Source organism: Citrus clementina, unplaced genomic scaffold (assembly GCF_000493195.1).
Source record: "Citrus clementina cultivar Clemenules unplaced genomic scaffold, Citrus_clementina_v1.0 scaffold_3, whole genome shotgun sequence".
Lineage (NCBI taxonomy): Eukaryota > Viridiplantae > Streptophyta > Magnoliopsida > Sapindales > Rutaceae > Citrus > Citrus x clementina.
Window position 1 is genome coordinate 44134725 of NW_006262339.1, and position 61918 is coordinate 44196642.

At 34.4% G+C, this 61918-nt stretch overlaps 7 protein-coding genes across 13 annotated transcripts; 2 read left to right on the forward strand and 5 right to left on the reverse strand.

Moving 5' to 3' along the window:
- Window positions 1-4039: 4039 nt before the first annotated feature.
- On the reverse strand, window positions 4040-7166 carry LOC18047868 (heat stress transcription factor A-7a). The gene is made up of 4 exons (XM_024188433.1): window positions 6641-7166; window positions 4817-5961; window positions 4579-4682; window positions 4040-4472 (listed from the first exon to the last, which is right to left on the reverse strand). Exons 1-2 carry the CDS (start codon window positions 6956-6958, stop codon window positions 5176-5178), a joined length of 1104 nt encoding a protein of 367 aa, XP_024044201.1. The 5' UTR covers window positions 6959-7166; the 3' UTR covers window positions 4040-4472; window positions 4579-4682; window positions 4817-5175.
- Window positions 7167-12779: 5613 nt separating this feature from the next.
- Window positions 12780-26854, forward strand: LOC18047870. Of its 4 annotated transcripts, none has more exons than XM_024188388.1 (22): window positions 12780-13382; window positions 14147-14405; window positions 14574-14679; window positions 14767-14908; window positions 15041-15305; window positions 15479-15846; window positions 16590-16663; window positions 17439-17592; window positions 18034-18217; window positions 18759-19026; window positions 20308-20865; window positions 21397-21454; window positions 22225-22312; window positions 22984-23058; window positions 23146-23229; window positions 23404-23547; window positions 24318-24390; window positions 24786-24868; window positions 24982-25036; window positions 25819-25934; window positions 26032-26206; window positions 26281-26854. In XM_024188388.1, the coding sequence occupies exons 1-20, from the start codon at window positions 13088-13090 to the stop codon at window positions 25879-25881; spliced, it is 3396 nt and encodes a 1131-aa protein (XP_024044156.1). In that variant the 5' UTR covers window positions 12780-13087; the 3' UTR covers window positions 25882-25934; window positions 26032-26206; window positions 26281-26854. The 4 variants fall into 4 exon arrangements, with proteins under 4 accessions (XP_024044156.1, XP_024044159.1, XP_024044157.1 ...); XM_024188391.1 differs by having other exon boundaries at window positions 20308-20814; XM_024188389.1 differs by having other exon boundaries at window positions 15152-15305.
- A 1148-nt stretch (window positions 26855-28002) lies between these two features.
- LOC18047871 (probable protein phosphatase 2C 51) lies at window positions 28003-30468 on the forward strand. The gene is made up of 5 exons (XM_024188918.1): window positions 28003-28561; window positions 28954-29210; window positions 29308-29449; window positions 29585-29747; window positions 29951-30468. The coding sequence occupies exons 1-5, from the start codon at window positions 28240-28242 to the stop codon at window positions 30195-30197; spliced, it is 1131 nt and encodes a 376-aa protein (XP_024044686.1). The 5' UTR covers window positions 28003-28239; the 3' UTR covers window positions 30198-30468.
- A 1029-nt stretch (window positions 30469-31497) lies between these two features.
- On the reverse strand, window positions 31498-37184 carry LOC18047872 (ETO1-like protein 1). 2 transcript variants are annotated; one of them, XM_006443921.2, is made up of 5 exons: window positions 36069-37134; window positions 34240-35955; window positions 33621-33912; window positions 32127-32436; window positions 31498-31975 (listed from the first exon to the last, which is right to left on the reverse strand). In XM_006443921.2, the coding sequence occupies exons 1-5, from the start codon at window positions 36197-36199 to the stop codon at window positions 31755-31757; spliced, it is 2670 nt and encodes an 889-aa protein (XP_006443984.1). In that variant the 5' UTR covers window positions 36200-37134; the 3' UTR covers window positions 31498-31754. The 2 variants fall into 2 exon arrangements, with proteins under 2 accessions (XP_006443984.1, XP_024043851.1); XM_024188083.1 differs by lacking the exon at window positions 31498-31975 and having other exon boundaries at window positions 32312-32436; window positions 33626-33912; window positions 36069-37184.
- A 5741-nt stretch (window positions 37185-42925) lies between these two features.
- Window positions 42926-47781, reverse strand: LOC18047873 (protein TIFY 4B). The gene is made up of 9 exons (XM_006443929.2): window positions 47458-47781; window positions 47252-47370; window positions 46902-47038; window positions 45649-45739; window positions 45399-45558; window positions 45146-45211; window positions 44484-44541; window positions 44170-44384; window positions 42926-43638 (listed from the first exon to the last, which is right to left on the reverse strand). Exons 1-9 carry the CDS (start codon window positions 47573-47575, stop codon window positions 43622-43624), a joined length of 981 nt encoding a protein of 326 aa, XP_006443992.1. The 5' UTR covers window positions 47576-47781; the 3' UTR covers window positions 42926-43621.
- Window positions 47782-48406: 625 nt separating this feature from the next.
- LOC18047874 lies at window positions 48407-51883 on the reverse strand. Of its 3 annotated transcripts, none has more exons than XM_024186926.1 (8): window positions 51249-51883; window positions 51019-51168; window positions 50773-50913; window positions 50547-50639; window positions 50178-50297; window positions 49771-50085; window positions 49303-49652; window positions 48407-49142 (listed from the first exon to the last, which is right to left on the reverse strand). In XM_024186926.1, the coding sequence occupies exons 1-8, from the start codon at window positions 51754-51756 to the stop codon at window positions 48531-48533; spliced, it is 2289 nt and encodes a 762-aa protein (XP_024042694.1). In that variant the 5' UTR covers window positions 51757-51883; the 3' UTR covers window positions 48407-48530. The 3 variants fall into 3 exon arrangements, with proteins under 3 accessions (XP_024042694.1, XP_024042695.1, XP_024042693.1); XM_024186927.1 differs by having other exon boundaries at window positions 50571-50639; window positions 51019-51171; XM_024186925.1 differs by having other exon boundaries at window positions 51019-51171.
- A 4740-nt stretch (window positions 51884-56623) lies between these two features.
- Window positions 56624-57859, reverse strand: LOC18048266 (chlorophyllase-1, chloroplastic). Its single transcript, XM_006443932.2, has 2 exons — window positions 57472-57859; window positions 56624-57361 (listed from the first exon to the last, which is right to left on the reverse strand). The coding sequence occupies exons 1-2, from the start codon at window positions 57763-57765 to the stop codon at window positions 56666-56668; spliced, it is 990 nt and encodes a 329-aa protein (XP_006443995.1). The 5' UTR covers window positions 57766-57859; the 3' UTR covers window positions 56624-56665.
- Window positions 57860-61918: the final 4059 nt, after the last annotated feature.

Sequence of the window (61918 nt, forward strand, 5' to 3'; positions counted from 1 at the left end):
GTCAAGTTAAAGTTCAAGTTCTTAACCCATTTATTTAGTTAATGACATAATTATTTGTAAGGATGATCATTTATACAATGTTTCAATTTTTAAAATTGTAAATAGATATAAAACTTCAATGATATAAATTTGTAATATTTTGATAGGATTTATATTTAGAATATCAATATATAATATTATCTATATATATAGTAAAACCTCTATGAAATAATATTGCTGGGTTCAAGAACAAATATTATTTTGACGAAGTTATTTATTTATCAATAAATTGAATAATTTATTAATTTATTGATAAATGAATATTTATTAATTTAGAAAGATTTTTTTTAAATTTTTTTAAGAAAAATTTTATTGGCACATGTGTATACTTACTTATAAAAAAATACAAATCATGCTTTCTCAAGTCAACAATATCTCCTATAATGGTTACTATCTATCTTAGTTAGAAAACTTGTAATTGTATAGCATATTTCTTTCAGTTTGTGTTTACATGTATATATATACACAAAAGTATTCTCAAGATTCATTCAATTATTTTTTTGTAAGGGTTGAGGGGCTTGACCTGCTATAGATCTAGCAGAGTAGAAAATTAAAAGATAAATATTTTCTAGGTCTTTTTGGAGGCCCTTGCCTTACTATAGGGTGTAGATGAAGGCAACCACAACTCTATATCTATTTCATAGCCTCCCTATCAGCAGTCCAAATATTATTAGAATTTTCATATACCAAATGAAGTGCATCCTCTATCAAAGAGTCCTTTCAAATTATAACAATATTCAATAAATACTTTTTACAGCATGAGAGCGAAAAAAAAACACCGAATATATTGCATGCTCTACAAAAAATTATGAATGATGTTGAATTCAATTTATAAATAAAGAAGAAACACACAACTTCATATATATATTTTACAAAAAGTTGAATTCAAATAATTGAAGTTGTGAAGGAAAAAATCTTTATTTTTATGAATTTTATATTTTATTCATTGTTTATTCTATGCTTTAATTGGGCCCTAAAGGATTAAAAAAATTATATATATAGCAAAATTATTAATTTAATATAGTGACTTAAATTGGAATCGAAAGATACTATGTATCTAATCAAAATAATTAATTAATCGAATATTTATTTATCAAGATCTTTATTGTATAAATGAGTACAATTTTTTTATTAAAAGGTGCAAAATGTTAGATGGAAATCGTAGTTAATAGATTTAAATTGATTAATGTGCCATGTTATATTACCTTTTTTTTTTCGAGTTCAGATTTTAATATTTTAACACAATTATTAAATCAATCGTATTTAATTTAACTTAAATTTGACATGATATAAAACTAACACAATATGAACAAGGCTCAATGACCCATCTTGCCTTGTCAACTCCATGTGACAAGACCTAACCGTTAGACCAAATTATGAAAGGCCCAAAAACCATTAAAAATATAAGTCCAATAAAATTATTTTACATAAAATAACTCACGTCCATTCTCTATAAGAATTGCCAAGGTGCTTACAATTCTAACTACAATGTCTAAATGCAAGACACGATAAAAAACCAAAAGTGTGATTCATTAAAAAAAGACTTAGGTTTTAAAGAATGACCTAGGTTCATTCCTTACAAAGAATGACCTAGGTTAGGAACTTAGAAAATATTTATAAGTAAAACGTTTAAAGGGCGAGTCTTCGAAAAAATGCCAAAGGCATGATTCAACAAAGCACGACCTAGATCCATTATTTACAAATAACGACCTAAGTCTATTCTTTTGCAAAGAACGACCTAGACACTTAGAAAATATTTCTTAATAATACGCCTATAGGGCAAGTTTTTGACAAAGTACCAAAGGCATGATTTAACAAAGAACGACATATGTCCATTCTTTACAAAGAACGGCCTAAGTCCATTCGTCACAAAGAACGGCCTAAGTCCATTCGTCACAAAGAACGGCCTAAGTCCATTCGTCACAAAGAACAACCTAGGTCTATTTCTCACAAAGAACAACCTAGGTCTATTTCTCACAAAAAACAACATAGGTCCATTCATAAAAAAGAATGACCTAGACATTTCGAAAATATTTCTAAGTAAGAGCACACGAGCTACTCGGAATGTGCCTACAGAATAATATACATTCTACTGAATGAACCTACGCCCAAACACACATTCTACGGAATACGCCTTCGGAAAAATACACATTCTACAGAATATGCCTACGGGCAAATACGCATTCTACATAATGTGCCTATAAACAAATATATATTCTACGAAATGCGCCTACGGGAAAATATATGCATTTTATGGAATGCACCAACGGGCCAATAAACATTACATGGAATGAGCCTACTGGCTAACAAACATTCTACGGAATGCGCTTACAAGCAAAATACTGTAAAATCAATCCTATTTGTAAGGAACTAATAATTGCCGAATTTAAGCTAAAGTCCATTAAAGGTTAACGGCCCAAAAACATGACAATATCCAAATATTACTTGTCATAAGTAAGTATTGACACATATGAATATGTGTCTCCATGCATGGACTTTAGCTGACACTTGTCACAAGAAAAGTGCCACATAACCTCTCCAATTGACTTTAAGTTATCTATATAAAGGTCAAGACCCCGTTTGAAGGTAAGAGAAACAAGAGTATAAAATGAGTAAAATAACCTCTTCCCATCTCGCTCTAGATTTTCTCTCTCTAAAAATTGAATAAAAAGAACTGACTTGAGTGTCAGAAGGTTATCGCCGGCATGCCGGCACCCTTTGATAATTGTTTCTTTTTACAGAACAATTAACCACAAGGATATGTGATTTGAGACACTAGCCTCAAGAAAAAAAAAAGTCACAGAACTTGATTTAGAAGAATGTCTGAAACACAAATCAATCACTGTACATTGAGCAAAATTTTGCATCAACACTAACTAATTTACTTACAGCATTTTTATAAATGGTGGCAATATCTTCACTCACGTCTTCATTAAGATTTGTTGAAAAAATAGCATACTAATATGCTATTTTGAGGACACATTTTGAGTGGGACCCACCTAACCAAAGTGGAAAATCTCGAGATGTTCATATTCTATTCCGAGAATACTATGAAATAGTATATTTATTCACTCAAAATGATGCTTAGGTGAATGAGAAATTGACTCTCAAAGTGCACCCTTGAAGTTAGAAATTTAAAAGGAATGTGACTTATCCCACAAGAAAAATAAGTTAAGGGATTTGTATTTATATATAGATACTTATCCATGCATGAACAAGAATTTTAAGGATAGAGACTCTCTTCACAAGCGCGTAAGTAGGGGGGTGCAAATTTAAGACCGATTTGGTTGAATTCGTGTGCGCCCGCGCATCATGCGTACACGAACGTCGGCCCAAAATCACACAGGCCCGCATGACAACATTTTACTATTATCAAAGGGTGTTAAAAATAATTATCGAGAATTTACATTGTTGTTGTTCGCCGGAATTATTTGTTCGTGCTTGACAAATAATTCGTTCCTGTTGCATCCTGGGAAACAGATACCAACAAACCTAAAAATACTACAGTGGGTAGTAAATATGTTTTAAAGAAACTGTTTTCACATTCTCAGGTTTTCCTATTTCATTTTTTTCTAGTTTAATTATTGTCGTTTCTACAATTTCCAGTAGCTCCTTTATTAACTTCTGCTGTTGTTTCAATTCTGCACATATTGAATTCATGTTTATTTGTTGTTGTTTTAATTGTTCACTCACTGCAATTTTTTCCAATAAGATTTGCAGCAGCCATCGATCTTGTAGCGGGTATTGCATCTCTTATCACTAATATCTTATTATATTTTCATGTTTAACCGTGTCTCTGTGGAACAACACATAAATTGCTAATTCTTTTTACTTTAGATTGATATTATGTATATAGGATCCCTCTTAAGTTACATTTCATGTTACCAACAACCACTCACATAAATAATGTGTGGTGTGAGATTCACATACTGTTAATGTAAATAGTGTAAATTACATAAAATATAACTTAGGGTTTGCCATGTATATAATGAGAGGCAAATTAACATGAAAAGAACCTACATATCATTTAAGATGCAGCAACAGAATTTTTTTGGTCCACTTGTTTTATTGTTTCTCAGAACAAGAAAAATAAAAAATAGAATCAATACAGAACCCACATAGTTAACTAGCAATTGAACATTTTGTCCAGTACACCATCTATTCGTGACTCCAGAACTTGGGAGCTACAGCTGCACTTGTCCATTTCCTCAACGTGGACGCATCTATTGTATTTAAAGAGGCGTCTATTGCCGCATTTTTCATCTTGCATTGCTCCAAAAGATTGATAGTAACATACCTGTGTATATATATACCAGTAGACAAACTAATTCGTTTCGTTATGGTGAAGATTGAAAGAGTTAAAAGGGTTACCATATGGAAGCCGATGAAGATTAAAAGGACCAGTGAGAACGAAATTGCCCAGATGAAAAAATCTACATTGTAGTAGTATCATGATATTTGTCACCAACAACATGTTCTATCAATTCTCAGAAAAAAAGATCATAAAGACAAATGCAAAAATAAATGTATTGGACCGACCCCAACTGTCTACGAATGATTCTTGGTTCCAGTAGCAACATGTACATTGTGGTTCCAGGAAAAGGCAGCTACATCTTTGTCCATTTCAACAGCTTCAGAACAATCTACACTCATTTGAGGCCAAAAGAAAATTTCAAGAGCCAGCACAAAGTTATCGATGTATTAAATACAAAACGCACAGAACAGTTGACTTCATGTTGTGAAACCCAAAAAAAGAACCCAAAAAAAAAAAAAAAACCTTGAGATACATCATGATAGAGACTACCACAAATTCTTCCGGGCACTGCTTCGACCTAATTAACCAAGATAGAGAACAAATTAACGGAAAAAGGCCGTACGAAATTGAAACAGGGACTAGTAAATAGAATAATACAGGGTTAGAAAAACCAGTAACAAAACACTTTCCAGTGATACAGTGCTCTTCTGTCCTGTCAGTATCAAGAAATCAAGGTGAAAATTATGGCCTAATGGCATTTCAAGAGATGCAAATAGTAGAAGAGGAGATACAAACAGCCGGTACGCAAGAGCCTGCTACCAGAAGGAGATAATCATCCATGCAATGAACTGATGCCGAATGCTGATGGTAAAACTGCTCTGCTATTGCTTTGGACTTGAACCCAGATAACCAAAACGATCAATCAATACAGTGACATCTTCATCATCACCCACTTCGCTACCAGGCATATCTAATTCTCCTTCGAACCTCTCATTCAGTAACTCTTCCCAAAATCCTTCATCAAGTTCTCTAGCGCCACTTTCTGGAGGCTCTAGCTCTTGTGGTCCTTCTTGTTCACTTCTTGTCCTACCATATCCTTGCATTTCCAATGCAAGCGCTTCCAGCTCTGACATTTCAAATCCGTAATCACCGTATTCCAAAGGTTCAGCTTTAACGGAGCTCATTCCCTCACCAAAATCACTTGATCCGGCAACACCAGCTCCAATAGGTCCTTGATCAATCGGCCTTCTTCTTTTCTTAGTCATGGCTTCCTCTAGCTCCTTTCTTTTCTCCTTTTGTTGTACTAGCTGCTGCAGAAAGGCAGGATTTTGCATTGCTCTAGCCAAGAAAGACATCATTTGTTGCTGCTTCTTTTCCGTGCCTTCTAGTCTAAGTTCCATGGCTTGAAGATAGGCTCTAGTATTTTGCTGCTGCTGTCTAAGCTTCACTAATTCCATCATCAGAAATTGTTTGTCGCGAATCAGACGCTCAAATTCCCCGTCTAGTCCAAATCGGCCCAGTTCAACACAAGGCCCAAGAGCTTGTGGCGGAGGCAGAGGCTGCGATGGCGCCTTTCTCCTCTTGATGTTCTTCAAAAGATGCCTCTCTCCCCTCAGAAACCCTTCATTGGAAAATTCCCATCTGTCTGGATCGATCTTTCTAAAGCCCTGCAACAAAAGCAAAATTTTAACTAAGCATCCACTGCCAGAACAGAGAAACTTTATGAACGTGTAAATCTTCCGTATCCATTCATTTCATAAAGAGTTATTCTTTGATTAAACATCGTCTCGCAGAGTAATTCTTAATTAAACATTCATGCACTAGATGACGGCAGAAAATTAGGGGGAAAAAAATTCCGTGCCCAGCAAACGAAATGAAGCAAGGCCCCACAGTCAGAAAAAAGGGACAATAATTGTAAAAATTCCGAGCACTGATTCTCCAGTAAATTTAGTTAACAAAAGTGAGAAAAAAAAATAATAAAATGGAAAGGCGTTAGCGAACTTTCTACTGATTGGAAATAAAAAGATTTCATGTGAGTTTCCAGAAGCTCTAAGAACCATCAGTCTATATAATTTATTAAATAAAAATGAATCCACTTGGATGGCTTCTAGACAGTCCAACACGCTTGCACATGCTTGCGCATTTCAAAAGATTACAAACCCAACAAGAATGATTGGAAGATGATTTAGGAATAAATAAATAAATAAATAAAAATAAAACAAAACAAAGTCCATTCTTTTGGTTTCATTCAGAAATTCTGATTGAGAGTAAAGCCGAAGAAGCCATTTCCAGGGTCATTTGATAATAATTAATAGACTAAAAGGGATTGAGGATAGCATTACTTACGTAAGTGTTAAGCTGCCTGACAAAGCTAGAGAAATTACTGTGCTTGAAGTGTCTAGGAAGAAGAGAAGTGGAGAAAGCATGAGGGTCCCAAACAACAAAGCTAACACCTCCCCTGCTCCAAGAAACTACTTCATTTGTATTTGGGTCATCCACCATTTCATATGTCTTCGTCAGAAACGGCGGCGGCCCTGTGTCATGCAGACCTTCCATCGGCTGCGGCGCCGCCATCATCATCGTCATTACTGCTGCCTCATCGGCTCCGGATTCCGATGGAATCCCACCCGGCTGCTCTTCTTTTATCATGTAATACGGATTCATTTAGCCTAATGAAAGATTCTGATCGTTTATAAACGAAGAAGCGAAAAAAGAAAAACGGAGCAGTCGGAGAAGACTTATGTGTGTGTGTGTGTGTGTGTGTATAAGAAGAGAACAATTGAATCAACAGGTGAATTGTATGATTAACTTATGGAAACTCAAATTGATGCCCATGGTTAAGGAAAAACAAAAAAGGTCAAAAAGAAAGTTGATAAAAAGACAAAGTGGCACTTGATATTTTTACTTTTCTTCTTGCTCTGCTTTAAATTTTTGTTTGTGAAGGTCGTTTAAGCCGTTAAAGAAAGAACGCGGATGCAAGACATGAGGTCATGCTCGTGTAAAAAATTGAAGCAGCGGAAGAGTTAAAACTTGCTTAAATAGCAATAATGGGTTTATTAAAATAATGGTTTCGAAAGTTCTAGATATTCAACCCCCCATTGGTTTTATTTTTTTAATAATTTTCTATTTGTAGCAATGGTTGCTTTATTGGGTAAGTGTGAGTGAGGTGAGGTCCTTCAGAATGTTCTGGAACTTATATTGGGGAAGGGGGCGCGTACGATAGCATGCGTGGTGGAGGCATGGAGTGGCAGCTTTGGGACATATTAAATTAGCGCCACAAATTGTTTTATGAAATTTCATTGGTGGAGAAAATACCCTACCCTATAATTGGGTGACATCATTGAAAACAACTCCTTGATTAGCTTAAAATCAGAAAAAATATTTTCATCCACGATTGAAGCTAGCAAAGTAGTGCTTTTTGCGTGGTTGGTAGGGTGTGAGTGATTAATGTGAATATATGTAGAAAAGTTGAAAAAAAAAAAGAAGGGCAAAGAAAAGAGCAATGAGCTTTACTCATTATGCTGTGATTATTATCTTGTTTTCATTATCTATAATCAACTTTTTAAATAGTTGATTGGCTTATTCAGTTGTGTCGCAATTTGAAGAAGACAAGTGGATGAGTAAAAATCAGGTGGTCTCCTCAATCAAAATAGAAGGCAGGAAACGAATTAATAAGGTTAATGAAGAATGAAGGATTAATCAGGTGAGAGAGGTGAAACGTGGCAAGCGTACAGGATGCCACGTGTGAAGCAAGTGGGCGAGTTTGGGATAAACAAATGGGGAATTGATATTGGCCAAGTGGGGTACGGTGGCCAACAAGTTGCGATTATTTAAATCCAAAAAATGAATATGCAATTATTTTAAAAATGAACCCCCCATAAAAATAAAAAATAAATAAATAATTAGCCAAAAGCCAGTCTGCCATAGGGCAGAGACAGTCCCCATGCTGTCGTCAAAGTGACAGCCACATTCGTTATAAAAAATTTGAGAATCTAGATATGTATTATCCAAACCGAATTACCTTCTACAAGCTTCGAGAAAGTTGGGAGATTTTACTTAATAAATAAATTGCTGAGCCTGAGCTTATTCGTTTTGGTTACCGTAATAAATTTGATCACCGAATCTACAAATTAGATCCCCAAGATCATATTCTCGATTTAATTTGTCTTCCGTTTTTGTTTCGCTTTGACTGCTGCTTTGAAGAGATTTTTCAGCGTCGGATGATTTGGAGCCAGCTAAGCTAATACAATATTCTTTGTAAGAACAGTTGACTGGTTAGGTCTACGGCTCGTCCTAGGTTACGCGTGGTCTCCGGTCGGGGAGCAATGGCCCGTAGGCCATCCCACGGCCAAAGCCAGGCTCCTTTTCTTTCTCCGCACAACTGCGTGGTGTATTTTGATTGGTTGATTAGGTCGGCATGCGCGTAAGTCGCAAACGTGTCACGTTGCCAAAATTCAAAGTTGAAGAGTTCACAGGCACTCATATTTTAATGTCGGTATTTTCGAGCTCGTTTAACCTACACTGCGCTCCTCGCAATCAATTATGAAGCCCGAATCCGCTGAGTAAACTATGCGAAAGTACAAATGGGCAACTGACGCATGCCACGGAAAAGTACAGAAAAAGAAAAAGATCAAAAAGAGAGAGAGGGAGAGTGGGAAAGGGGCAAAATAGAAAATACATGTATCTTTTAGGTTATTAGGTACAATCAAGTGTGCGACCTTGAAGTTGGTCCACCATATATAATATTAAAAAAATGGTGAGAATTTATGTGACCTTTGAAGTTACGATAAACGTAACTTAGGGGGATCCTTAACACAAATACTAATGGGGTACATGTAGAAGAAGTGAAGAACTACTGAAGACCCACCTGACCTGACCCCAATGAATTTTTTTTTTTCTTTTTTATAAGACCCCAATGAATTATTGGGTACATAAAGAATTCATTGAACGAAGCTTCTCTTAGGCTCAGTTATTTGACAAAGAAAGTTCTAAAATCTTCTAATACATATAAAATTTCCAGTTCTTGTACGATGTAGGTTGGCAACTGGATAAGATTCAATACAAGGATTTGGAATAAAAGAACAAATCTGCTGGAAATCAGTTCCATATTAATCTTGGAATATGCATGGCCTTGGCCAAAGCGTTAGGTAGCGCAAGATTTGTCTACGATGGGTAGGACTTTATTTTTTATTTTTTTTGGCCTCGATTCTTAATCTCAATCATATCTTCCTATATATTGAGAGATTTAAAAGTGATTTTAAAAATTTAAAATTAATTTTGATATTTAGTACATTTTTTTATAAATTATTTTTGACAAAATCATTTCATTCTACAACATATTTTGAAAATTAAGTAATGAGTAATTTTTTAAAAATTGAATTGAGAATCAGTTTTATATTTAATACAATTCCATACATACATGGGCGGAGACAGTATAGTGATTCACTGGGGGCTTTAGAAAAAATTATAGGCTTGATTATAAATTAGTGAGGGCTTTAGAAAAAATTATTGAGAATTTTAAGAAAACTAAATTAATTATTAAAAAAAAATTCCAGTGGGGGCTTAAGTCCCCACTGGTCCTAAGGTGAATCTGCCCCTGCATACATATCTTCATATATATTATAAAAATTCAAAATTATCCTTATAAATTAGGAAATAAAGTAACTAACTTTTAAAAAAATATTATTACCAATTATATTGAGATAACAAAACAAAAATATAAAATTAATAATATAAAATATTTATTTTGGTTATCAATTATTATATGTACATAATAAAAAAAATATTCTATATACATTTTGATAAACATTTAAATAAACTTTATTTAATATTATGTCTAATTCAGTCATTTACATTCTTACAACAATTCTATTGAAAAAATAGTATATTAGTATGCTATTTTGAGGGCACATTTTGAGTGAGACCCACTTAGCGAAAGTGCAAAATCTTGAGATGTTTTGATTCTACTCCGTGAATACTTCGAAATAGCATATTTATATACTCAAAATGATGCCTGTGTGAATGAGAAATTGACTCTTAAAGTTAAAAATTTGAAAAGAAATGAAACTTATCCTACAAGAAAAAAATAAACTAAGGAATTTGTGTTTATATATAGATACTCATCCATACATGAACAAGAATTTTAAGGATAGAGGCTCTCTCCATGTGCGCGTGCGCGGGAGAGTGTAAATCCAAGCTCAATTTGGTTGAAGTAGTGTGTGCCCACGCGTCCTGCGTACACGAATATCGGCCCAAAATTACTCAGGCCTGCATGGGTTGTTACAAAATTGAATATTTTGAATTCAATGGGCCTTACGTTGTGAATAAAATTTTGAGCCATTACATAATTGAATATTTTGAATTCGATAGGTTGTTGCAGAAGCAAATTAAATCAAATATTCAAATTTATTATTCAACGGTTACATGCCCTCATGTATATAAAAGGCAATCTCCCTTTTATGTTTTATATACAACAATCACATAAAGCACTTAAAAAAAAAAATTCCTCCTCTGACGTTCTGTTTTGACCAAGATTCTACATTGTTTCTGTTCGCCAAAATTATTTGTATGTGCTTAACGAATAATTTGTTCCCGTTGTATCCTAGGAAATAGATTCCAACGAACCTAAAAGCACCGTAGTAGGTGGTAAATCTGTTTTAAGGAAATTGTTGTTTAACAGACCTCGAGTTTTTTTTTCTATACTTTATATTTTTCATTTTTTTTCCTATTGTTTATATTGTTACTGCTCAAACGATTTACTGCATGCCTGTTTACTAACTTTTACTTGTTGTTTACTTATATGAATTCACGTTATGTTACAATTTGATGAATATACTTTTAATTGTTGACTCACTACCATTTTCCAATAAATTAAACAGTAAGATTTAATATTTAATAATACATGAGATTTCTTTTAAAATTCGTAGCATTAAAAAAAAAAATCAAACAGTTGACTGATTTTTTTCACAATTGATTATTTATACATTATAACCAACAACAATTATTTTAAAACCATATCATACCAATCTGGCCTTCAATAGAAAATTCACCTATTGTTTAGGTTAAATAGCATAAAATGTGATTCTTAAATTGACTCTTTTTATATATAAATTCATTACTGTAAAGTAAACTAAGTTAGAAATAGACTTTCTTTCACAGTACCATTTGCATTAAATATTTTTATCAGCCACTACTAGTCAATATGGTTCATATCCTACTTTATCCGAGAGGGACAAGGCTATAATATACATCACATTTACAAAAGTTACACCCAACAATTCAAAATAATTTCATAACCAAATAATACTAAAACTTATTGGATATAACACTTGTGTTATAATGTAACATAGAGTGTATTTGGGATTAAAGTTAGGGAGCTGTACCTTTTAAGCTATATCATTAGATGTTTGGTAAACACTAATTACTGTAGCTTAGCAGTTATGTTAATATGATTTTTTATTTCGATAATAAAATATTTATTGTATCTTTAATAATTTTATTAAAATTATTATTTACTATTATTATTATTAATTTTTATAATTATTTTTTTTATAACAGCTGCAGTTTAAAAATTATAACTCTTTAATTCCAAATAGGATGTACAAATGTAGACTATGTTATTAACTACTGTGATCAAACTAGGAAACGGGTAGTGATGTGATGTCAGACGTGTCATTCTCTTACTCTTTTTTTTTTTTTTTTTCTTTTCTTCCTCTGTGAAATGTAGTAGTGTCATTCATTCTTAATACCAGTTTTCATGCCTTATATAATTATTAGTGTTGACAAGCACAGGCAAAACTCTTATTATGGACTTCCTGTTCAAAATGCAACCCAACGGCTAGGCATCGACTTCTCCATCAACTAAAATTGCATCAACCTAAACCAGTTTTTAATTAAATAAGAATTTGAGTTATTTCTCCGAGTCTAAATCCACAATATTAATTTTTTTTAAAGAGAAACTCACGTATTAATTTGAAATAAAAAAGAAAATACATATATATTTATTTAATAACTCTTGTATGAATAGTCAACTCACCCAAAGCTGAAACGCTTGATATTAATAACTCTGGTAAGAATTTGAGTTATATTGATATAATTTTTTACTTGTATGATAAAAAAATTATTATATCTTTAATAATTTTATCAAAATTATTATTTAAAATTTATATTTACTACATATTATTAATTTTTATTATAATTACATATTTTTTTCACAATAACTATAGTTACAGCACCTCAATCCCAAACATGACTTAAAACTATGCTAACATATATAATTAATGAGATTACATATTTACTTTTGTATAATTATGTTAAAAAAAGACTGATTTTAAAATTGATCGACTTGCAATACAATATACAAAAGTAATTAAGTAAATATATAATGTCATTAACTATGTTCTAATTTTCCAATGTTATTCATTATTTTTAACCGTGTTATTATTAATATAATATGCTGAAGCCCTAACAGGATCCAATATTTTTTAAAACTCCCGCATTTCGGGTGTTTTTTTTTCTTCCTTTTTAAAAGAAACTCGTTACTCCTGTGGGATTTTAGGAAAGCAAACAATGGCCGTCTAGGGTACATACTTAAACTGATTGATGAGATCTATGCTATGCCGTGGAAAATTCAAAATGCCACCGTTGTGGTCCCGCAGTGTTAAAAATAAACCATTGGAGAGCGAAATCAAGAAACAGAGCGCGCGCGTATCCCCGTTCAATTTGATTACCAGCTACGCTCTCATTTCAATTTCTATCGTAGAAAATGAGAAGTGAGAAGACTCGTAAAGAAAAATGAGGATTTATGAGCTCGAGTCGCATCTGTCCGTTTTAGGGTTTATTATCGTTGCTATTGTTACACATGCGGCGACGCGTTCAAGCGGAGAATCGTCGACGTGTTTGACAGTGTACAAAGAAGGCGGTGCACCGGCGGTGTTTCAATCCCCAAAATGCCCTCGCTGGAAGCTCTCAGATTACAATTCGCCACCACGCACCACGAGCCGTTGCCAGTCGGCTATGCGCCAAGGCCGAAGAAAATCTCAAGAGGATCGCACTCTCTGCGCTCTCGACCTTCACATTCCCTTTCCTGGTTACACTATCTCTCTGTAGATTTATATTTACTTACTTATTGAGACATATATTTATGTCTGTGTTATGAAATGAAATTAGGGGTTGAGATTAGGGTTTAATTGTAAAGCAAAATATGTATGTACACACACACACACACACAGAGTTTGATTAAAATGATAAATTCTGTATATGTTTAATGCTTAATGGTGAAATTTTTAGTAAATTAACATTAATTTGGACAAAACTGAAGAATATTTGTCAGTGACTTAATATTTACTGTCAAAGGATGTGGAATTGCTCCGAGTAAAAATAAGAAAGTTATCTTGTTGAGACTAGCGTCTTCTTTGCTTTGAATGTTAAAAAGTAGCTCTATGTTGAGGTAGTGATCTTATTGAGGTGATTTTGAGAAAAGAATCCTTGTTGTCTTGAGGATAATAAGTTCTTTGACGGGTATTTTATTTTTTCCTTCGACCTGAAGTTATGGTTTGTTTGGTCAAAGTAAATTATATAAGTTTACATGTGGTAGCAAGCCATTTGGCCATTTGGCCTTTAATATTTGAACTTGAGGTGTTTTTTTTTTTCACAATAAAAGAAAATCTAATTGCACTTATTTTCAATTCCAAATTAAAAATGCTGCACTTTCAATTGCACAAGGTAATGGGTAGAAACACATTTGAGAATTTGAGCAGTTGTAATGATGGTTTTGTTGAATATAGAAGTCTCAATTATTGTTGATCTTGTAGTAGTGGTTGCTAAAAAGTATACCATTTAGTATTGGTGCAGGTAGGAGAGGGCGTCAGGAGGTTACAGTAGGAATTGTGGCAGTTTTTGATGGCCATAATGGTGCCGAAGCTAGTGAATTGGCTTCAAAGCTCTTACTGGAGTATTTTGCTCTGCATACATATTTTCTCTTGGATGCAACATATTCTGCTGTATTAAAGAAATCCGCAAGAAGATTGCCAAACAAGGGAGAACGTGATATTGTTTTCCAAGTGCTTAATTGGGATGAAAAACTCGGTCGGCATGAGTTGAAATTTGAAAGGTTTTTTTCTTTTTGCATTATGTTATTATTATTCTTATGACTTGTTTTATAAATATGGATTCAACTGCTTAGTTTCACTCAATATCCCTGGGCTATTTCATCTTTTATTTATTTATTTTTTTTCCAATTATTGGTGATATGTTTACACAGTTATGAATAATTTTACAGGTTTAAGTTCTCGTTGCCTGATATTTTTGATGATTCTTTCCACTTGGAAATTTTAAGGGAAGCATTGTTAAGGGCAATTCACGACATTGACACAGCATTCTCTAAGGCAAGTTTGATTTAATGTTTTCTATAATTTTGGTGTACTTCATCGCCTTTTCTCTTATGTTGACATTCATTCTGCTGGGCCATGAAGGAAGCATCTAGAAAGAAGCTTGATTCAGGTTCTACAGCCACAGTTGTACTGATAGCAGAGGGCCAAATTTTAGTTGCCAACATTGGAGATTCAAAAGCTCTTCTGTGCTCTGAAAAATTTCAGTCTCCTGCTGAGGCCAAAGGTTGGTTTTGTTTATGTTATGATGCTTAATCATGTCTGCTTAAGGAGTATATTGGCAGCACCATAATTATATTTGTGATATTGGTAAAGACATTGTTAAGGTAATTCATTTCATGGTTCTTGGATATTACAGCTACTTTATTAAGGTTATACAGGAAGCGAAGGGATAATAATGCTATTTCAACTTCACAAGGTTATAATTACTTAAAATCCACAGTATCCAATGGACTTGCACATTTTACAGTCAAGGAACTGACAAGAGATCATCATCCGGATAGGGAAGATGAAAGGTATCGAGTGGAGGCTGCCGGTGGTTATGTTCTTCAGTGGGGTGGTGTTTCACGAGTAAATGGCCAGCTAGCTGTTTCCCGAGCTATTGGAGATTTATCTTATAAAAGGTGAGGTTCCTGACCATAATGAAGTAAGTATATTTGGTATTCCCTTCTCCTTCAATGGAACATTTCTACTAAACATTTAGACATGTTGATTATCTTACAGTATCCTTAAGCTGGATTCAAAAGCATTTTTATAATTTAACATTCTTATGAGTTTTTACTTTAATAATTATCAGTTATGGTGTTATATCTGTGCCGGAGGTGACAGATTGGCAATCTCTGACTGCCAATGATAGTTATCTGGTAGCTGCATCTGATGGTGTGTTTGAAAAGCTGAGTTTGCAAGACGTTTGTGATGTATTTTGGGAAGTACACACTCATGGTACTGCTGGACCAGGATTCCCTTCTTCATGCTCATACTCACTAGCTGATTGCTTAGTGGACACTGCTTTTGAGAAAGGCAGCATGGACAATATGGCTGCTGTTGTGGTTCCTCTTGGATCTATTTATGTTTCTGAAAACCTGCATAGAGAAAGACGCATGGAGGAGGGAGACATAGATTGCCCTAGCAAAGGACTGCAAAAGCTTGTCTATAAACAATCGGGTAAATTGCCTGTTCATGGACTTTCTGACAGCTTATGTGATGCACGGTTCATGGGCATTGGAAATTAGTTTGTAGTATTTGCATTGCATTTATGATTTATGACTCTATAATCTATTGCCTGCTATTATTCTGTTCATCTTAATTATGAAAATGCTTTAAAAGTGCACAAAGGGACTTGTATCATATTGGACATGACGACTTCACACTTTCTTTAAGAGAGAACAACACAAAAGTTAGAAGAGTATTATTGGCTGGTTGCCTGGTAAAATATGAATCTTCTTATCGGCCGTGTTTGTGACATGCAATTTTAGATCCATAGCCAGTCACACCTGACTTTTTGGTTTCTCAAGGCAGCCAAATAAATAATGGAAAAACTTCCCCTGAATCTTTTGTTGTAACTTTATGTTCTCAGTTTTGTTGATATCTTCTGCATGCTTATCTATGTTTAGATATTATATGGTTTTACTCTGAATGTGTATGACATGTGAATACCACACTGTATTTCACCTTTCACTTAAATACATATACTCTTTAGAATTTAATTTTACCATGATGGTTGTAACTAGTGCCGATGTTCAATTCTTGATGTCATGTTATGAATTTAAGATAACAAAGTGGTTTTTGTGTTTTTTCATGTTGAATGATTTATTGGCTGTGACATGTTTTCATCTTCTTTCTGTCTGATCACTTTGATAGCTTCTTTCTGCTAATGAACTAATTGTATCTTTGTCATCATGAATCAGGTAGCGGCATGAATATGAACCTATTACAACTGAAACATGCTCATCCACTTACAACAAAATTTGACAGGCTATTGGTAAGGATGGAAAGTTTTTAATTTTCTTTTCTTGATGTATTGCCTGAAATTAACTCTTTGTTTAATTATATTTTTCCTTGATATTGTTGAATTTTTATGAGGAAATATATCATAACTTTTCCTTGAGAAACTTTTGGGGCGCTGAGATATTTAGGTTGATTTGTTCATTTTGTTTTAGAACATCACATTTTTTATGCTCCCGTACTCAACTTATCCTCATGCTCTTAATAATGTATGCTCAAAGAAAAGAAATTAGCAAATTCAGACAATATCTGTTAAGTTATTTTCAACCAACTTTTGTGCATATGGTTCGTTTTCCTTTCTATTGTGAAGGGTCTCTTTTTTCTTTTGTTGTCAGATATAACAACTTAGTTTCTATGATTTTTCTGTTAACTCACTGAATTGAGATTCCTTTTAGTTTTCCATTCTAATTACTGACTGACTGGTTTCATGTTCTTTAAACTTGTGCATTTATTTGATTTGTTATGCATGAAATTTCTTGTAGAGAAGATAATTGAATTGATTGTTGTGACAATGGCAATTTGATTGGATTATGTTGCCTGAGTTCCTTTAGTAGATTTTACATACATTTTACTTATGACCATCTAAAAACTCTGTTTAACTAACTGCTAGATCATTAAATTTGATTATTGGCTGTTCAACGAATTTTGGCAATTGAACTGAAGAGAAAGTTATAGGAATATAACATGGAGGCTTGTATCATCAATGCAAGATTAGTTTGAATAAATGATGTTGGCTGCTTTTCTCCCTCTAGGTTGAAGGAAACCATGGCAGTTTTGGCTGTTTTTATTTGTCTGAAAACCTAAATGACAATGTGGATAGCACATTTGGGGCTCAAAAGGATGACCCAGAAGATTATGTGTATGACTTATCGCAGACTTTACCTGACACCCTTAATCATCAGTATGGTAAGTAAGTTTCTATACTGTAATTAATGTTGCCTTTTTCTCCCTTCTTTTGGTGGAGGAGTAGATTGGTAGTTCTTCAACTGATGGTGTTTACTAAATGGTGGTTTTAAATGACCCCTTAACTGACACTATTTTGTCCTTGTTTCCTTTTGTGTTGGATTCAAGGCCAATCAATCTCTTCTTCTTACCTTTTTGTCAATGGATTTTAATTTTAGTTTGAATCTCTCATCTTCTTGGCAGTGTTATTCTAGCAAATGTGCACCTGGACAAAGCCATTTTAATTCCTTTGATAACTTGTTTAATCAATGTCTGGGTCCTTTTATTAATAGTTTTTTGAATTGTTAATCCTTTTAGGAATGTTAGTGAACTGGTCATCTTACAGCCAGACTGCATGCGCATTTATTAATAGAAAGCCATTTCTTTTCATTTTCCTTTCTGTAGGTGAACTTCTAAATTTGTATAATGACCAAAATATGTGCTTGCACTTTGGGACGACAATGGATGGAATTAAAGATCAATGCTTTAAGCCCGGAGGCTTTGCTAGTTTCGTTGGTTTGCTTGAATCTATACCCTTCCTTGATGTTGGTTCAGAATATGGATCAAATGAGTATGTGATGCCTGAGAGGTACATATGTTCTTTAGTTAGTTTTCTATCCTCAATGACTTTTAACTAAGCTATTGATAGTTCAAGTTTGCTTTACTATGCAAAGAAATGAACTTGAAGTTGTTAAGTCTGATTACATGCATTCAATAACTAATTTCGCACAAATGCATACCTAACCTTACACAGATACCATAATTATAGTATACCTTATGAAATGATCAAAGTAGCACTAAAAAGTTGTATCTAAGATGTCACTGTCTGATGAGTATGGTGTTTATTTGCTGGGATGTCATCATATTGTGACAATTTGATATTAGTGGTTGGATAATGTGTATATGCTTGTAAAAACTAAAGCGCGTACAACCATAACCTAATAGGTAGAAGAATGAGACTAGTGGAAGGTGATATGAACGAATTATTATTTTAATGGTATCAACATAGAGTTTTTGTAGTGATCTTTGCATGGGATATGAAGTTGATTTGCATGGGATCTTGGCTAAGTGGATAGAGTTGATTTTTTATTGTTTCATCTTATTTTTTTATTTTTTTCTGTCCAAACAAGCATCTTAGATACTAGGTGCTTCTTGATTGCCAGGTATGTACTAAAGAAAAGGTTTGGTCGTGGATCATATGGTGAAGTATGGCTGGCCTTTCATTGGAATTGTCATGAAGGCGATAATTCTTCACGCTGGAGTGAATTAACTAAAAATGTTTCAGGGGAAAGCATTTGTGAAGATATGTCTATCAGAAATCCGTGTAACAGTTCATCTACTGATGATTTCCATGGTGGTTATTTTCATGACAGTCTGTTCATTTTAAAACGTATAATGGTAAGCATTTTGATTGTAAGTTTTTCTTTATTTTTATTTTTCCCCTTCCAAGCCTTTAATCCTATAAGCTCAAACGAGTGTATATTGAGGACTATATCATTATTTCTAAATTCTAGCCTTTTTTTTTATCTGTGCTGGATATTATCGGAATATGATTAAAAATTGTGTGAAATATAACCTTTTTTGTGCGCAAGTTTACCAAAATGAAGATGGAAAAAGGGAAAAAAAACTCTGAAAATGGGTATTTATAGCTTTACAAAAAAAAGAAAAAGGGGAAAAAAAAACACTCAAAATCTTATATACAAAGAATCAACATCCCCTGAAACAACCCCCACGAAAGCTCTAATATAACTCAATCAATTGAACCTTTAGTCACTTGTTGAAACCTTGGTGATTACAAACGTACTTGTAGTAACACATGGGCTGTTGTGTTTCAATTGTCATTAATGTTTCTGTGACATCTACTAATTCATAGATTCTTTCCTAGTGTATCTCTTCGTACTTGCCCCTTGATTTTTCTGTTTCAAGGCAATATTCTCTATCACACATCTTTTTCTTAGGGATATTTATTTATTTAGTTTAGTTATTCTTTTATTATTAGTAATTTTTTCTTATCCACACACACTATCCCAACATTTAGAGGTAGCTGCATACCATCTTGGACTGGGACTTTGCAGTCTTTAGATGTGGGGTTAAACATCCAGGTCGCTGGGCATATTCCGAGTGGTAATATTTTGCAAAGTCTGGTACTATTTCCTCACATTATTGTATTTCTGGTGACTTTATGAGGCAAACTTTTCATAAGCAAAAATGCAGAGTTGTAAAATCATACATCTTTGTCTAGAATTTGTGTTCTGCTGAACATTGAATATTTTCATGTTGTGTTTTGCATTTTTTGGCTCTGACTATTAGCAGGATAATTATACTTGATAAGAATTCAATTCTCTGTTGAAACTACAAATTGATAAATGAAAAAACAACTGCCCTTATAAGGTGTGTTTAGCAATATAGAAAGTATTTTATGTAAGGTTAACTGTTTAAAGCCGTGAAATGCGATCAATCATTGTGCTTCTATAGCTGGTGTCTTAAGTGATACAACTAATCTCCTACCATTTACGTGTTCATCTTTTCAGTAATTTCATTTCTTTCTTCATTCATCTGTCTGTTTATCTGGATACATCCTTTTGTTTGAAACTTGCTACTTTGCTGTTTTTGATGAAATTCATATTTCAGTTTGGTTTTCGAAGGTACTTTTATTTTAGTTGATTGATTGCTAAACAGGTAGAGAGAGGAGTTACTGTTTACTTAAGTGGTCTGCGCGAGAAGTATTTTGGTGAAGTCTTCTTAAATGCCTCTACATCTCTTGGAGATTTTCATTTTTCTGCAACATCAAACACATTCTTGGAAGAATCAAGATCAAATTTTCTTGACCTATTGGAAACTAATGAATCAGTTGTCCGTGACCTGGGGAACAGCTGGAGTTTTGAAACCAAATTTTCGAACAAATCTAGATATGAGAGAGCTTCGTTTGAGGCAGGCTTGAACCATATTGCCAGATATGTAGAGTCTTTTGAATCCCAGTCTAACGAAGTATGGCTTGTATTCCGCCATGAAGGCATCTCCTTGTCAAAACTTATGTATACCGTGGAAGAAGTGGAAATTAGTCCCGAGGAAGAAAAGACTGAAAAAGTAAAGGAGGCTCAGGTATTGCGTCCATCTAAATGGTGGCATTGGTTGAAGACAACAGAAGCAGGACAAGATGAAATGCGCAATCTTATATGGCAGTTGGTGTGTCTGCGTGCCAATTTCAGCTTATGTCAAACAGTCTCAGAAACTTTAGTAATAAATTTTCAAATTTTTTATTTCATATTGGTTTCTTGCGTGAATCGTTACCTGGCTTGGATTAACAGGATGGCTTTTATACCTATATTTTTTGGCTTTGCAATTTCATTGACTATGCATCCTTTTAGCATCTGGATTTTGGGCAAGGAAGTTGAGATATTTGTCTCATTCTATCATTGAAATTTAGGATGAGTTCATGTTCAACAAACGAAACTTCCCCTAAAGGAAAGGATTATTTGTCTCAAAATCCTTGAAGGTCACATGTGTATAATATCATGCTAGGGTAATTTAGCACTTTGGCCATATTTTCATTTCTCAATCTCAGCTTTTACTGAATGAACAGTGCTTCAAATTGGAGATCAAATTAACTCATATGAAGTCTTTATGACTCTATCTAGAATAATTGCATTGTTTTCATTGAATATGACTTTTAGTTGTGTATACCAAATTAGTCATCTCTTACCTCTTGTTATATTTACTTCTGCACCTAGCTACATACATGATGTGCTTGTTTCTTCCTTTTCACAGTTGATGGCCCTCAAGTCTTGTCATGACCGCAATATAACTCATAGGGACATCAAACCTGGTAAGGACACCAACGCAGAGTAGCATGCAATAAATAAATAATAATTTACTAAAACAATGATGCTATTTTTGGGTCTTGGTCAAAGTTCATCCACCCCCACTCCCACCCCCAAACACCGCGGTGGCAAGTCAAAAATCATTGCTATATATGTACTTCGATCTGCCTGTTTAGCTTTCACGATCTTCCCTCACACTTCATGGCGACAACTGATGCAGAAGCTGATTGTCATTTAATGATGCTGATGAGAATCACTTGCTGTGACTCCAACAATTTACAGTGGTTTTTGTTGTGACAAACAGTTCTGCTGTCAAGTGTGTGTCTGTGGCAGAGACTACTGAGAGCTGTGTAGGAAAATAATATTAGTTTTCAATATTTTTACAATCTCACGCCAACCATTTGTGATATTAAGTACAAATTAGGGAGTAAATTTTGAGATGTCGTGGCCGATTATGTCAATTTATCTGCATTTGGAGTCATGTTCTTTTTGATGTGGCATACACAGAATTTTAGTAATTTAACCATATATATTTGTTTAATGACTACTTCCTGTCCCAGTTTGTCTTTCATGTACTTTTCAGAAATCTTTTTATGAATCAGAGATTAGTTTTTGCTTTACATTTAATCACCAATATATCTATAGTGATCTCTCTCTATCTCTTTTTCTTTTTGAACTTTTCTTTTCTCTGATCATTTTTCACGTTACTTATTTGCAAGAATAGTTGTGTATGGATTATGCTAACGCAGAATGTTTTTGTATCTCTTATTGGAAGAGAATATGGTGATATGCTTTGAAGATCAGGACACTGGGAGATGTTTGAAAGGACCTCCAAGTGAAGAGAAGAATGTTACCACCAGAATGTAAGTTGGAATGACATGCAATTTGCTTCTTAGTTGAAGTTTGTTCCATGTTATATGCTGAAGTGTGATACGATGTGATGGGTTATGGCATAATGAGCAGACCTCAAGGTACTACATTCCTTCACAAACCCACCTCGCTCTCTTTTCTCCTTGCCAAACCGACCAAGCTAACATAAACAGTAGAGGATTCCCTTTTTAATTGGCCCTTCCTCTCTTCATACATGACTGCTTCTCTATATTTAGTTTTACTCCCATCATTTACCAATGTAATTTCCAAGTGACCTTTTGAGTAATAACTTCATTAATAAAGTTTTAGTAATAGCACTCTGGCTATTGCTTGTCATTTCATTATTTAACAAGTCAGGGGGACTATTGTTGACAATCTGGTTTTCCCCCTCTTTTGTGCTTTTCTTTATTATTTTTAACGAAGTCTGGGTGGTGAATGAAAAAGAGAAAAAGCAGCATCTTTTTTTTCCTGATACTATCTTCATACTTTTGTTTACTCTTTCTTACTGTTCAGAATTCCATTCTTTCCCTTGTATTTTGCATCAAACTTTAGGGCACCTTTCGCCACCACTTGCAAGAATTTGAATGTTTCTGTTCTCTATCTACTTCTGTGTTTATTTATGATAAAAAATTTTTTATTGATATATTCTTCATTAATTTTTTAGGCGCATTATTGACTTTGGCAGCGCAATAGATGACTTCACAGTGAAGCATTTATATGGATCAACTGGACCTTCTAAGTAAATTATTTCTTTTTGAGAGTTATGTTCTTTATTTATCCACGTTTCTGAATCATATTAATTGATATTTATCTTTTGTTTTGCTAGAGCTGAACAAACTTCTGAATATACCCCTCCTGAAGCTTTTCTTAATGCTACTTGGTATCAAGGGCCAATAGGCACAACTTTGAAGTATGTCATGTTCCTACTCAATCAACATAGTTAACTTTCTTTGTCTACGTTCAAGAATATATGCTTTAGTTTTTTCTAGTCACACTAGATATCTGTCCTTGTTGGGTTATCATATGCTTCCATCTATATTTTTTTTTCGCAATTATTAATTGCCATTACTTATTTGTTTGACAGGTATGATATGTGGAGTGTTGGTGTTGTGATCTTAGAGATGATTTTAGGATCACCGAATGTTTTTCAGATAAGTGATTTAACGCGTGCTCTTTTAGATCACCATCTTGAGGGTTGGAATGATAGCTTAAAAGAGCTTGCTTTTAGGTAAGTGTGTGTTGTTCTTGGAGGCCTTCAGCTTAAAAATTGCTAAATACCTTTTCTTTCTTTTAGTTTTGAAAATTTGAGCACCTCTACTTCACCAGGGATATTTGATAATTATTCCATCATAATCAACAAGTTTATGAAACACTGACTTGTGCTTCTAATCTTGTTAGTTTTGGGCCGCCAATTTTTGCTTACAGATATTCCTAGTGAACTCCTACATGTTGAAACATAAGTGCTTTGTATAAGACCAACGTGCTACACATCCCTTTCTTCCTCTCCCACTTTTGAGACTTTATCTTATAAGCCCAACTTCTGCCTTCATGGTCAAATATGCCATATTTATTTATGATATTCCTCTGCATTCAGTACCTGTGCCATATCATGGGGTCGGCAGATCTAACGGTCAGTTCTATTTTATTTTTCTCATTGTAAGTAAGAAATGAAACCTGAATTATATTAAAACCAGTATGGGGATTACATAAAGTGAACAAGCTGTCCGCAAAAAGAGTATGGGAATTATAGAAAGCTATTGGTAAACCTTGGTCACTAGTATCTACCCACAACTAGTTGAAGCTTTGTTTAAATTTTTGTTGAAATATCAAGTAGAATTCTGAAATATTCTGAAATTAGGGCCCTCTAAATTGTGATTTTATTTTTTATTCTTTTATGATTGAGAAATTAATATGTTGTTCAATAGGGGAATTAATTTTTTGCATGCTTATAGGAAGAATTTTAAAATTTTTGGTTTTGTCTTTGTTTTGTGGTGCCAGACTTAGGTCTTACATGGAATTATGTATCTTAATTCCTGGGGGTTCCTCAAAGCTTAAGCATACTTCAAACCAAGTAAGTTTACCTTTGTTTGTTTCCAGATGTTCCCCTGTACTTTTGTTCCCGTCTTTGTGTTTGTGGGGTACCATATTGGCTATATGTTTTATGAGTTTGTTTTTGCACATTCTTTCTTTTCTCGATTTATTTACTTAGTTTGTTAGATAGTAACTATCGTTTTATCATATATCACTGTATAGGTACCCGACCGGCATGATTGCTAATGTGGATTTTATTCTGTCTCTCTTATTTTAAAATTTAAAATTTCAGCATCACCCTCCTTCTTAAGTCAGCTTTTAGTCAAAGTTTAGAGGATTATAGTATGTTATTGTCAATGGTGCTCTGAAAACTCTTTGCCTATTATTATCCTTCAGATAATGATGTACTAATAAAATTTGATTTCTGGTATTCAGGGTGGACTCTCCCCTGCTTCATGGAAATGCTCTGAAGAGTTTTTTTCACTAAAAATAAAGGGTAGAGATCCACTTAAACAAGGGTAAATTATGATATCTTGCATTATGTGTTTTAAGAAAATGTTGTTCTGAATGTTGCGTTTCTCCTCAGCACTGTTCTTTAGTCATCATATTCTTGTTTTTACCATCTTTTTAGGTTTCCAAATGTTTGGGCATTGCGGTTAGTGCGCCAATTATTGCTTTGGGATGCAGTAAGTTTTCAGATTCATAGTTCTATAATGTTGTTGCGTAGCATTTAAGGCTTGAATTTGTAGTTACTAATGTGAATTGTTTTAATACAGCCAACACTACATTGTTGGACAATCTACAAAATGTTTAAAATAATATTAAGTTGTCTTTTGGCTTAGCTTCTGTAGCATTCATATGTTTTTTATAAGTTCTTTCAGTTTTTGGGAAGTAATTAATGTGTAAAAATATTGGTTTATTAGAATGGGTGTGTGGGGCCATGGTTTCAAGTTGGGAAATATTGATTTTGGAATTAACGACAATAGAAAGGCCCATTATTGCTCTTTGTAATGTCTGATCTCTTGCACTAAGAATTGTATTCTGAATTACTCGGTTTTATCATTCTAAATGAAGGCAGTAATGTAAGGGACATATTTTTTCTTGTGCGAAGGTGTGTGCATTTAAGTTCACTTACCTTTTTTTTTCTTTGTTTTTTTTGGTTGGTTTTTTTTTTGGGGGGGGGGGGGGGGGAATAGTTGAAACAGCATTTAAGTTCATCTATTTTGTCAGCTGAGCTAATGACGGCCTTTAAACTTCTTTGTTATTTTCTCCAGTCAAAAAGTGGGAGCTACATGCATGGTTTGGGGTTTAGAAGATAAGTGAGCTGGTTATTATAGCTTAGGATTATCGGGCATTAGAATTAATATGGCTAAATTTTTTCAATCACCTTCAGTATTTTAGATTTTAGTTCTGTAGTGTGCAGTTGATTTATTATTGCAAGCCAATCTGAAGTACATTTAACTTGTAGGAGGATCGATTGAGTGTTGACGTTGCTCTGCGGCATCCTTATTTCCAACCTTCCAAAAGATGAGTTGGTGAGAGGTATACGAGTTTCTTTCACTTTTTTCCCCCGTCCCACTAAAGGTACAGTACTCTTCATTTTCTTGTAGTAATTACCAGACGTAATACATATCGTTGTTATACTCTAGATTTTATTTATGTAGATGCAAATCTTTTTCAGGTATGATGGCGGGCAAAATAGAGAGTAAAATCCACAAGTCAAGTATAGGCATGCCACTAAGTCAAGCTAAAGAAAGCATCCCCTTGGACTAGAGATTCACTTCTTTCTTAACGTGAGACATTTGGCTTTTCAAAATTAGGATGACCTGTCACTGGCTTCAAGCGGTACCTATAAGGTGAACTTCACTGAATTTTTGTTCTAATTCATACTTGGTGTTGATATACCATTCAGACTTTCTGAAAACTGCAGATGTCCGAATCAGTGCCTTGCTACTCAATAGGTACTCGACGGGAGTTCAGGTGGAGGATGGGTTCAAGTTCCGTGATAAGATTGCAACAACCTAAGATCAGCACCTTCTATTGAATTGATGCATTGCCAGGAGTAGTTGCTGGTGACTATGATTATATTCAGCATCGCTGTCCTCTTTCAGTTCAAGAATACTGCCATAGGACTGTCACAGGGGGATAATGACAGTTTCTCAGTTCTCTTTTGCTATGGGTAGTATGGGGACTTCTCGGTAGCAGAAAGTGGGGAACAACCATATTCGTCCCTTCAACAGGATTCTGAAATGGTCTTGACCCTAGTTTGCAATTTTGCCACGAGTTAAAAAGGCATGGGACCACCATATTTGGGCCCTTGAATTGGACACTGAAATGTTATTCACCTCCGATTTCCCTAGTGTTGCACTGAAGTTGTCCGCAAAACGGCTTTTATGTTTTTAAAACTAATGTTATAATTATTTACTTTAATTGACAATATTGATTTTATATTTTTGAAAAATGTGGATTAAAAGCAACACTTCAATTCAAAATGGGTTCTTAAATCGTGGTTACTGAATGATGTTAATTAGTGCAGCAAAATGTAAAGCACATTCTTGTAAAACCTTGCGAAGCCACAGCCATTTTGATTAGGTACAGGTAATGGCTTTTCAGATGTGCACGAAAACTGCACATCTGAAAGACGAAAGAATGAATTGAAATAGGTATTTTTCTTTTAATTTTTTTAGTTGTATCCACATGAAATCTACATTTTACGATCCGTACCTGAGAAGCATACATAACCTAACAAGAGTATATAAATATTCAAAACTGTGGTTATTTTTATTTCTATTTTTTCATATACAATCAAAGAGTAGAAAATATTCTTTCATTAAAGTGAGGGATTCCCCTAAAAACAATAAAAACACACAGTCATACACTAAAAGATAAAATGTACTATTCTAAAATGTGTGTTTTTCTAGTCTTCTAATTTATTTATTACTTAATAAAGTTAAGGATTTTTATTATATAATACTCAAAAAGCTAGTTCAATCACTCTCAAGAAGTATTATAACCTGAACCAATATCTCAAATAGGGGGATATTAGCTTTTTGTGTGATATCGATCTTCTATAGAATCTTATTTAATGAGGACATCATCAATTTAATAAAGGGAGAATTTCATTAAAATATAAAAGGATTTATATTTTAATTATAATTCAACAGAATAGGGTTTTTATTTTATAAAGACATTGTCACTTCAATAAAATGAGGATATTAAAATGAAGATGCCACTAAAATATAAAAGAATACATATTTTAATATATTAGAGACTGTATTTTTTTATTTGATAATAATATTTTCATTTTATTAAAATAAAGATGTCCTTATTAAATAATATTAATAATTAATTTTTTTCTCATACAGATGCTCTCATTTATTACATATTATTAAGTCAAATGATAGAATAGTATATCTTGACAATAAATAAATAAATAAAATAAGAGCTCATGTATAATAATATTCATAGACACTTGTCACCTTATATAATAATGTAAGATACACAATTATCCTGCAACTGTTCAATAAAAATTAAACAACTAAAAAAATATGAAGTAACAAAATCTTATTTTTTCACTACAGTTGAATTTTCATAAAATGGTGGAGGACAGTTGTTTACCTTAACAAGCTCCGTATTCAGATTATTATACAATACCATTGATGTGAATGTGCAATCCTATAACATTTTTGGGCTCTCAAATAGTCAAATGTATACTACGAAGCTGTTAACTTATTCGGGGATCAAAGGATGAAGAAGACTGGTGTTATTATGTGTATCTGCATTAAAGAGCGCAGAATGAGTAATTTGCTCTTCTAGTTTGCATTTTATTTCAGACAGAACTGAACTCGAGTCGAAAGATATTACTGAACTGCTCCGTCACGCAGCCAGAATGGATGGATTTGAAATTGATACAGTATTATTATTGTTCTCGTTTGGACTTGTACTTAATTCTTCTTATACGGCGTCGTGTTCATTTGGGAATGGGAACAGGATATCTGTATCATCATGTACGATGATCCATGACGACGAAGGCAGTGTTCCTAGTGTTATTGCGTCTGATGAGTGTCTGAGTCTCCTCCAATGGCCAATCTCTACAACTGCATCTCTTCGTAATCGTACGATCGAGTGTCAGTTTGCGCAGCTTAAGGGACGCCGAAAATACCAAGAAGATCGTATAACATGTGATCTTGACATGAACATGCCGTCTCTTGGTTATTTCTCTCTCACTTTTTTATTTGATTATGTTTAATTTGTGGTATTAAATTTTGACATTGAAGGACATCTATCTAAACTTGACAAGTTGGTTGGGTAATTTTCACAAACACATTTTGCTGTAAAAGAGACTAATGATATTTGACCAACTTCAAGGCAAGTTAGTGTTGTAGTCATTTGGGAACCTGCTCTACTTCAACACCTCCCAACGCAAATATAGGTAAACCTAGAATTATTATTTTGGAAATTACAGGATGCATGCGCCTAATTTGAAGAAATACAAGCGCAGCATAAAAGGGATTTCTTGAGAGGGGTGGTGCAAGGTGTTTGACAATGTATAGCTTTACTGCTAAAACAATGTATAGCTTTACTACTGAATCTGTGGGTGCAGGCAAAAATGATCTGAAGGAAGTTAGGCTTGGTATTGCAGCAGTTTTTGATGGTCACGGCGGTTCAGAAGCTAGTGAAATGGCATCCCATCTTCTCTTGAATTATTTTCACCTGCACTATGTATCCAAAATGTACAAGCTAATGGTGCAGCAATACAAGGGAGAGCTGACTATGGCTGAGAGTAAGTCTTTGCTGTTGCAAGTTTTAAAAGAATTACTGTTGAGTACAATCCATGATATTGATGTCAAATTTACTCAGGTCAGTATTATGCCTCATTCTCTTGATTTTGATTCTCGCAATTATTCCAGTATTTTGCTCCTCGTAACTTTGCATGTGGCTCATTCATTATCCTCAGGTGGCTCTTGAGAATAATCATATTTGTGGGTCCACAGCCACCATCATTCTAATGTTTGATAGGCAAATTTTAGTTGCAAATGTTGGTGATTCAAAAGCATTCCTCTTTTCTGATAAGATTCAGTCTGGTCAGGGTGCTGAAGGTCTCAATTTCCTTGTTCTGCTCTGTGTTTAACCATGTAAAGTATTGCACCTACACAAATAGTACACACACTTGACAACTGAATTTTATTACATGGAACAGCTTATGAGTGGGATGTTAAATGGTAATTTGGCAGCAATGCTTTCTGCTATAGAATTAGCAAAAGATCATCATCCAGATAGAGATGATGAAAGAGCTCGAATTGAAGCAGCTGGTGGCTCTGTTATTGTTTGGGGAGTGCCTCGAGTTAATGGCGTCCTTGCAATGTCGCGATCCATTGGTGACATTTATTTGAAAAGGTAAGCCTCTAAATTCATTTAATTTTGGATTCATTGTCAAAGCTGGTAGAAAGCTAGAAATTAACTAGTTTCCTCGCTGTCTTTAATGGCGATTCTGGCCGCTGGGTCTCATTTTCCGTGCCAATAGATTAACAATTATCAGAGTTTGTTAAAGACGTGGGGGCTGCGCTTCTAATTCAAAAGTATTCTAACATTGATTACAGGTATGGTGTTATAGCAGTACCCGAGTTAACAGGTTGGCAACCCCTGACTACTGCTGATAGGTATTTGATGGTTGCAACTGACGGCATTTTTGAGAGCCTGACAGCAAATGATGTCCGTGATCTAATATTAGAATGGAATTCGCACGATATCCAAGGATCATCATCTTCGTTGGCTGAATATATTGTAAACACGGCTTATGATAAAGGCGGTACAGATAACCTTTCTGTCATCTTGATTCCCTTATGAGTTGGGCTTTTCAGAAACTCGTACAAGGAATTAGCATCAACTGTTTTGCCTCGCTAATGTTTTCCGTACCGTAATGCTGCATCCATATGATCTGGCATCCATATTCACAAATTATTCTGATTTCTGATACTAACATCTGCTTGCCAGTCTCAGAGCTTTGCTGGCGTTGAATCGATTACTGCGGATTTATTTTTTGAGCAGTTCGTACGCCGTCCGCTCAAACAGTTTTCCTTCGTTGATTAAATTATGGGCTCAGCTGTGTTACCATTAACTGCGGCAACATATTCCCATTCTTTTGTCTTTCTTGGGTTAATTACAAAACAATCAGATAGTTTAAAATTTTGACTCATAGTCCTACTTATTTTAATTTTTTAAACTTAATTTAAAGGGGGGGTATTTTTTTAACTATTAATTCACACACTCATCGTCTGAGTTTCAAAAAGAAAATCTACTCTGTGCACCTACCCAAATGTCAAATGTATCCTTGATAAAACTAATTTTTTATTTGGGCTAAAAAAATGATTAAAATAATATATAAAAAATTGATTAAATTATTTACATGCGCACTAGCGTCAGTTTCATATCTCCAGTAATTAACATTTAACAATTAAATTCTATCACTGACTCGAAAGTTATTGAATATGAGATGTGAAAAAAATCTCTTAAATAAGTGTCGAGCATAAAATGACTTTGCCTCCAAATCCTTGTTAAAATACTTTCAAACTTGTTCATTAAGTTCTTAGATGTAAGAAAAAAAAATGAAGAGCAATTTTTTCTTTTTTTCCCCCACTTTTTGAGACCTTATTGAACAATAAAAAAAAAAAAATTAGTAAACTAATAAATATGTTTTTATTACATAATGAAATTATTGACTATATATTGAACAAGTATAATGAAAAAAATATTAACTACAAATTAAGAACAAGGATTAAATTCATATTCATATTTATCATAAAATATGGTTTATAATTAATACATAATTTTACTATATATTGAATTAATTAATTAATTAATAAGTGTATTAATTTGAATATATTAATTCAAATATAAGAATAAGTTATTTTGTCTGTGAAATTAACTGGATCAAATACACCTAAGTGTAAAAAATTTCAATACTATGGACTCGTGTGAAAATTTTGAATTTTTTTCACTTTTTTAATTTTGTAGCAACACTGGGGACTGCAATGTTAATAATCCAACAAGAACATCTTATTTGGGGTTAGATCTTAAGGTGGATTAGAAAAAGACAAAAAATGGAGTCTGTTACCACAGCGGTAACCCAAGTAACCGTTATCAAAGTCAGACGCATAAACTGACTTACAAGAAATTAAACAGCATTTTCCAGCCATGATAAACAAAAGATCAAGGAATATTTTGCCAATATCAATAATTTGATTATCAAAATCCACAATGACAGATTACCGAAAATAAAAAATGGAGGAGAAAAGAGGGACAAAAATGACATGGATTTTACTTACACACTCGTATCTATGTATACACGGTGATTATACAATTCTCTTTTCTCACATTTTCGTCTTTAACAGTCTTGTTCAACATTTATGGTTCATGGCTGTATACACGGCTATGAAGCTCCAGCATTTCTTGATCATTTGGATCAACAGAGAGAGCTGCTCGACAATCTCGCAAAGCCCCCAATACATCGCCAGTGTGCTCATGAAATGCAGCTCGCAGGTGTAGAAGGTGAAGGTCTGCTTTGAATGCGATTGCCCTTGATAGCTCTGCAATTGCTTCATTCTCTTTGTGGCTGTCCATTAAAACTGTTTCAAACCAAAACCACAACCAGCTCCAACAAATAAATGCCTCGAAATATAATAGAAATATATGATAACTAAATCTTTCTCACGTCTCATATACAAGACAAATTGCTAATGCAAACTGTTATGTGCAAATTAAGGAAAACAATCAGACCTGCAGCTCGATATCTATAAGGGTAAACCCGGAGGGGATCTAATTGAGTGACCATCTCTAGATCTGCCCTTGTGAGTTCACGATCACAGTATTCAGATCTCTTTTCATAGGCAGATGCATTGTTCCGAGCCTTCTTAATCAGTTTCGTCATTTCCTCGTATGCCGTTGTTTTATTATTTTTCAGAAAATGAACCCGAGCAAGACCCTGGTGAGCGCGGGTATGCCGGATCTTTAGTGCATTGCTGTAGCAATCAGCAGCCAAGTCCAACTGCCCACAGTCAACATAAACACTTCCTAGATTGTTCAGTGCCTGGAAATTGGAAATTCAAAAATTTTAATAAACAACTAGAAAATTGTATCATCCCAACATTTTTACTCCACTTAAGTGTACCATTGGAAATAACGTAACGACATAAATTATCTTACAAAAGGATAAATAAGCTGATAATAGCAAAAAGCCGTAACAACTGGGAAAAGTTGCAGCTTGTAAAATCCCAAATTATATGCTCCACTAATGACCAACTTTCTATGAAAAAGAAACAAAACTAAGTCAGCCTTTGCATCAAAACACCCCATCTCATTACCAAGGCCAATAGAAATACAAATCCTCAATAGTAAACCATTACTCTCAAATATTTGGGAAGCCTGCATGCAAATATCCAATGAGCTACTACATTGTTACGTTCTCCAGAGGTATACAGTATTACAGGGCAGCTGGTTCCACCCCCATCTTCTAAGAGAATCTTCTAGACCTTCAAGGTAAACAAAGGCCCCAAGCACATCTTTTCTAATAACCAGAATGAAATAAACATCCCCACAATAATGTATCAAGCACAACAGAAATAAGCAGGAATCTCATTTATGTACTGCACTGAAACTGGACAGGAAACCAGGAATTGCAGTCATCATCAAATTTTGCCATCCAGACTTTCAAATTTGTAGAATAGACACTTTGGCAAAATAAAGATTCCCCATTCCTTAGCACAACATTGAAACCAATGTTTACAAGTAGAGACAATATGGTTGAATCTCTTCTAATTAATATCTTCAATCAGCAGATGCTTATTATCTTAATCAATTGAAAAGCGGAATTCAATTGATAGTAGGAACCATAGCTTTTATCTGGTGCACTTTGTCATCTACCACAGGTGCCAATATGTTCTTGAACCCACAAATTAAGTGAGAACTTTAAGACACTGAAATAGAATCATAACATCAATTTTGGTTTAATGCAGAATTGTGCTATAACATATACAAGGAAAAACTTGAATTCCTTCAAGAACATACATTTAAAATTCCTCATCCCCTCTTCTAAATTTTTTCTCTTTTAAAAAACAAATTAAAAAAGGGAAGAAGAAGAAGAAGAAATAGCAGTTCGTGGAGGACCAATATCCAACAGTTATAAGAGCAACAATAAAGAAAACATTTTTGGCAGACCGATTATCACAATTAACAGGGTGGAAACCTTTAACAAAATCGTAGGTCAATTCATACCTGACCTTTGCGCAGCCTGTCTGAGGGGCACTTCAAGGCATCTTCAAGCAGTGAAACAACAGTTGAAGAACAAGATGAATCCTGGCTAGAGTCGGCCAATGCATAGGCCTTAAGGAAGAAGGCTTCAAACGATCTCTTCATTTGGATAGACTCTTCTGCTTTTCTAAGCCCTTCCTCACAATGACTCGTATCATATAAAATCCATCCCTCATACACCAGGCGTTCGTGATCACTGGCTGCATGTTGGCGAGCTAACTGTAAACTTCGCATGGCTGCCTCAGGACAATTTAACCTGATCAAGATAGAAGTGAGTTTTGCTCACCCTTGCACTATAATCATAACAACATTTAAATTCTGAAGGTACAGAAGACAAACACGGAGCTGAAGATCAGGCCCAATAATCGAAATTACTCACAATAGGAACTTGAATTTTCAGGAAATTTTTATTTTTGTTCCTTCCATTGTCAGTTAAAGTTGCATATTTTGCAGCTAGGTTAATCATATGTTATGGATGATTATAAAAAAGTAAACTAGAAAGAAATAACATGCATAATATAAGCTCCATTTTCTTCACAAAGGAAAAAAAAAGAACAAAAAAAGATTTAGATCCTGTACCCACCTAAGGAGAAGTAAAGACTGCCTGAAGTATAATACTCCTTTTGGAGCATCAGATTCAAGCATCTGGTAGATTACAGAGAGCGATCCGATATCATCAACAGAAGACCACCGATCATACAATTGCAACCAGCAATCTGCTATAGTCCAATTGTCAATATGCTCACGTACAAGCATATGGAGTTGGGATGCTGCTACCCGTCCCTCAAACATCCTATAGTCTGGTGAGAGCGTGAGAATTGCCTGAACATCACAAAGGGCTGCTTGGTAATCCTCAAGAGCCAAAAAGAAACAAAACCTGAGCTCCAAGCATTCTAGAGCTAGTTTAAACCCAAGAATCCGATTAATTTCTGCAAGTGCAGCTTCAACATTCTGTTTTGTCATTAAGGAAGAAGCGCGATACATGTAGGGATAAGAAAGAGTTGGATCCAAAGCAGTTGCTTTCTCAAGATCTTCCCACCTCTTATCACCTTCACAGTATAATGATCTCTCCTGATACATCCATCCTAGTGGGGTAACTGAGGATATCACAGAGTTGAGCTTCTCATAAGCCCAAAGTTTATGACCCTTAATATAACCCAATCTAGCCAAGCCTGCAATGGAATAGATGTGGCCCGCATTTACAGCAGCCTCAAATAGATGTTCAGCTTCATCATACTCTTTCCTTAACAGCCTCACACATCCCAACTGATGAAACGCCAAGAGTCTCTGTCGATCAGTTTCAGCAGACTCTAGCAATCTTTCCAGGAAACAAACTGTTTTATCCGATCGAGGATCAAGGTTCATAGCAACTTCACTTAATAAACAGTACAGTGAAAATGAGGCCAACCCAACCATGATTGATCTATGTTGTCTATTAGCATGGCTAAATATTTCCACCACCCGTTCATCATTCAAACAGTCAGGCAGTTCCCGTAAAAAAACTTGCAAACATGACACAGCGAGAACAGGAGAGTTTTCTTCAATAGCATATCCCATGAGTTCCACAGCATCTTCTCTAGAAGCAACCAAAGATGCAAGTTTCCTATCACATGCATCTTTGAGCCTTTCACAGCAAAACTTGTTTGCAAATATCAATATTTCCAACAAAAGATTTGGAGTGACTCCATTCAAACTGCCAGTCACACTGAAGTCACTTATTATCCTCAAACCTGAAGGAGAGATGTTGTTTTCAGACAAATCTATGTCTTCACAAAGTGATTCCATAAAAGACCCATTAAGCATAGCACTAAATGGAGCTGAAAGGGCTGCAAATTTCTGCCTATCACACTCTATTTTCTCCTCGTGAATCCTAAAAACAACATTTCTCAGAACTTGGTCCCCACTCATTGAAACAGTCTCATGGGAGCCGGCCACATTTATATCTGTCTGAAGATGAGAGGCAATATCTATCGGTCCAAATTCTTGCAAACATTTGTCACAATTGATAAGCAGGTCAGCAATAAGCTCTTCCCCTTGCTTCTCATACTTTAACCATGCCCCAAACACAAGCTTTTCATGAACGGTGCTAGCCTTCTGCCAAGCTTTGCGGAGACTTCGCCGCATAAGTTTGGCTTCCCCAAGGCCCTTAAAGACCTGAAATTGCAATAAATAGAGACTCGACCTCTCTTGAAGAGGACATAATTCGAGTTCCTCATGAATTTGAGCTAAAACTTCTACGTAATCAACTGGTTTGTAATTAGGTAGTATTCGCGGCTCAGGTACCTTGATAAAGGATTCTCTGCAATATTTTAAGTCCACCAAAAAATTATAAAAGAAAGTCTCAATCTACTGAACATGGAAATCAAAACAGCATAGATTTTAGAAGGAAGAAAATTGAGCAAGGATACTTACATTGATGAAGAAGAAGAGTTGTGTGACGATAGTTTCGAGAGCTTTCCTCTTTCAACTTGGAGCCAAGACTGAGGATTGAAGCCATTAAGCTGTGATTCTTTACAAGAATCAGAGGGGAAAAAAGTCCTCATGGGACATAAGAGATGAAACAAGTCCCAGATCTCCACAACAGCCAGATGTGTTTCTCTCTCTCTTCAAAACTCACACACAACTAGAAAATAATGTAATAACAACAGGAAATACACAACAACAAGAACAGTTCCCACTTAATCACAAAACGCAAACCTAGCTAAGAAATCTTCCAGCCTCACTAAGCCACAAAATGATTAATTGAAGCTTAATATCAACAAACATCTATATGGGTATACTCATCATAATTAACTTAACTCCAAAAAGTTTAACAAAAAAGAAGGTTCCTTTCCCTAATAAAAACCGAAACTTTCTTTGAAATTGCAGTCAAACAAACCCGTATTGGTCCTATTTTTCAGAAATGATTAAGCAAAATTAAACTAAGCTCTAATGGAGAGCAAAGCAAAGCAAAGCAAAGAGCATATAAAGACCAAACACCCACCAACAGTCATACAAGATCTCTACCAGAAAGGAAACCAAGCCAAACCCACATTATATTCCACGCAAGCCTCTTACTAACAAAGAAAAATGACATAACAGACAATAAAGAGAGAGAAGAGCCAGCTCTGTTTTTGGTTTTGTTTGAATTTACTGAAGCAAATCTGACAGAGCTGCAGAGGCTTGATGAAGGAGAGATCAAAGTGAATAATGTAATCCAAACGGAAAATTTCTGAATTTCCACTTTGTTTGTTTGGCTTTTGCTTGATAAAAGGGGAAATCTTTTTTTTTTTCTTTTCCCCTTTTTCTTTTCCTTCGGTTGGAGACCAGAAAAATTGCAGCCACTGTTTGTTGGAAATACAAAACTAAAGTCATAAATCAAAATCTTAATAATAATGTCGTTTCATTTTATGTGGACCGGAGGAAAAACGACGCGTCGTCTCGATAGAAAATGAATAATGCTCCAGAGTTGTGCTGTTAGTAGTATTAATAATTACTTTCCCACGACGTGGTCCTTTGAATTGAAGTTACTGCTTGCTAGTAGAATGAATTATGGCAAGCAAGAATTAATTAAGAATGAAAAGGAGACTGTCTGTCTTCGATAGACTGCTAAGCTAAGAGATCTGTACAGCCCTCTAATTTTAGTGAAAGATGATAAGATTAATAAATGAATGATGATCATAATGGCGACTGGTGAGGGGTCCATCCAGGAACTGGCCCCACGTTTGGAAAATAATTCATGCCGAAAGATATCTATCGAGTAAATCAAATGAATTTGGAGGCAGTGTGATTTTATGTATCTTTGAAAATAAGCACTTTTTAACCAAATGTTGTGAACGAGTGGGGGATTTGCTGGTCAAAAAGATTCTGACATTCTTCTGTATTTTGTACATCACATAGATTTTGGGATTGCGTTGGTTGGAGGTAGTTACCACTAAAAATGTAACGTTATGTCATCATCCCATTACTCTTTTTACAATGTATATTGGCACGGCCAGTGAGTGCTATGCTGCCTGCTGTTGGAATAAATTAATAGTATATTTACTTCTTAAATTGGATAATTGAAATCTAGAGTCAAAATTTAAATTTAAAATTAAAATTATCGAGAGTATTCACTTCATAAAATAGAAAGTGGGAGTTTGAATCAAAATCGTAAAGTTACTTAATTTGAGAATAGGGAATTCTCTATCGAAAATGGCGATTCTACTCTCATTAATATTTTAAAATTCTGAAAATATTTTCTCATAAATAAACAAATAATAAAAAAAAACCGCAACTTGCAGCAGCTAGACGTGATTTCGCTTACAAAATCGAGTAGCAGCAATAACTGCGATTGAGTAGCCAAACCATTGTCGTCAGCTGCGGAGCAGTAGCTAGTCACTGATGTCGTATTCTTTTGGACTCTTTTTTAGTAGTAGCAACAGTCGCGATTCAACAGCGGCAACTAGCTTGATTCCATTTTGTTGTTATTGCTGTTGCTGCTACTATTGTTGTTGTTGTTATTAATAATGATAAAAGTATTTATAATTAATCAATATATTAATGTTAATAATAATAATCACAATAATTAAAATATAAAATAATAATTATGACAAATAATTAATTAAGGACTTTGTAATAATTTATAACAATTTAATTCATTCTGATTTCGATTCCTACGACTAAGATGAACAATTTATTCTAATTTTTATTTCTTATTATGATTCCAGTTCATTATGATTTCCGCTCATTTTAATTTCCTTTTAGTAAATGTACCATAAATCATGTTGAGATTTCATGAATAAATAAATAAGTAAATACTCTTGTCAAAAAATAAACAAAAAGTAAATACAGAACGGAGGATTAATTGATGAAGTTGTGAGTAACTACATGGGAATTTTTCCCAACGATGAGATTGAGAAAAATATTGAACAGCACGTGCTTTAGTCACACCAGCAAGTGCCGATGTTTTCGCCATTAAATTTTCGGGGAAATAGCATGTGAAATGACTAAATTACCCAGCATCTCGTATTCCGATAAAATTGTTGAATTTGGAGCTGCTTTAATAATTAATCTGCCAAACCCACCCCGTGGCCAATGCCGCTGCTGCTGCTTGCGGGTGGTTGGGGGGGGGGGGGGGGGGGGGGGGGTGGGGGGTTTGCGGTAGGGGCGCGCCGCGGGCATGTAGAGACGAGGGACTATGGAGATTCAGCTGCTCCGCCTCCAGTAAATTACCAATTTAAGTGTAGACGACTCCGTAAAACAGCACTTAAATTGCTATTAACAAATGAATAAAATCATGATAAGATTTTTTTTTTAATTAGTAAATTTTAAGAATCTTTTTTTTTTTTAAAAAAAGTAAAATTATTAAATAAAAAATTGCAAAAATTTTGTCATAATCGTGTTTCTTCATCATTTTCATTGTTCTTGCATTGTATGCTGTTGGTCAAAGTCTTCACCTAAATGTAAAAAGGGCAAAAATGAAAAAAGAAGAAGAAGAAAAGATAACCTCAATTTCAATTCAAACATTCATAATTCGATCAAGAAACATTAAAAAATAGAGTTTTCATCTAAAGAAATAAATTGAGAAATGGTTAATTATTTCTAGGTGATAAATGTTTTGATAAATTTTAAAAAGGTGGCACATTTTAAAAATACTCGAGCGGATGACAGACCGTTAACTTTAATGTAAACAGTAAATAAATTTTTGTCCCTAGAATTAATTATAAATGATGTTTATACCCCTATAATATCTACAAAATGACATTTATATCCCTACAATTAGTTACAAAATATGTTTTTGCCTCTACTCAATTATTTTTTATTTTTTAAATAGAAAAAGTTATTTTACCTCTTTAAATTGATGTTTTTTAAATAAAATGTATGAATTAACCAAAAAAAAAAGCATGTTAATTGCACTTAAATGTAATTTTTTTAATAATTTTTCTATTTTAAAATAAAAAATAATTGAGTAGTGGAAAAACATATTTTGTAACTTATTGTAGGAATAAAAATATCATTTTGTAGCTATTGTAGGGGCATAAACATCATTTTATAATTAATTTTAAGGGTAAAAATGTTATTAATTTACTGTTTATATTCAAGTTAACGACAAAATTAACGATTTATCACTCGTTTGAGTATTTTTAAAACATGTGTCACCTTTTTTTAAAATTGTAAAATATGTATTACCTCTAACATGTATTACCTAGAGGTAATTAACCCATTGAGAAATAACAAACGTTTAGAACCTTTCATTAGGATAGTGCATTTTTAAATTCTTACAATATTTGTTTGATAATATATTGGCGTCTGTATTTTTTTATATTTTAACTTATTCTTAACTGTAATATAATTAGGAAGCTCTTATTCGAAATTCTCTCTCTCTCTCTCTCTCTCTATATATATATATATATATATATATTATGCATAGATAAAATAATGCATTGTGAATCTTTTAGAATAAAGTGGGTCTTCCACAATAAAATCTAATAAGTGAGATATCGACAAATATTTTTCATACTATTCTTTTATTTGAAGAAATAATTCATCAAAATAATTAGTTACCGATTAACCATTAATATGGACACATCCAAGATGAGATCGCCAAATGTTATGGAGTTTCTATATTCAATCATTTTCCAAGAAATTCTTATGGAATAATCACAACCGCAGAAAGCTATAAGCCTGGGTCCAACGTCCACTTCCTCACATTACCGGAAAAATAATCTACACCACAAAGTCTGCAGATTGTTTTGTAAAATTTATTATCTTGCTTGTCTGTTCAGAGGGGGAAATTTGTAACCTACCCCCAAATAAATTGACGTTTTGCACTCTGCACCCACTAAAATTGACATGTTGCACCGTGTCCCCAATTCCGTTAGTTTTTAAGTTATTTTAAACAGCTCCGTTTGATTTTTTATCTAATGACAAAAATGCCCCTTTAAGTTTGATTACACAAAAACACCCCTTCTTCTTCTCCATTTCTAACGAGCTTATATGTACATTGTCACCATTTTATTTTTCTCCAAAAAAATCTTATCAGGTTATATAAAATACACAGCTGCCAAAAAAAATTTAACAAACAAATACAAAGAAATCTGAAGATAAAGAATAATTAATAAAAAATAAACAAATTAAAAAGACCACAACACATTCAACGATTACAATTAAAATCAGTCCCTTCCACAACCATTTTCATCACCACTGATTCCTTATCCGCCACCATATTCTTCAACCCAATCAGAAAAATTACCCATGAATCATTAATTGACGCATTTGATTTTGATTACTTGATTTAGGGTTTCAAAATACAAGCCCCTAAATCATAATTCAAAACAACCCAAATAATAACTAATGAAACCCCAAAATCCATAATACTAAGCCTTAAAGGAACTAAGCGGTGGCGGCCAAAGGAAGCAGCTGACGCTCCAGACTGGCGCGGTGGCAATCGCGGTGGTTGATGTTTTATAATAGAGCAAAAGAAGAAAAGAAAATGGAGAAGAAGAAGAAGAGAAGTAATGGAGAAGAAAAAGGAGAAGAAACAGTGAAGAAGATGAAGAAAAAGAAATGGAGAAGAAGAAGAAGATAAGTAATGGAAAAGAAAAATGAGAAGAAACAGAGAAGAAGATGACGAAAAAGAAATGGAGAAGGAGAAGAAACAAAGAAGAAGAAGAAGAAAAAATGGAGAAGACGGAGAAGAAATAAAAAGAAAAAGGAAAGGACGAAATAAAGAGAAGCAAAAAATAAAAAGAGTTTCTATTAAAATTGATTTAAGGCTTTAACTTCCGATTTTAACCCTGTACCGTTAAACTTAACTGAATACATAACGAAATTGGGGGCGCGGTGCAACAAGTCAATTTTATTGGGTACGAGGTGCAAAATATCAATTTATTTGGGGGTAGGTTACAAATTTCCCGTTCAGAGGAGGCAGAAAATTATTTTGTGAATTTGATACAAAAAAAAAAAAAAAGTCAAAAAGCAGCCGTTCAACCTCCTTCACTCAATTTTGTAAAGGCAGTTATCCTAACGGGGGAAATGGTTTTTTTTTTTTGTTGAGAACTGATATTTCATCATGTATGCATCTCTCCACACGTAGTGTTTTGCAAGAGAGAAATACTATAAATTGGGTCCATTCAATTATGTTTAATTGAGAAATCATACAGACTTGAATCACTGCTCTCACATTTGAGTCCACTCAATCAATAATTTGTGAAAGCAAGCAGACCACCACTCGATCAAAGGCTGAGTGGTGGCAATGGGATTAGGTAGGTTAAGATTATATTGTCAATTTAATTAAACATAATAATTTATAAATATTAAAACTATATTAATATGTGATAAATGTAATAAAAAATTATTGATTTAATAATGTAAATAATAAATTGTAGTAAATATCTTTTTTTTATTTCACATTAAATTACAATTATGTTTTAATTTAAATATTTTTATAATTCCAAATTTACATTTTTATCTAATTATTAAAATAATATTCAAAATGTATATTTTAAAAATAATAGATAGATAGATAAATAAATAAATAAATTTAATAAATAAAAATAAAATAATTTAAATTATAATTTATATTTAATTAATATTATTGAGGTTGATTGGTATAATTAATAGTACTAAAAATTTTAGTCTATACTAGTAGAAAAAACTTGTCAACTGTAATATTATAATATAAATTATTATGAATAAAAAATATTAAAATATCTTATAATTAAAAATGTTTTTTAAAATTGTTATTAAATGAATTTTCATTTGTATTAATTCAATTAAACTATGATTAGTTGACTAATTATTTTTTTAGTTAATAATAACAACAACAACATTAAATATAATCTTATCATATCTTATCCTATCTCATCTTATTCTATTCCAAATACCTGCCTGATTTAATACACACCTCTGCACACATTATGACTCACGAAGATAACACATAATGAGCTTTCATTAGTCGAGCTATGGGCTCACAACACAACTCCACTAATAGGGACTCACCATGCGTACAATCTCGCACTTGATCAAAATTCCATAAATAATAATAATAATTTTTCCAAAAAATCCGATACATGATATAATACACTACAAGACAAAATACATTAGATTAACATATGTGTTTTGCTTCCTTTCAGTTATCCCTAATTTTAATAACTTAATAAATCTCTTATTAGATAATGACTATCTTTCTCTATACACATACAGAAGAATTCTGCAATAAAGACATTCTTTATTTTAACAAAATAAAAATACCACTACCAGATAAAAAACACAAATTTAAATATACTTATAGATAAAAAAATAATTTACAATCCATTAAAATATATATTTATTTATATTTTAGTAACATTCTAGTTTAATAAAGTGAAGATGCCGTAAGTGTTTCAACCGGTAATGGATACAGTAGGCCAGCTCACGTGCATCTTCATTTTGGGATTGCGGATTACATACCTTTAGATTTTGCTACAATGCATTATCCAAAATAATCCTGTCTAACGACCATGTACTTACAAGGATTAGCAATTTGTAAATCTTGGAATCTCTGTCATCTTTGAAAAAAATTATATGATTGCAATGGAGAACAGAGCACAATGGACTGCTTTTGAGCAAATTCAGTCACATATTGTTGCTTCCACAAACCCTACTGGTTTAAGACGCTTTACATGTACGTGAAGGAACCAACTCTGGTGATGACACTCTCCACCTGTTCTCATCTTGCGATCATTTATTTGATTGCAGATTTAGAGACGACTACAACATGAAGAACTATCTTGAATGTCCTTCATGTAACTCAAAAAGCAATTGCTGCAACTAAAACAACACACTACACCTTATGTCACGAACCATCATACAAAGACTACGCACTTGTATAAACTTTATGTCACCAACCATCATACAAAGTCTACGCACTTGTATTCTTTATGCACACCAACGTGGTTAGCTTGGATAAAATACAAGTTCCAAGCAAGTTCTTACGCACAAATCAATTTTCCTACTCTCTATATTCAGTTTTCCGTGACATCTGCAAACAAAAAGCACACTAATCATTCAGTTTCCTAACGAAGCAGCTACAATTATTTCACATCACAAAAATGTAGAATAGGGTGATATGCTGTGTCATTACAATCCCCCAATGCATACAAACTTCATATCATTTCACACCTGAGATTTGCAAGTCATGTTGCAAACTTTGCACTAATTGTTCACACTAAAACCAAAGACCCAGTTCTAGTGCAATCATGCGAAGATGACATATATATAAAACATCAGAATCATTTTATTTTCTTCTGTCTTTTGTTCATATTCCAGGGGTTGGGGGAGTGGAAGGAGTCAGTGGATGCAAGGAAACTTCGGCACTTTATGGATATCAAATTCAGTTATCAGCAGATAAGAGCAAGTTGCTTGTCAACATTGTAGAGGCAGGTATCCATGAGTGTGTTAGAAAAGATTACGTGAATTTTTTTAAATTTCTCCCATTTCACATATCAAGAAAGAACATAATTTATTATAGAACTACCACGAAACAAAGCATGCAACGAGATCAGTCTGTTACCTTTGTCATTAGGATCCACAGGAAGATTGGAAACATTTGCCAAATTCTCAACCACACCACATCCAGGAGATGTCTGAGATGGCCTGCTTTGAAGAGTAGAGCAAACATCACTAGGATTCAATTGCTCATTTGCAAACTGATCTCCCACCCAGCGGTTTAAGTAGACGTCCAGACTACTGGATGAAGGCATTGCTATCTTTCTCTTGTTCTTAAACCTTCACCTAACAGGGGTATGAGACACATACAGGAAAGGGAATTTGCTATTCGTAAACTTATAGTGTTGTCATTTAGAGCCTATCAGTGTTTTAAGATACCTGTCTTTCCGCTTCTCCCGGTATCTCTGCACCGATGCTTTTCTGCTGGTTGGCCCATCTAGAAGTAACCAACAAAGAGATAAGAAAAATGAGGTGAGATGAAAGAAAGAGAAAGCAGAGTGACGAAAGTATAAGTTCCTAAAATTGTTAATCATATTTTCTAAGAACTCATAATTTAATTACATAAAAGAAAGTTTCTCGATAACAAGCAGCAGAATGGAATGAAGGACAGAAAAAGACAATCCAGTGTTGGTGCATGGTGACACAGAAATAACATACCAAGCAAGAAAACTGTTAATAAAGTAAAAAATAAGTGTCTATAAAGCTAAGGGTTGAGCTATGAGAAAGGAATGTATGAACTCAAACATTGACATGATCAAGGACATAAACAGCAAAAACTAACTAGAATTATCAGTACCAATAAAGAGGGAAAAATAATATTTAAAAGAAAATATTACTCAACTTGTACTGGAAATTTAAGACCAAGGGTTGCAGAAGTAGTTTCATTTTCAAAAAAGCAACATTATAAAGATATTAACGACCTACGAACATAACAGAAAACTGCTCATCTAGTATTATGCAATCAATGTACATCTAATACAAAGAAAATAAGACAACTATGGAATTATGAGACAATTATGGAATTACGTAGAAGCACTTACCAAAGCTGTCTTCATGAGAAATGTTGCTTTCTTCCCAGGGAAGCTGACAGTTTTCCACCACTTTCACTGCAAATAAAACCAACAATGTTGACAAAAGATTATCCCACTATAATTGCCATAACATCACAGTCCTAGCACTTTCAGTTGAGAAGTACTAGTCCTCTGCAGTGCATCTCAAATCACGCCACAAATTCTACTTGAATCCGCCAATAAACAAGATAATGGAAACCCCAGACACTACCCCAATACCTACCTGTTTGTAACGTTGGGAAGATCACCGGAGAACTTGGGCCTACATTGATACCTGCAGTTTGCAAGTGGCACGGAACAGACTGTAGTCCTGTTGTTCCATCTGATGGAGCTTTCTGTGATAGAGGGAGTGGGCTTGCAGCAAGCTGCAGAATTGCTTGTGCCTGAAATTTACCAGCCAATGATGTTACTAGGCTAGTTCATAACAGATATATACTCAATAGTTTTTAAAAAGAAAAAGAAGACTTCATCACCTTCTCACTCGGCATATCATCGTAGACATTCACCTTTCCACTGTAAAAGATTGTCATCTGTCCTACTGCCTCCTTTGCTGCTACTGTAGTTCTGGGCATTTTAAGAATATTTAAATTTCAAAACTTCTATAAATAGTCCAGTTAGCTACTCCTCAGAAGTCATTTTGATGATGATTTCAAATCAGAACTAAATACTTATGAATTCGTGTGAGTTGATCTAAGTTGAAAATTTTATTATCTTTTTTTACCTCGAATAAGTAGTTTTGAACCAAAGTAACCTTGCACGCAATTAAACTATACACATGAAATGGAGAATCATCCTACATTGGGTCAGATCAGTGATATATATCCCATGAAATAAGGATCCCTACAAAATCTCTGCAATGCTACAAACCAGAAAAAAAATCCTCATAGCAAGATTTAATTCCAGGTAAAGCCATAAATTTGCTCCAATTAAGAATTTTCCTAATAGAAGTGACAAAAAGACTGACCAAAATTTTGTGCAAAAAAGTAACAGAAGTGTGGCGCTACCATCAAACCATTAACCATACAGTGTACCGATAACAGGATCTAATAAGCATGAGGTCATACCAAAAATTTCATAAGCTAAAGAGTTCAATGAATCTCGTCTATAAATGTCTCGACATATCTGCAATGAACTCTTTTTCAAGAGTATCCATAATAACAAATGTAACAGATGACTAAATGATATTCAAACTATAGAAAGTTTTTTCAGGTTCACACACATTGATATTGTTCATGACCAACTGAATGTTTACTGATGTACACATCATTTCATTCCTATAATTAGACTTTGATCAGCCAAAGAATAACGTATTTGCATAGTTATAAGCACAATAATTTAACAATCATCTTGTCACCAATACACCACTTACGATAGCCCAAACGGCAAGTATCCTGAGCAATTTCTAATTTCAGTCACACATGATAGAGTGGTAAAAGTGAGCATGTTTTCACTTGTATAATCGCCCATATGTCCACGCACACTCACATCCACAATGGTGAGACTTAGCATGTTGACTCGCTGACCCAACAGCCATCGCCACAAACTTGACCAGCATGTCCCATGAAGTCCAAATTGAGTCTATCCAGAAGTATTAACAAAACCCTAATCTAAAGGCATTCAAAATCTCACATTAATCTAGCCAACTAAAATCCTCCTGTGCTCCAAGCAATATAAATTTAAAGTAGATAAACATGTTAAACCTTTAAATTTCAATTCTACATTCAACCTGGGAGAAATAGATTCACTGTCAGCTGCAAGTCGACTAGAAGAGTCGCCTGAAAAATCAGGCATGGGGGCATCCTGACGCCGACAAGGAGCCGGTTCACATGTTTCCTTAACTGTAACAGCCGAATGTGAAGGGACCTACAAGAAATTATTAATTTAATCAAATAAAGAAATACACAGGTGCACCACTTCATAAACAATAATTAAAAAAAAAAAGATAAATTATAAAAGTGTCCTCAACTTTGCACTTATTTAATAAAAGTAACAGCGTTAATCGTCAAATTAACGATTGATAAAATAACAGGGGAAAAAAAAAGTCACGGCAGAGGAAAAGAAGAAGTTGAAACTCACACTGTAGAGTTTCCTTCGTGCCTCAGTGGCCTCGGTATCCGTCGTTGTTTCAAGCAGCGTCTTGAGGCAGATCACTTGCTGGATCGCCTGCGATTTGTTCCACGATGGCCTCCTCATGCCTGCACCTCAAGTTCAAGTAAAACCTCACTCAAATTATCGTTACACGTACAGAGGTACGTAAGATCACAGGACAGAGTGAAGGGGACCTTTTTCTTTGAGGTATCGGCGACAATCTTCACGAGTGACCTGAGAAATGTCATCTTCAGTGAGCTGGTGGAGAGGCTTGTCAAGTAGCGACCGGGAAACCGTCTCTCCCGGTGACATGGCCTCGATTTCCGGTCTATAATGACTTGCAGAGACGGATCGATGAATTTTCAGGTTCTAATACACTTCCCGGTGCCTCCTCTGGTTACCATTTTAGTAAATATAGCTATTCACCTTTCACGAGCGTGCGAGCTAGGAAGAGTGAGCGCGTAATTTTACGGGAATTTTGGTTGTAGCGTCCGCGTCTCAGCTTTTGTTTACGCTTAGGCTTATTTATTAATAAAAAATAATAACAAAACAATTAAAAATGCTGTCTCAGCATGCAACCCCAGGACGCCACGTAATCGTATCTGCTTGTAATGACGCTACTATCCCCGTCTTAGTCCTAAAAGAAATTATTAACATTTGATCTTGACCGTAAGAATGGGAGGAATTTGCGTGTAGGGGTAATTACAGATTTTTATGATAGATATAGGTAGGCTGGCCGGGTGCTAAGCCTGACGCAGTCCACAGTAGAGGGTGCGATCATGTGGTGACCAATAATTTGTGGTACGGAATGATAAGCATCGGGCCCTCCATGGTGCTAGTTTAGATCCCCTCTATTGACACGTGTCATACCACCCACGTGTTTTCCAATCGTCTCAATAAAAAAGTAAAAACGAGATGTGTCACTTTTATCGAGGCATCTATGCAATTAAGAAGGCGCCACGGTGGGGCCTACTTATCCTGTACGAAAGTATGGACCACGTTATAAAGTAGCGACGATTGTCGATTCCTCCCCCCTGCACCCACTCGGCTTGTCTGAATAATTACTAATTAATTAAATAATTATTATATATATGACTTCTCACCCCCACCAAAAAAAAAATAATAATAAATCTACATGAAAAAATTAAATATAATTTACGGCCGGAACTCACCGTTCTGGTTCAATTACATCAACCAAAAACATAGCAAACAAATGAATTGTGAAAATTAAGGACACGCAAAAGACCGGGGGGGGTGGGGGGGTGTGTTACAGAGGAATCGATTTGTAGCTCCGTTGCGGCACCTTCTTAAAGGTAGCCCAAATAAGATCAAAATAAAGCGGGAATTGAGCTATAGCGAAGAGAGTTACTGGCAAGCACGTCACCGCGTATACTGGGAATGCTGCGTATTTCAATTTCTCTCTGAGCACAAAAAAGTGTCCGGCGCAGAAAGATACCAGCATAGAAGCTATGGACACGAACAGCGAAGTTAATCCAAGCAAGAGTTTTCCGGGCAAATCGCTACGGAAATCTCCTTCTTGGTACCGAGACGTTAGTATTGCTAAGAACATGACCACGGCCGTGACAGAGAAGCAGAGAGCTACCAGAGACGAGATAGCGAACACGTTGAATGCTGGCTGGTTTTCGAGTGTTGGCTCCCCGCTATCTTCCTTGACCCCACCGGGCACGGTGGCTGACGTGGCAAAGGCAACCGTTGCAATGAGTGCAGCCACGACCGAGCATGACTCGGACGTGTTGGTTAGCCATTGGCCGCCTGCTTGGACAAGCTCTTTGTGTGTCTCGGTGAAGACATCTTTCGGAGACTTGTTTTGCTCGTTGTAACGAACAAAGAAGTGGAATGGCATTGAGTCTCTGACAAACTGCGTGCATTTTGCAAATTACATATATACATATACGGTATATATAAATAATAAATTAGATATGCCATTAGCTTTGGTCTATATATATGTGTGTGTGTGTGTGTGTCCGCGTTAACGATGTATACATACGATTATGACAGTATATGATACAGTAACATACCTCGTACCACTTCAGTTCCCATTGCATTTGTAAAGCGGCCCCCGGAATCAGCCATGGCTTATGGTCTCCTAAAGTTGCAGCGAGGTGCAATGCACTGTTTCCTTGGTCATCCACTTTACGAAACACAGTCTCTTGTATGATTGCTGTCTTGAGTAAGAGCTGATACACATGGCGTTGCCTATTCTCCACAGCCAACAGCATTACATTCTTCTTCTCCGAGTTCATGTCAAGGATTGCCACTGGAAATGATTTTAGAATTTTCTCCACTATTTCGGTTATTCCATTCTTTGCCGCGATTAAAATTGGGGTCTCCCTCTTTACCGTGTCAGGGATAGTACTCCCTGTTTTACCTACACAAAACAATATAATATAATACAAGCGGCATTTTAATCAACACGTACCCCCCGATTCCCCGCCCCATAAACATTTAATAGTGTCAGAGGCCATAAGCATCATTAATTTAATCACCTCCTTCATTTCTGTCTTCTGAATTTTTTCCATTGTTTCGGCTCAGTTTGTGTGTGTCAGCAACAACGTTGTGATCAGTTAGGGAGGTATCTGGCTGCTGATAACCTTCCAAGACGGCATCAGTGTCGCCACCATCAACAATTGCGTAAGGACTTGTCTCGTCTTCTTCTGCTTGTGATGATGGCCGGCGTAGGGGTTTTCCTCCATCGTCGTCATACTCATACAGAGAAGCGCGCCGTAGAAGTTCATCCAGAATCTGAACAGACCATGTGTGTTTCTGTTTCTTATCTCGGATCTTCCTTATCTTGGTTGATCCTAATTATTCAAGTAAATTTGTTATCTTATGGTATGGTTAGAACCGGAACAACATGGTAAAAAATATTATTGTTATTGTTATATTGCCCTACCCAAACCAAGAATGACTAGCATTGCCTTGGAGACTAGCTTGACAAACTCAAAGCAGGTTCCATAATTGGGAGGAAAAAATTGGTGACCTTGAGCTCCAATATTATGCCTTGATTCTTCTCCTGAATATAATATGAAAATTACAAACTATGTACGTATTTAGCATTACATCCCATTCCAGTAAGGCAGCTTTCAAATCTTGGGAATCTAAAGTTTTAATGAACATTGTGAAGCGTTTCATAATTCCTATGCTCAAGATTAAACATTCTATCTGGAACAGGTGTGACAAGCTCACATCTGCCAGAAGAGCGGTACGACATCTTAAAGTAGCTCAAATAGTTTAATTTTTGGTCAACAATAGGAACACTCACCTTGATCTCCAGTTCCGTCATTACCTTTTGACCTTTCAGGGTCCTCTGCATCTCTTGGCGTTGGTTCTTTCTTTGTATTTCCTCTATTAAACACTGGAAATGGGAACAACTCCGTTACCGTACATGGAATGTACCATGAATGGAAGAAATATTTTCACTTTTTATCTTTTTTGGATCACTTGTATATGCCGAGGTAGTTAATCATCAAATGAAAATTTTGACTCACAAACTATGACCATCGTTTTCAGCAGTCTAATGAAGTTGAGGCATGTTTCGTAGTTCTCTGGGTAGTTCGTTTGCTTTTTAATTGTTGTGAACAGATGCTGGTCATAAGATGTCTCCTCCTGAAGCTTATCAACGGATATACCTTCCAATTCCATTATCCATTGAACGAACGAATAAAGAATAATTAGCAACTGTGACATTAAGCACTAGTAAAGGAAGAAGAAAATGGGGGGCCAGTAATACTTACAATGATATATGATACCAGTGCAAAGCCCGAGGTGGCTACCGCTTCTGAAGGCATTGGGCTTTGTGGCGAGGAGGTGGAGTGGGGACACTCCTCGCTCGTTCACAAAGTTAACAAGTTTTTCATATAGATGAATTATTTGAAATGCCAAATCTACTAGAAAATACAACGCCGTATTAGTGAAAGCCTGCAATTGAATTATATGATTCTCTCGTGATCTGAACTGAACTTACCGAAGTAGTACCCAGAGATGGCATAGTGAAGAATAGTCTCGCCATTCTTTCTTCTGGAGTAATTATAGCCATCGTCTACAGAGGCACAGAGATAATGCAGGCAAAGGAAGGCATCCTTATGGCCATGACGAGCAGCCAAGAAGAAAGGGGTTTCGTTTTCGTGGTTACGCTCGCCAATCAATCTTGGATCGGCAGTAGCAATGCATTTGCACATGCTCACATTCCCCAGCCCGGCTGCGATGTGCAAAGGCGTGCTGCCTCGCTCGTCTCCAATTTTTAAGACTTTGAGCTGCTGCTTTTCGTGAATTATCCTCACAAGATCTTCCACTATCTCTTCTTGCCCATCGGAGACAGCAATGTGCAACGCTGTCCCGCCTGATCGTGTGATCCTGGCCTCGTGAATTCTGTCATCTTTCCCGTAATTTTCAACGACTTCGTTCCACTTACCTTTCATGGCACTCTTGAACAAACCCTTTTTAAGTTGATCAATGTCAATCCCAGTCGCCATTGTTAAAGCCTCTTCCTCTTCAACTGGAAATTTAACTAGCTGTGAGCTACAGGTTTTAACTTAATTGGAGCTGTCAATACTCAGTATTGGCTAAGAGGCTTAGCTGTATTAATAATTTTATTCTCCAAAAAAGAGTCGCTCTGCTACTGGCAAACATGTAAAATTAAGAAGAATTTAAAGAAATGGATATGAAGATAAAGGTAAAATATGTTGTGTTCCATTTGTAGCCTCCCGTTAAACGTGTTTGATTCTTCTGGGACAAATAAGAAAGATGGAGAGGAGATAACATTATATTGTTCTGTCTTTTGGAACAAGCCATGTTAGCACAATTAAATTTTATCTCAAATTTAAATAAAAAAGTTAATTATGTCAGCTAATATGCATGAGTTTATGTAAATATATTCATCTCTTATGTCGTCATTTGCACACAAACTGAGACTAACAACTTTTAAAATTGGAGCGAAGGGGCAGCACAAATTTAATATAATGAGTCAAATTTTATAAGCCATGGCAATACGTGAAGCATATTGTATTGTTTCAACTTTCAATATTTTTCTACAATTGCGATAATCGACTGATACCAAGACCAAAAATTGGAACCTGTAAAGCATAGAATGTTCGGCCCCACGAAAAAGAGAAAAGTAAAATAAACCTCTTTTAATAAAGAAAACGCTAACTATGTTTGCTTCAACTATGCGATTGGCCGTTTGTCCAAACTCCTCTCTTTATAATAGAGGAAATTAGTAAGTTCGAGTTCTCATGTGAGGCTTATCTTACTGTGTAAATCTTTTCTAAAAGTAATCTAATGATTTAGTTGATTAATCTATATATTTTTTATGAACTTATCGGTGTATATTTTCCCATATATTTAATATGAATGAAATATGTATTCTTGATAAAATAAAATAAAAAATTGTAGAATAATGAAGGAAGAATGAACGATTCGATAAAAAATTATGTCTTGAGTCAAAATTCAAAATGACTGCTAGATGTGACAATTCGCTTACATTAATATTTTGAGAGCTGCTATCTTATGTTTAACATAAGATACAACCCTCTCTATCAGCGGTGGGCCCTAGTGGGATTCACGAATCATTTGTGTGAGAAATTATACCTTACGTTAAATGTAAGGTAGAAAAATCCTAATATTTTTAGCACAATTAAATTTTATCTCAAATTTAAATAAAAAGTTAGTTATGTCAGCTAATATGCACGAGTTTATATAAATATATTCATCTCTTATGTCGTCATTTGCACACAAACTGAGACAAACTTTTAAAATTGGAGCGAAGGGGCAGCACAAATTGATATAATGAGTCAAATTTTATAAGCCATGCAATACATTAAGCATAATAGCATACTGTATTGTTTCAGCTTTCAATGTTTTTCTCAAATTACGATAATCGGCTGATACCAAATCAGACGAAATATTGGAACTTGTAAAGCATAGAATGATCGACCCCAACAAAAGAGAAAAGTAAAGTGATAATGCAACTGATTGGCTGAGCTTTGTAATATGGGCCCAATTAACTTGGGCCACAAGCATGTTCATGATGAATAACGTGACTCTCGCGTTCAATCTTCCTCCAGGTTCTTTTGCACTAAAAATTGGGAGTTTATCTTTTCCAATGGATCCATTTACTTTAACCTCTTTTAATAAAGAAAACTCTAACTGTGTTTGCTTCGACTATAAGTCATATTTTTATTTCCAGAGAGGGGATTGGCCGTTTGTCAAAACTCCTCTCTTTATAACAGAGGAAATTAACAAGTTTGAGTTCTCATGTGAGACTTATCTTACTGTGTAAATCTTTTCTAAAAGTATTCTACATGATTTTATTGATTAATCTATATATTTTTTATGAACTTATCGGTGTTTTTTTTTTCTACATATTTAATATGAATGAAATATGTGTGTGAGAGACTCTATCTTACGTTAAACGTAAGATAGCAAAATCCTAATATTTTTGGCACATGTGGTGTTTCGAAAGATATGTGAATACTTGAGAAAAGAAAATGTAGATAAAAAGTAAGAAATAATTTTTTATGTTGGTGAAAGTAACTTCAGCTTGTTACTTGTCAATTTTTTTTTCTTAACATCATTCATCTGTTTAGCAAATTCCTGTTATATTTGATCCTGTCAGCCCATTTCTCTTCAAAGCTCAAGTAAATATTTAAAGCAGACGCTTATATTCCTTACTACGTGCTAATTTGATGGTTTTATCCTTCGTCATTAATATTCAGGTGACTGGTTTTATCTGAGAGGTCCAGCTACTTTGCCGATCCAACGGTTCTCATCTAAAATGGGTTTAGTTTATGCGGGTTTTAAGTGTATTGGAATAATAGATTTATATGGTGTAATACAAAGTGATTTTGCTACCAAACATGAGACAGCATAAATTTAATACCATGCAAAATTTTAATACTATGTAAGCCAAACATGCCCCGAAATGTATTAGCCATGAACAAAATCAAGAAGATCCATGAAACCAATTCAGAAATCTGGAAGAAGTAAGGTCCGGTCACAAGAACATAAGTCAAAAGAACAGAAAGTAAGGGAACAAATAAGGAGGCACATGAAGTTTTGCTTGTGTGATTGTATATTTGTGTTCAAGGTTACAACTGGAAAGTTATGGACAACTGGGGCTACAGACTTACGGAGTTATGGTTGCACTTTATATCTTCGAGTCATTAATGGAAAGGCTTTTATGATCATTTTGGCTTCATCTTCACTACATTCTTTTTAGAATAAACTTTTATGAAAACTTGCAGCCTTCAAGATTGCAAGAAACTAGGAGCTTTTGGGACAAAAACATTTTCCCAAACCTGTATCTTCATCTTCTTCATGATATGATTGTCAGCAGCAAATAAACTGAGAAACATATATTACAGCTCAGGAAAACAGCGATTGGAACATAATAGAATGAATAGATCTCAATCCCTTCATCACAGCAAGATCAATTCAAGCCTTGGGTTACGTACGTAGTCTATGGCTTAACAATTGTAATTTATATATTCACGTGATTCTTGATTTATTCTTTCCTTAATTGATGTACAAAGACATGTATAAATATTCCTTCACTGTGAAATGAATAGCATGTAACTTTCTTACAAACATTCGCATCTGTTAATTTCTTCTTAGAACAATCATTTGATTTCTTATAGTCATAAATGTTGTTCTCTTGTGGCATTGCCTCATAAAATAGATCAAAGTGTAAAATCAAATTTTCATTATCAATGACTGTAGCCTTTTAAGCTATGCTGGCGTAGCCGTCATTTAAACTCAATGAGGGCAAATTTAATTTTCCTCAATGATTTTGGTGATGAAAATATCATTTCGAACCTATGTTTTAATATTTATTATTCAAAGCCAGCAGGGATAAAAATGACTCTCTATTAATTGGAAAGTAAAATTTTTAGTTAAAATTGCAAAATAATTTCCTATTAAAGTCCGCGGGGGCAACTGCCCTGCTAGTAGATAACTAAATATGTTCATCCACAACAGCCATGCACTGATGCACATATCTATTAATTGAGAAAAAAAGCAAAGGGTTTTTTTTTCAACCAACAGTTATTTAGGCAATATATTACCTAATCATTTGCAAATATTTAGGAGATTATTTTGGAATGCTTGCAAGAAGTTGTTTGCATATCCATCACTTGCATAGTAAGGGTTTTTGTGCTTGTCAGATTACTCCCAATTGTATTTGCGTTTCTTTTCTTCGGCAGCCGTCACATAAAATCCAAGGGTGACTCTTGGTAAAGGACTAACAAGAACCCTTTGGCGAAGTAGCCATCTTATTCAGCCAATTTGTCACGTCACTCCACTCGAGCTGTATTATTTATCGGTTTGTTCTTAGACTAGACAAGACAACCTATGAATTTTTTGTCTTTATCGGAAAAAATTAGAAAAAAATAAAAACCTACGGAATTTTGTCCAAGGGGAATTATTGATTTCACGTTCAAGGAATCAAGATGCATTTGAAAAGCATTTTAAACAACATGATATAACTCCATACGCAAGTAAGTGCATGATTGTACGTAAGCAAAGAAGGTTACCCTACGTTTCATCAGTAACGGACATGAACCAAAATGATGGCCCTCAGTGACTGCAAGAATAATTGACCTCTGTGACTGCAAGAATGATTGTATTTTGAAGACTGATTCAAAAATCTATTACTGCTTTCAAAAGTATTTCTACTTCCCGTCTTCAACCACACCGAAGCTGGGCTGCCAAAATTGATCGTCATCTTCAATTTGTACTTTTTTTTTTTTTTATAATTTATCAACCTCTAAATTGCACACTAACCAGATTTATTTCTAGATACTAGAAAGACAATATATCTTTCATAATTTTTTTTTTCAGAATTACATTACAATAACCGACTAATAATTATGATCGTAAAGTCTATGAATTTTTCTAATTCAATTCTACGATGACATAGTCCATTATCTAAACTCAAAGCGAATCTGATTTATCTTCAAGTATATAAAAGAAAATGAACCCGTACGATCAAGCACACAACTTGGATCTACTTAAGGATTTCAATCCTATCAACCAAGAATGAAAATATAAGTTGTCTATCACTCGACCACCAAGTGATTTGTGTTTCGATTGCAGGATTAAATATACTTTCGTATTATCGGAACTCAAATTTAATTTGATACGGATCAAAGCTATACTAACAAAATGACCAGATCTTTTCGGAGGGAGAATAACTTTAAATCTCATAACTGCGACTAATTTATTAGTAATGTAACAAAGAGGATTCCGTTGCAAACAGAGAACAACATCACTGCATATATATAACTAGTGATTCTAGTATAAATGAAATTGGCTGTTTTATTCTTAAAATTAGGGAAAAAAAAAGGAGCAAAAAAATTAAAGTACATTTAATTAATTTTAAGATCGTTAAACTTTTACATGAGTTGTCGTAAGCATGCTTGATGCATCAATGTACTCAACAGAATCAAGCTTTATAGGAGCAAAAGAAGGGTCTTTCAGGATTTGCCTAAAATCCTCAGCATCACCATAAAAAAAATCCTTCAGAAACGCCACCACAATCCCACTCACACATCTTCTCATTGGATCCCTCGATTCGTTTCCATTTTTGCAAAAGTATTTCGAAAGCGCCCAAGACTTTACGTCTGATGGATTATCATCCAAAATGTCCATGTGACCATAATCTGTAGCAACAAAATGAGCACGAGAAGAGTTCTTGCATCTGTTGAAAAACTCTTCATGGTTTGCTCCTTCAGGTGCACAAGCGGTGATGCACCTAGCCACGCCGCCGAGTCCGGTGCCAATCACAGTAACGGGAATCGAGAAGTCGAAAGAGTCGAAAGAAAGAATCGAGGGATCAAGTCCAGTGGTTTTACTAGTCCCAGCAACGGGGTCTAGCCCTATTACTGCACCGAATCCATAGCGTAGTGATAGAGCAAAAGCCGTTTGTCCTCCGCGACTGTGCCCCATAACAGCAACCAAGCTTACGTTCGCTTCAGTATTTTCTGGGAGATTTTGCTGCAGGCCTTGGGGTAGCCACTCCGCGACTTCTGCTGCGCTGTTAAGTTCATTGGTTGCACTTGGTGGCGGAATACTGGTGTATAGCTACAAATGCCACGCACACACATCGTTTAAAATTAAGTTATAGTTTTGTACATGTAAATAAAATTAATGTTGAAATATGGATTATACATTGATATATTGAGCATACATACCTGAGGAGCAACAACGATGAATCCATGGGACGCTATGTGGTCAAAGATCTTCGAATAGCTTTTGTTGCTGAGAGAAGTGCCATGAAGGAACAAGATGACATTAAAAGTTCCTTTTTCGGCTGGCGTGACGATAATCAATGGCTTTGGAGGAGGTGGTGAGGATGGAGATGATGTCTCCAGCGTGATGCGTTTTGTGGAATAAATTCCTCTTGTAAATACCGGAAGTGTGGCCGTAGCCAAAAGGGGAGTGCCTTGCACTGAAGCTGCAGGCTTGGCGTCCACCATTGCTGCCATTATCGTGATTTTATTTTCCGCGCGAGAACGTACTGTTGAGAGACAATTGAAAGAGATGAACAGCAAAGGCGGATTTCAGATTTATATATAATGTTAAGACTGAACGTCAAACTTTAACGTCTATAGCATTTGAGAAACACGACAATATTTTACTAGTCGTGAGAAAGAAAATTCAATGTATGCATGTGTCTAAATGGAAACCAAATCCATTTTGTTTCCTCGCCTCTCCTATCCTTCCAAATTTTAATAATCCATGTGTCACTAACGAAATTGAATACCAAAAACTGACCTCCAAACTCACCTCTAAAGCAAGTTTTTTTTTTTTAATTTTATCTAAAGGATGAACAAATTTGAAGTTCCCTGAAATATAAATGGATCTAAATACAAAATACTTGACTGATATGTTTGTGAGTTTTTTTTTTTTAATGCTGAATGTAAGTGACATCTTATTTTTTTTATAAATAAAAAAGTTTTAAACATAACTATTTGACATTTATATCCTTATGAGTCAAAATACTTAAAGGAATTAGGTTTTATATATACTTCTTATTTAAATATTTTTTCATTTAGATAAAAGTCACAAAAACTATTCAAGGTGTAAATGTCTAAAAATCATATATAAGTTAAAAAAATGTAACTTTAAAAAAAGATATGAAATTAATAAAATTTCAGAATTCAAAGTTTAGCAAACAAAGCCTGAGTGTTCAACTATTATCAATTTTTTTCTTGATAATTCTTTTCCTCTCAACTCTTTCTATTTTGACATCAATCTCTAGCCAATTGTTAAAAAAAATAAAATTAGAAAGTACAATTGAAAAAAGACAATTTTTTTAAGCAAATTATGATTTAGATTTTGCTTTAGTTTTTTTAAGAAATTTCAATCAAATTATGTATGTTATCTTAATCTTTTATCAGATTTGGTTACTTTAACAATTAATAGTAATTTATTTTTTTTCATTTGTTCATTTGTTCTTGATGTTTGTCTTCTTTATTTATCTTTTATATTGTTCTAGGCTTATTATTATGCCTTTAGAATGCTTGAGTGACTTGGATTCTTTAGATGCCGAACTTTTTGGTACTCGGAAATATGATACCCCGAATAACAATTTGTAATTAAACAAAAGAAAAAGTTCAAATTTTATCAGAAGGAAGATATAGCAACATAAAATGTAGTAACTTCAAAAGTTATGCTTAACACTAATTCTAAGTACATAAAAACTATAGGCAAACTACTTCAACCTCACAATTATCCAACACCACTGAAACAAATTTATTAGAAATTACAACTCCATTCACACAAAAAAAAAAAAAAAAAAAAAAACTGTTCCCTGTGACAGCCACGATCTGCAAGCTCCACCAATTCTTTAGCCTCCTCAATTAAAAACATCCAAAAGTTGTGTGCAAATGTCATATGGAGTTACTGATGAATCACCTTATTTTTCTTTAGCATTCCCCTCTTTTCCTTTTCATTTTCCTTTGCTTTTCCTCCATTCAAATTCTTTCACCGTGCGGTTGTGGTCCTCAAACACACATCCTCCATGTCCCTGGGTTAGTTGACAGAGTGCGTCAATCGAAGGTCGCCTTGCAGTGTGCGTGTTTGATTATAATTATCGTAGAATAAGTCAATGAAATTGCAGAAAGTCTCCGATCATTTAATAAATCTTTCGTAAATTTCCTCATCGCTTCCTATGTCACTATGATATTGGTGTAGCCGGTGACTTTGGATAAACTCATACTGGCGTACATTATGGTTTAAGCACTGCCTGGAACTATATTATTCATCAATTTTTTTTATATAACGTTAAAACATCCTCCATGTCCCTGGGTTAGTTGACAGAATACGTCAATCGAAGGTCGCCTTGTAGTGTGCGTGTTTGATTATATGATTATAATTATACGTCAATCAATGGATGTACTAATTCATGTTTATTGTGAAATATACAAGCCCTTATACACACCGAATAAATTTCTAAACATGTATAAAAAATAGTTGATTATTGATTTTCACAAATTCCAATATATCAAACATCCTATTGAATTATTAATTCCAAAGCACTTTTTTAAGTATCAATAGTGGAATAAATTATTTGATAATTTAAAACCCAAACTTACGCCTAAATTCTTTAAATTATCTCAATCAACTTTTATTTTATTAGTTGACTATCTCCATCAATTTTTTGTAAAAAATAGAATTGACGACCATTTGTATGTTGGCTTTATTTGAAAGTCAGTCAACATTTATTTTTCATGGAGTATTAATGAAGCGTTTTTCCTCATTGGTCCAAGTCTTACAAGTCTTCGTCAGTCATTATAGAGACCAAAACTAATTATCTTTATCTGTGCCAATCGCTATAAAGATTGATTTTGAATTAATATTAAGATCGATTGTCCAGTAACATTAAGATTGATTGAATCAATCTTTAAAAATCAATCAAACTTCCAATTATAATAATTGTGACATTTTTTTCATAAATTCGTAAATTTTGTATAAATCGAGCTTTTATGCTCATGATTGGTGAAGCAATAGAGTGAAAAAATTGATCTTGATCAGAAATATTAATTGAGCATACATTGGGTTTCGATGGAACTAATCATTCTTAAGTTTTGGTGGTCACTGTGATTGACGCTTTAACACAATGATTGAATGCTGCAATACATATGTATTTATTTATAAAATTAAGCCTATTTAAATTTCACCTCTACATATATCATACATCATATAAAATGTCATTTGAATGTAGTCCACGCTTTTATGAGTAAATTATCAAATATATATGGAAAATTACTTGATTAATTATTGGCCATCTAATAATATAAAAAATTAACAAAAATCTTATAAAATAATTTTCTAAACTCACTAAATATTTTAGAATATAAATCCTTGAATAAATTTTTTGATAATTCAGTGCAAACCCAATCATACTCTTAAATTACATAAATTCTTAGTCAACTTTTATTTTATAGTATTGACCGTCGCCACTAATTGTTAGTGGAAAAAGAATTGATGGCCACTGTTTGTTGGCTTAATTTGAAAGTCAGTCAACTTTAATTTTCCACGTAGTTGTAATAATATATGCAAAATTTTTATTTTCCACGTAGTTGTCATTTAAATTGGACCCGTACAGCTGTCCCAAGTTCATATGAAATTTCTGTTTTAGTCATTTTAGTAGCTTTGATTCAAATGCATGAACACAAGGGGTCACAAGAGCTTCAAATAACATTTATGTGTTTTGTCATTTCAGACTACGCCACACTAACTAAACATAGATGAAGATTTACGTTGATTAATTATTGATTTTCTAATAAATTAATTTAAACTTAACAAACATCCAATCAAATTCTTCTCAAAACACATTATTTAATAGATTGACTGATAATGCAATGGAAATCCAAACAAACGGTTAAATTATTTAAATTCTCTGAGTCAACTTTTATTTTATTAGTTATGATTATCTCCATCAAACTATTGCAAAAATTTATAGTTTACAATCACTTTATCTATATTTTCATCAGTAACGGACATGAACCAAAATGATGGCCCCAAGTGACTGCAAGAATAATTGACCTCTGTGACTGCAAGAATAATTGTACTTTGAAGTCAGATTCTAAAATCGAATACTGCTTTCAAAAATATTTATACTTCCCGTCTTCAACCGCACCGAAGCAGGGCTGCCAAAATTGATCATCATCTTCAATTTGTACTTTTTCTTTTTATTTATCAACCTCTATAATTCACACTAACCAGATTTATTTCTAGATACTCGAAAGATAATATATTTCTTTCATAATTTTTTTTCCAGAATTGCATTACAATAACCGACAAATAATTATGATCGTAAAGTCTAGGAAAATTTCTAATTCAATTCTATGATGACAGTCCATTATCTAAACTCAAAACGAATCTGATTTATTTCCGAATATATAGAAGAAAATGAACCTGTACGATACATGTACACAACTTGGATTTACGTAAGGATTTAAATCCATGATTCCAAGAATGAAAATATAAGTTGTCTATCACTCGACCGCCAAGTGATTTGTGTTTCGATTGGAGGATTAAATATACTTTCGTATTATCGAAACTTACATTTAATTTAATACGGGTCAAAGCTATACTGATAAAATGACCAGATTTTTTCGGAGGGAGAATAAG

What these genes read in the sequence shown, in the direction of transcription:
- LOC18047868 (XM_024188433.1), bottom strand. Translation starts at nt 6,958, where the DNA reads ATGAATCCGTATTACATGATAAAAGAAGAGCAGCCGGGTGGGATTCCA. An exon ending in TCAGGCAGCTTAACACTTAC is followed by an intron (nt 5,962 to 6,640) that starts GTAAGTAATGCT and finishes CTTTTGTTGCAG; the next exon opens with GGCTTTAGAAAGATCGATCC.
- LOC18047870 (XM_024188388.1), top strand. Translation starts at nt 13,088, where the DNA reads ATGAGGATTTATGAGCTCGAGTCGCATCTGTCCGTTTTAGGGTTTATT. An exon ending in CCTTCACATTCCCTTTCCTG is followed by an intron (nt 13,383 to 14,146) that starts GTTACACTATCT and finishes GTATTGGTGCAG; the next exon opens with GTAGGAGAGGGCGTCAGGAG. An exon ending in GAGTATGTGATGCCTGAGAG is followed by an intron (nt 18,218 to 18,758) that starts GTACATATGTTC and finishes TGTCCAAACAAG; the next exon opens with CATCTTAGATACTAGGTGCT.
- LOC18047871 (XM_024188918.1), top strand. Translation starts at nt 28,240, where the DNA reads ATGGATGGATTTGAAATTGATACAGTATTATTATTGTTCTCGTTTGGA. An exon ending in TTGATGTCAAATTTACTCAG is followed by an intron (nt 29,211 to 29,307) that starts GTCAGTATTATG and finishes CATTATCCTCAG; the next exon opens with GTGGCTCTTGAGAATAATCA. An exon ending in GGTGACATTTATTTGAAAAG is followed by an intron (nt 29,748 to 29,950) that starts GTAAGCCTCTAA and finishes CATTGATTACAG; the next exon opens with GTATGGTGTTATAGCAGTAC.
- LOC18047872 (XM_006443921.2), bottom strand. Translation starts at nt 36,199, where the DNA reads ATGAGGACTTTTTTCCCCTCTGATTCTTGTAAAGAATCACAGCTTAAT. An exon ending in CAGTCTTTACTTCTCCTTAG is followed by an intron (nt 33,913 to 34,239) that starts GTGGGTACAGGA and finishes TATCTTGATCAG; the next exon opens with GTTAAATTGTCCTGAGGCAG. An exon ending in ACAGGCTGCGCAAAGGTCAG is followed by an intron (nt 32,437 to 33,620) that starts GTATGAATTGAC and finishes TCCAATTTCCAG; the next exon opens with GCACTGAACAATCTAGGAAG.
- LOC18047873 (XM_006443929.2), bottom strand. Translation starts at nt 47,575, where the DNA reads ATGTCACCGGGAGAGACGGTTTCCCGGTCGCTACTTGACAAGCCTCTC. An exon ending in CACGAAGGAAACTCTACAGT is followed by an intron (nt 47,039 to 47,251) that starts GTGAGTTTCAAC and finishes AATTTCTTGTAG; the next exon opens with GTCCCTTCACATTCGGCTGT. An exon ending in TTCTCATGAAGACAGCTTTG is followed by an intron (nt 44,542 to 45,145) that starts GTAAGTGCTTCT and finishes GGTTACTTCTAG; the next exon opens with ATGGGCCAACCAGCAGAAAA.
- LOC18047874 (XM_024186925.1), bottom strand. Translation starts at nt 51,756, where the DNA reads ATGGCGACTGGGATTGACATTGATCAACTTAAAAAGGGTTTGTTCAAG. An exon ending in TGACGGAACTGGAGATCAAG is followed by an intron (nt 50,298 to 50,546) that starts GTGAGTGTTCCT and finishes TATTATATTCAG; the next exon opens with GAGAAGAATCAAGGCATAAT. An exon ending in GCTAGTCATTCTTGGTTTGG is followed by an intron (nt 50,086 to 50,177) that starts GTAGGGCAATAT and finishes TTGAATAATTAG; the next exon opens with GATCAACCAAGATAAGGAAG.
- LOC18048266 (XM_006443932.2), bottom strand. Translation starts at nt 57,765, where the DNA reads ATGGCAGCAATGGTGGACGCCAAGCCTGCAGCTTCAGTGCAAGGCACT. An exon ending in TCATCGTTGTTGCTCCTCAG is followed by an intron (nt 57,362 to 57,471) that starts GTATGTATGCTC and finishes TGGCATTTGTAG; the next exon opens with CTATACACCAGTATTCCGCC.